The sequence below is a fragment of the Hyla sarda genome, chromosome 3 (genome assembly GCF_029499605.1).
Source record: "Hyla sarda isolate aHylSar1 chromosome 3, aHylSar1.hap1, whole genome shotgun sequence".
NCBI lineage: Eukaryota > Metazoa > Chordata > Amphibia > Anura > Hylidae > Hyla > Hyla sarda.
Window position 1 is genome coordinate 135069009 of NC_079191.1, and position 72089 is coordinate 135141097.

A 72089-nucleotide genomic window follows, 5' to 3' on the forward strand; every position below is an offset into this window, starting at 1 on the left:
GCTCCCTAGGGCGCGCGCGCCGGCTCTCTGTGATTTAAAGGGCCAGTGTGCCGCTGATTGGCGCCTGGCCCAAATTAGTAACTTCACCTGTGCCTTGGTCTATATTACCTCACTTCCCCTTCCCTGTATTGCCGGATGTTGTTGCCATTGTGCCAATGAAAGCATTCCTTGTATGTCCCAAGCCAATGTTCCAGACCTCCTGCCGTTGCCCCTGACTACGATCCTTGCTGCCTGCCCTAACCTTCTGCTACGTCTGACCTTGCTCTTTCCTAATCCCTTGTACCGCACCTATCTCAGCCGTCAGTCGGGGTTGAGTCGATATCGGGTGGAACGACCTGGGGGTTACCTGCCGCAGCAAGTCCATCCCGCTTTGCGGCGGGCTCTGGTTAATACCAGTAACCCCTTAGACTCTGTTCCCCTGGTACGGCCCACGTCATCACCCCACTGACACAGAGGATCCACCACCAGTATCCTCACAATACCCAGATCCTGACACTGCCTGTGATTATAAGAACATTATCAGAAACTTGAAAATAAAGCCAACATGGATAATTGTGTTTCACATAGTGTGTAGGGGTGATGGAGAGGGGAGAGGAGTGGACAGGAGGGAGCATGGAGCTAGAGTGCCTAGAAAAATGGCCCTTAATGTCATATCCTGGAATATTGTGATGTCAGTGACCATTTGTGTAGAAAAGTCAGATGGGTTGTGTTACCTAGGGAAATACATTTTTCATAAGAGCAAGTGAGATTGATAGCAGCCACTACTTCTTGGATGTCTGGATTGTCAGGAGATTTCCATTGTCTCAATAAGACAGTTATTGCGCAAATTGTACAGGCCAGGCCTCTAAAACTGTGGGGTCCACCTAAAAAAAAAAAAAAACATGGTAATATGTCTGTAAGAATTTTCCTGCAGTTAGCACAGTGTGTATGGAACAAAGAGCAATTCCAGAGTAGGTGTAGTAAGGTACCTTTACATCCGCACCTTCGCCAGCACCGATTGGATGCTGAGGGGTATATGAGGGCTAGCCTATCAGGCGTGTAGTACCATGTCAGTGTGGTTTTCACCACTGCTTCAATGTGGGAAGTGCATTTAAGATATCCATGGGACTATTTGAAAGTGGTTGTTCATTCATCTGTAGTGAAGGTCCTCTCTAGGTCCCTTTCCCAGCTGTGTAAGGAATGAAATTTGTGAAAATGAGCCGCGTGAAGTATGTTCTATAAAACCCTTAGGCCCTTTCTATCACCAGATATCTGAATGAGGGTCACTGGATCTCTCCTTAACTCAGAATGTTGTAACTCACCCACCAGGTGACATAGTTGGAGATATTTATAGAAGTCAGATGGGGGAACGGAATGCGTTGAGAGGATTGTCTGGAATGATTTAAAGCCATCAGAGTCTAACAGGTCATTCATTGTGGAAATACCTTGTGCTAGCCAGGAGCTGAAGTCAGTATCTGGGAGTAAGGCTTGCATTAAAGTGAAGGGTAAGGTTTTTATAGAAGTTGGTGTGTCTGCATCTGCAATTTGATTAAATCTAGACCACGCAGCTAAAGAAGCCAACACTACCGGGCCCAGATCCCTAGGTATAGTCAGCCTCCAAAATGGTGTCTGTAAGCGATCCTGCAGGGAAAGCGGTCGGGCCATAGCTCCTTCCAGGGAGTAGATTCATCAAGCCTAAACCATCCCTTCAATATTGATACATGAGACTACAGATAGTAAAGTTTTAGGTCAGGTAGGGCCAGTCCTCCCATTGATTAGCTTTTGGTAAGTATGTAATGGGCAATTCTTGGTTTACCACTAGCCCAAATGAAGTCAGTAAGAATAGTGTGTGCTTATGTGAAAAATGTATCTGGGAGCGATATTGGCAAGGTGTGGAATAAATAAAGAAGCTTAGGCAATAACATTTGTATATTAGCAAGAAGGGGAATGTAATTCATCTTATATAAGTGAGAATGTTTCTGGGTCAAGGTCGTACCCAGGTATTTAATACCTTGTACTTGCCAATCAAGGGGATACTTCTTTTTCAGCGTGGAGATCAAATGAGGTGGGATATTTATGTGGAGGGCCTGAGTTTTAGAGAAGTTTAGGTGGTAATGGGAAAGAGTGCCATAATGTGCGATGAGTTCCATCACTGCACATAGCAAGCAGTCAAGATCTGTAAGCGTCAGGAACACATCTTTTGCATATAGAGATATTGTATGTGTTTTGCCCCGATCTCTACTCCCTTGATTCTGCTATCCTTCTGTTTAGCATGAGCAAGGGGTTACATGGCTAGGATGAATATGAGAGGAGAAAGGGGGCTCCCCTGTCTTTTGCCATTCGTTAGGGCAAATTCAGTAGAAAGCACTCCATTGACATAAGTTTTAGCTGTGGGATAATTATATAGAGCCCTAACAGCCATGACAACAGGACCCTCAAAACCTAGTCTCTGTAGTACCGAGAAGGCGAAAAAAAAACTGTCCCATCAGCACTGATAAGGGAGGGTAGAAAAGTTGCTAATCTAGTGGCTATAATTTTAGCAAAAAGTTTTACATGCAGATTTAAGAAGGAGATGGGACAAAAGTTTTGGGGGATGTCGGGAGACTTTTCGGGTTTTGGTATAGTGATGATGAGGGCCTGCACATTTTCTTTAGGGAATGAGCCTATTTATAAAGCATTCTGAAATAGACTGCGTAAATGTGGGGACAAAATGGACTTGAAATGTTTGTAGTAATGATTGGCAAAGCCATCTGGACCTGGGGCTGTATCTCTCGGGAGGGACTTGATGGCTGAGTTCACTTCTTGGAGTGAGATAGGGGTGTTTATCTGTAGAAGTTGATGGGAGGTGAGGGAGGGTAGCTTGATGGAATCCAAAAATTGGTCAGTCATGTCTATTAAGTTAGGAAGAGCTGGGGTAGAGTCCTTCAAGTTGTACAACTTCTCATAGTACTCCTGAAACCCATTTGGGATCTCAGAGGGAGTATACAATTTAGCCTTAGTATAGGGGTGAAATAAAAATTGGATTCTACTCTTAGTGTACTGGGTTTTCAGGCGTGCAGCCAATAACTTGCCCGCCTTATTACTTTGGGTGTAATAAGTCGCCCTGCTTTTGCGAAGTGATCTTTTATAAGAGGAGAGAAGAAGGACTGGGAGATCTAGTCTGAGGTCTCTAAGTTTTTGTGCTGAAGTTGTGGTAGGAATTGACTTATTGTCCAATTCTACTAGGCATAGGTTAGTGAGAGTTTCAGTTAGTTGTTGTTCCCTCTGTTTTTTAAGGAATGCTCTTTGTTTGATAAAGAAGCCTCTGATAAAGGCTTCGTGTGTGTTCCAAAGCGTGCTAGGTTGTACCACATTTGTGTGGAATGGTCGTTTTCAATGTGAGTCTTAGAAATACAGTGTGAAAGAAGAAAGGGGTTGATATGTCACAGGTACGGGGGGGGATTTAAGTGTTCGGCTAGGGAAATTGTGATAGCTGTGTGGTCGGACCATTGGATAGTCTCTATAGAAGAATAAGAGACATACGGAAGGATGGCCCTATCCACAAGAAACACATCAATGCGGGAGTATACATTATGGACTCCAGAGTGGACTGTGTAGTCACGTTCTAGATTATGTTGTGCCTGCCATACATCATAAATATCCTCCCTCCATAAAAACTCGGCTTAAGAGATAGGATGTCTAAGTTGGGGGGAGGTAGTGTCAATATGGGGTCTACCGTAATGTTTCAATCGCCACATAGAATCAATTTACCTTTACGGAATTGGCCAATCTTCCGCATCAAAGTGCAGAAGAAACACAATTGAGAGGTGTTAGGAGCGTAAAAAGATACTAGCATGTACGTGTCGTTATTGAGCGTGCAAACTAGGATAATTAAATGTCCTAGGGTATCACAGTGATGATCAAGCAAGGAAAAAGCTACCATATTCTTAATAGCTATGGCAACTCCCCTCGATTTGCTGTGGAAGTGAGAATGATAAATAACAGGAAAGGCCTTATGTGATAACCTGTAGGCATCTGAGGATAGTAGGTGTGTTTCCTGTACACAGACAACGTCACCACTTAGGTTTCTAGCATCCTTCCATAAATGAGCCCTACGCATCGGGCTATTCAAGCCATTGGCATTAATGCTAACATTTTTAACACCATTGTAAAGTAGTAAATATAACATCAAATAAGTTGAATGAATACCAGTACACTGTGAAGAGGAGACATCTCCCAGCGAGGACGGTCCTCTTCTGCACACATAGGCAGAGCACATGGGAACAGAATTCTGCTGGACAGGAACAAGTTCAGGAAACAACTGAAAAGTGTGTAGATAAACAAAAAAAGAAAAGCATTGTGAAGATATGCGTATATACTTATCATGAAAAGGAAAGATGGTAAACCTCTGTCACGGAGGGGTTAGAGTCCTTTTTGCAGCCTCTTGCCGCAGGCATCTAAAAGTGTCAGGACAAATGAGTGGCTTCCTGGGAAGAAGTAATGTCCATTTTTGCATCCAGCCGTTCATCGCACAGTAGCCCAGTCTTCACGAAGTTTAGATGGGGATAAATTAGGGGGTGCAGGAATGGGTATGTTCCAACCCTGCTGTTTACCCTCTTCAAGAGATCTGATCACATGAAGTTTATTTTTGTGGTGCACCAAGAGGCGAACTGGGAAGCCCCATCTATATGGCATGTCAACCTGGCGGTGCGCTCTATCAATTTCCATGTAATGTTCTGGGAGGTTCGGCAGGGTAGTTTTCAGAAGAGAGTGAACACATTGCGGGATATCTCTAGGCAGCACAGTTTCTGGGATACCCCAAAGCATAATATTGTTGAGTCGTCCTCTATCCTCTAGGCTGGCCATTTTAGCCATCATCATGTTAACTTCTTCTTCTAAAGCAGTTTGAGTATAAATGAAATTATTGTGGGAGTTGGCAAAGTTCCCAAATTTATCTTCCAGGTGGTCTACTCTGTTACCCAGATCTCCCATTTCAGCACGTAAGGGGTGTAACAATGCTTGAACATCTGAAAGTAATGACTGACGTTGCAATGACATCATTTCTTTCATGGCCGTGTCTGTCGCGGCTACATTAGCAACTTGCAGAGCCATAAGCACATCTCCGGAGGCAGCAGGAGCAGAGTCCATTAATGGTAGCTGTGCTTCTCCTGCATTATGACAGATGGCAAGATGTGGGCACTGTTTGAGAGGACTGCAGGAGGGCGAGGAGAGAAGCAGAGCTACTTGTGCTTCTGTGCTAGCGTGGGGTCATGCACTCACCAAGAGAAAGGCATTCAGTAATGTCGACAAGGTACCTTGGCTGCAGGGCAGGGAAGACTGGTCTCCTCCAGCTTCCAAGGACCGCAGCTCTGGGTCAGATGTGGAGCGTCTCAGGCTGTGCAGAAGCGAGCGTTGCTGAGGAGCAGCTCGCGCCGTGCTGTAAGGGGATCCTCTCTCTTCATTTTCTCCTGCGCCGCCATCTTGAGGCTCACCTGCATTGCGGGAAAAGTAAAATTTTGTCAGTTTAGCCTGTTGTGCTGCCTTCCTCCTTTTCCCAGGCATACTTGAGGTGTTCCGGTCTTCGGATATTGTAAAATTATTTGGCTGAAAGAGGTGGAAAGTCGCTAAACGTGCATACTGCTAGGTAGCCAGACCACCAAATTATGGTGTTCTTACTTAGTGGAAGGACAGGGAAGTGTTGGGGATAAAATTACCTTATCGGGGCCTGCGTACTGTTGGGGCTTTATGTATTGGGAGACTTACTCACCAGGGACCCTATTCACCTAATGGGGGGACAAACCTACTTACTAATTAAAATAGGTTTTCCAAACATTAAATAATTTTGAGTGCAATTTTTGTGTAGTACACAGCGACTGTTTGCTGCAGCACTGGTGTGTACAGCTGGTGTTGTACACAAATACTGTTTTAAGCGTACTGGAGCGCATTGTCCTCCCCTCATAAGTGCATACCACATACATACATCTAAGTGGTGTTCTATTTTGTTCCTGATAAAGTCTTAAGGGCCTAGATACTGTGAAAGGCCAGGCAAAAGTACACACCGGCTGGTATTGTAGACAAATACTGTTTTAAGCATACTGGAGTGCATTGTCCTACCCTCAGAAGTGCATACCACATAGGTACATCTAAGTGGTGTACTATTTTGTTCATGTTAAAGTCTTAAAGGACTAGATACTGTGAAAGGCCAGCCAAAAGTACACACCGGCTGGTGTTGTACACAAATACTGTTTTAAGTATACTGGAGCGCATTGTCCTCCCCTCATAAGTGCATACCACATACGTACATCTAAGTGGTGTAATTTCTTGTTCCTGTTAAAGTCTTAAAGGCCTAGATACTGTGAAAGGCCAGCCAAAAGTATACACCTGCTGGTGTTGTAGACAAATACTGTTTTAAGCGTACTGAAGTGCATTGTCCTCCCCTCATAAGTGCATACCACATACATACATCTAAGTGGTGTACTATTTTGTTTCTGTTAAAGTCTTAAGGGCCTATATACTGTGAAAAGCCAGCCAAAAGTACACACCGGCTGGTGTTGTACACAAATACTGTTTTAAGTATACTGGAGCGCATTGTCCTCCCCTCATGAGAGCATACCACATACATACATCTAAGTGGTGTACTATTTTGTTTCTGTTAAAGTCTTGAGGGCCTAGATACTGTGAAAAGCCAGTCAAAAGTACACACAGGCTGATTTTGTACACAAATACTGTTTTAAGTGTACTGGAGCGCATTGTCCTTCCCTCATAAGAGCATACCACATACGTACAGTGGTGTACTATTTTGTTTCTGTTAAAATCTTAAGGGACTAGATACTGGGAAATGCCAGGCAAAAGTACACACCTGCTGGTGTTGTACACAAATACTTTTTTAAGTGTACTAAAGGGCATGGTCCTCCCCTCATAAGTGCATAACACATACGTACATCTAAGTGGTGTACTATTTTGTTCCTGTTAATGTCTTAAGGGCCTAGATATTGTGAAAGGCAAAAGTACACACCGGCTGGAGTTGTACACAAATACTGTTTTAAGCGTAGCGGAGCATATTGTACTCCCCTCATATACGTACTAAGCATCTCAGACAGAGAAGTGCCAGGATGTGCACAGAGGAGGGGCAGATGCCTAAATTCATCAGGCAGAGGTCGCAGCAGACTAAGGGTAAATGGCAGCAAGTGTCACAGCGAGGGGCCTGAGCTCCCGGTATTAGCTAGCGGTCGCGTCTCGATCAGCAACCCACCTGCCACCATCGATTGGTTAACACGGTAATCCACTTCATCACAAGTGACATCTGACACCCCCAGTCAACAGTCGGTGGGTTCCTCAGACACAACACAAGTAGTGATGAGGAGAGTGGCATGGGAGGTGGTGTTGCGTGTGTTCAGGCTCCTGAAGCAGACATTGTTGAGGAACCTGAGGAAGACATCAGTGATGCACTTGGGAACCGGGTGCAGAAGTGGCTTCATCATCATCAGGAGAAGAGGGATGCAGGTTGGCCGTGAGGCAGCAGCTGAGCCAGCAAGGTGGCAGAAGTGGAAAGTCTGGAGCCAAACGTGCCCGTGGTAGACCACCTGCTTTGCCGCAGCCTACCTTCCCGGGAAGTAGTGAAACAGGGGTTCCTCAAGTCGGCAGCAGTAGCAGTCAATCAGTGCGTACTGTTCATGGGAAAATCAGCTACTCGACAGTTTTCATCAAGCATCCGGAGGTTAACATGCACACATGCAAGATGACTCCTATATGGTGGTCTGCTGCATTACCCAGTGGCACACCGCTCCCTGTTTCAGCCAGCCAAGGCTCCACCACCTAAGCCGAAGGGAACTGTATTTCATACCCATATTCTGTCGCTCCAAATGCTCCTGCTCCTCCTAAGTGGTGTACTATTTTGTTTCTGTTAAAGTCTTGAGGGCCTAGATACTGTGAAAAGCCAGTCAAAAGTACACACAGGCTGATTTTGTACACAAATACTGTTTTAAGTGTACTGGAGCGCATTGTCCTTCCCTCATAAGAGCATACCACATACGTACAGTGGTGTACTATTTTGTTTCTGTTAAAATCTTAAGGGACTAGATACTGGGAAATGCCAGGCAAAAGTACACACCTGCTGGTGTTGTACACAAATACTTTTTTAAGTGTACTAAAGGGCATGGTCCTCCCCTCATAAGTGCATAACACATACGTACATCTAAGTGGTGTACTATTTTGTTCCTGTTAATGTCTTAAGGGCCTAGATATTGTGAAAGGCAAAAGTACACACCGGCTGGAGTTGTACACAAATACTGTTTTAAGCGTAGCGGAGCATATTGTACTCCCCTCATATACGTACTAAGCATCTCAGACAGAGAAGTGCCAGGATGTGCACAGAGGAGGGGCAGATGCCTAAATTCATCAGGCAGAGGTCGCAGCAGACTAAGGGTAAATGGCAGCAAGTGTCACAGCGAGGGGCCTGAGCTCCCGGTATTAGCTAGCGGTCGCGTCTCGATCAGCAACCCACCTGCCACCATCGATTGGTTAACACGGTAATCCACTTCATCACAAGTGACATCTGACACCCCCAGTCAACAGTCGGTGGGTTCCTCAGACACAACACAAGTAGTGATGAGGAGAGTGGCATGGGAGGTGGTGTTGCGTGTGTTCAGGCTCCTGAAGCAGACATTGTTGAGGAACCTGAGGAAGACATCAGTGATGCACTTGGGAACCGGGTGCAGAAGTGGCTTCATCATCATCAGGAGAAGAGGGATGCAGGTTGGCCGTGAGGCAGCAGCTGAGCCAGCAAGGTGGCAGAAGTGGAAAGTCTGGAGCCAAACGTGCCCGTGGTAGACCACCTGCTTTGCCGCAGCCTACCTTCCCGGGAAGTAGTGAAACAGGGGTTCCTCAAGTCGGCAGCAGTAGCAGTCAATCAGTGCGTACTGTTCATGGGAAAATCAGCTACTCGACAGTTTTCATCAAGCATCCGGAGGTTAACATGCACACATGCAAGATGACTCCTATATGGTGGTCTGCTGCATTACCCAGTGGCACACCGCTCCCTGTTTCAGCCAGCCAAGGCTCCACCACCTAAGCCGAAGGGAACTGTATTTCATACCCATATTCTGTCGCTCCAAATGCTCCTGCTCCTCCTACTTGGAGTCAGTCATTCCGTCAGCAATCCGTCGGCGAAGCCATGTCCAAAAGACAACAGTATGTGCCCACTCATCCAACAGCGCGGAAGTTGAATATGCTCTTGTCCAAGTTGCTTTTGCTGCAGTCCCTCCCTTTTCAAGTGGTGGACTCTGCACCTTTCAGAGAACTGATGGCTTGTGCCGAGCCGAGGTGGAGAGTCCCAAGCCATCATTTCTTTGTAAAGAAGGCAGTACCATCCCTGCACAATGTTGTGGAACAGAGTCCTTGAACCTGTTGATGTGTACCAAATTGCACGATAGCGCCGACAAGTGAAACTGTAACTACTGTCAGGGACAATACATGTACTTTACGGCCCACGGGGTAAATGTGGTTCCTGCACAGCCACAAAAGCAACTTGGACAGGTCACGCCACTTCCACCTCCATGCTCTCAGGCTGTTGTTCCTGTTACAGTGTGCGACTCCACCTCCTCATCCTCCCCCGTGTCTTCAGCCTCCACTGCACGGACAAGTCTTAGTGCCCCTCCAAAATTACATGTGTGCAGGGCACGGCAGTGTTACGCTGTTCTTCACATGGTTTGTCTCTGCAAACAGTGTAACACAGGGGAGGAACTGCTAATTGTCATTCATCAAGAAATTGAATCATGGCTTACTCAACAAAAAATAGAAATGGTAACCATAACATTTTCTAAATCTAAATTTTTCAGGGACCAGTTCAGGTTTGAAGTGGATTTGAAGGGCCTTCCTATTAGAAATACCCCAAATGACCCAATTATAAAAATTGCACCCCTCAAAGTATCCAAAATGACATTCATTAAGTTTGTTAACCCTTTAGGTGTTTCACAGGAATAGCAGCAAAGTGAAGGAGAAAATACAAAATCTTCATTTTTTACACTCGCATGTTCTTGTAGACCCAGTTTTTGAATTTTTACAAGTTGTAATAGGAGAAAAAGCCTCCAAAAATTTGTAACCCAATTTCTCTTGAGTAAGGAAATACCTCATATGTATATGTCAAGTGTTCGGCGGGCGCAGTAGAGGGCTCAGAAGGGAAGGAGCAACAATGGGATTTTGGAGAGTTAATTTTGCTGAAATGGTTTTTGGGTGGCATGTCACATTTAGGAAGCCCCTATGGTGCCAGAAGAGCAGAAAATCCCACTTGGCATACTATTTTGGAAACTGCACCCCTCAAGGCACATAACAAGGGGTCCAGTGAGCCTTAACACCACCCAGGTGTTTGGCGACTTTTCGTTAAAATCGGATGTGTAAATGAAAAAAAAAATGTTTTCACTAAAGTTCAGTTTCTTCCCCAAATTTACCATTTTTACAAAGGGTTATGGGAGAGAATGCCCCCCAAAATTTGTAACCCCATCTCTTCTGAGTATGGAAATACCCCATGTTAGGACGTAAAATGCTCTGCGGGCGAAATACAATGCTCAGAAGAGGAGGAGCGCCATTGAGCTTTTGGAAAGAGAATTCGTTTGGAATGGTAGTCAGGGGCCATGTGCGTTTACAAAGCCCCCTGTGGTGCCAGAACAGTGGACCCCCCCACATTTTGGAAACTACACTCCTCACAGAATTTAATAAGGGGTGCAGTGAGTATTTACACCCCACTGGCGTTTGACAGATGTTTGGAACAGTGGGCTGAGCAAATGAAAAATTAAATTTTTCATTTTCATTGACCACTGTTCCAAAAATCTGTCAGACACATGTGGGGCGTAAATGCTCACTGTACCCCTTCTTACATTACTCGAGGGATGTAGTTTCCAAAATGGGGTCACATGTGGGTGGGCACTATGTAGGCTCTGTAAACTCATGTGGCCTTCAATTCCAGACACATCTTCAAAATCCCAATGGCGCTCCTTCTTTTCTGAGCATTGTAGTGTGCCCACCGAGCACTTTACATCCACATATGGGGTATGTTCTTACTCAGAGGAAATGAGATACCAATAGGATTTTTAGAGTGAAATTATAAATTTAAGTTTTAATTATTTTAAATATTTTAGTACTTTGTATACACAGTAAAAAATTGTTTTTCAAACATCCCAAAATGCATAATATAAGTTTAGAAACAGTAGGCAAATATCCAAGATTTTGCAAATGTTATCATTGCTAATGCATTTACTGTTAAACTTAGTCTATCCATAAAGCACAACTTTGAAGAAAGAAACAGAGAGTCAATATGGTTTAATGTTTATATGATTGAGAAAGGATTGAAAAGGAAGGGATAGATGATCACCCTACTGAATATTTACAGACAATCCTTAAAGAAGCTTTTAAATATAATAATTAAAATGTATTACAGACAAAGTTTAGTATCTAATATATCAGTGTCCTAATTTTATGCATTACAATTAACATTTAATAAAATGTATCACAGTTATATAAACTACTAAATGAGGACACTATGAGGGAGATTTATCAAAACCTGTTCAGAGCAAATGATGACCAGCTGCCCATACAAACTAATAACATTGCTTATGAAAGAAGCAATCTGATTGGTTGCTATGGGCAACTCGGCAACTTTTCCTCTATACAGGTTTTGATAAATCTCCCCCTAGTCATGTTAAATCAACTTTCTTACTTTACATTTATGAGAATTTATGGTATGATTTATTGAAAAGCACCACACCAGTGAAAATAAGGAATATGCAAATATTCACATATGCGAATATGCGCATATGCGAAAAAAGTGAATGTTCGTCATTTCGAATATATAGAAAATATATTTGCAATATTTACAAATTTGCAATATTAGTGCTAAAAATTAAAAATGCGAATATTTGCGCCCAACACTAATGCTAAATAGTTGCCATGGCAGCCAGGAGTCTAATAATAGTTCCCAGTTCTGCTATAAACATAATTCTAGAACCTGAAAACATAGATGTTACGCCGAGCGCTCCGGGTCCCCGCTCCTCCCCGGAGCGCTCGCTACACTCTCCTCACTGCAGCGCTCCGGTCAGATCCACTGACCCGGGGCGCTGCGATACCGCCTCCAGCCGGGATGCGATTCGCGATGCGGGTAGCGCCCGCTCGCGATGCGCACCCCGGCTCCCGTACCTGACTCGCTCTCCGTCAGTCCTGTCCCGGCGCGCGCGGCCCCGCTCCCTAGGGCGCGCGCGCGCCGGGTCTTTGCGATTTAAAGGGCCACTGCGCCGCTGATTGGCGCAGTGGTTCCAATTAGTGTTATCACCTGTGCACTTCCCTATATCACCTCACTTCCCCTGCACTTCCTTGCCGGATCTTGTTGCCATCGTGCCAGTGAAAGCGTTTCCTTGTGTGTTCCTAGCCTGTGTTCCAGACCTCCTGCCGTTGCCCCTGACTACGATCCTTGCTGCCTGCCCCGACCTTCTGCTACGTCCGACCTTGCTTCTGTCTACTCCCTTGTACCGCGCCTATCTTCAGCAGCCAGAGAGGTTGAGCCGTTGCTAGTGGATACGACCTGGTCACTACCGCCGCAGCAAGACCATCCCGCTTTGCCGCGGGCTCTGGTGAAAACCAGTAGTGACTTAGAACCGATCCACTAGCACGGTCCACGCCAATCCCTCTCTGGCACAGAGGATCCACTACCTGCCAGCCGGCATCGTGACAGTAGATCCGGCCATGGATCCCGCTGAAGTTCCTCTGCCAGTTGTCGCTGACCTCACCACGGTGGTCGCCCAGCAGTCACAACAGATAGCGCAACAAGGCCAACAGCTGTCTCAACTGACCGTTATGCTACAGCAGTTACTACCACAGCTTCAGCAATCATCTCCTCCGCCAGCTCCTGCACCTCCTCCGCAGCGAGTGGCCGCTTCTGGTCTACGACTATCCTTGCCGGATAAATTTGATGGGGACTCTAAGTTTTGCCGTGGCTTTCTTTCCCAATGTTCCCTGCACTTGGAGATGATGTCGGACCAGTTTCCCACTGAAAGGTCTAAGGTGGCTTTCGTAGTCAGCCTTCTGTCTGGAAAAGCCCTGTCTTGGGCCACACCGCTCTGGGACCGCAATGACCCCGTCACTGCCTCTGTACACTCCTTCTTCTCGGAAATTCGAAGTGTCTTTGAGGAACCTGCCCGAGCCTCTTCTGCTGAGACTGCCCTGTTGAACCTGGTCCAGGGTAATTCTTCCGTTGGCGAGTATGCCGTACAATTCCGTACTCTTGCTTCAGAATTATCCTGGAATAATGAGGCCCTCTGCGCGACCTTTAAAAAAGGCCTATCCAGCAACATTAAAGATGTTCTGGCCGCACGAGAAATCCCTGCTAATATACATGAACTCATTCACCTAGCCACTCGCATTGACATGCGTTTTTCCGAAAGGCGTCAGGAGCTACGCCAGGATATGGACTCTGTTCGCACGAGGCGTTTCTTCTCCCCGGCTCCTCTCTCCTCTGGTCCCCTGCAATCTGTTCCTGTGCCTCCCGCCATGGAGGCTATGCAGGTCGACCGGTCTCGCCTGACACCTCAAGAGAGGACACGACGCCGCATGGAGAATCTCTGCTTGTACTGTGCTAGTACCGAACACTTCCTGAAGGAATGTCCTATCCGTCCTCCCCGCCTGGAAAGACGTACGCTGACTCCGCACAAAGGTGAGACAGTCCTTGATGTCTACTCTGCTTCTCCACGTCTTACTGTGCCTGTGCGGATGTCTGCCTCTGCCTTCTCCTTCTCTGCTGTGGCCTTCTTGGACTCCGGATCTGCAGGAAATTTTATTTTGGCCTCTCTCGTCAACAGGTTCAACATCCCGGTGACCAGTCTCGCCAGACCCCTCTACATCAATTGTGTAAACAATGAAAGATTGGACTGTACCATACGTTTCCGCACGGAGCCCCTTCTAATGTGCATCGGACCTCATCACGAGAGGATTGAACTTTTGGTCCTCCCCAATTGCACTTCTGAAATTCTCCTTGGACTTCCCTGGCTTCAACTTCATTCCCCAACCCTGGATTGGTCCACTGGGGAGATCAAGAGTTGGGGGCCCTCTTGTTCCAAGGACTGCCTAAAACCGGTTCCCAGTAACCCTTGCCGTGACTCTGTGGTTCCTCCTGTAACCGGTCTCCCTAAGGCCTATATGGACTTTGCGGATGTTTTTTGCAAAAAACAAGCTGAGACTCTACCTCCTCACAGGCCTTATGATTGTCCTATCGACCTCCTCCCGGGCACTACTCCACCCCAGGGCAGAATTTATCCTCTGTCCGCCCCAGAGACTCTTGCCATGTCTGAATACGTCCAGGAAAATTTAAAAAAGGGCTTTATCCGTAAATCCTCCTCTCCTGCCGGAGCCGGATTTTTCTTTGTGTCCAAAAAAGATGGCTCTCTACGTCCTTGCATTGACTACCGCGGTCTTAATAAAATCACGGTTAAGAACCGCTACCCCCTACCCCTCATCTCTGAACTCTTTGATCGCCTCCAAGGTGCCCACATCTTTACCAAACTGGACTTAAGAGGTGCTTATAATCTCATCCGCATCAGAGAGGGGGATGAATGGAAAACGGCATTTAACACCAGAGATGGACACTTTGAGTATCTGGTCATGCCCTTTGGCCTGTGCAACGCCCCTGCCGTCTTCCAAGACTTTGTTAATGAAATTTTTCGTGATTTCTTATACTCCTGTGTTGTTGTATATCTGGACGATATCCTGATTTTTTCTGCCAATCTAGAAGAACACCGCCAGCATGTCCGTATGGTTCTTCAGAGACTTCGTGACAATCAACTCTATGCCAAAATAGAGAAATGTCTGTTTGAATGCCAATCTCTTCCTTTCCTAGGATACTTGGTCTCTGGCCAGGGACTACAAATGGATCCAGACAAACTCTCTGCTGTCTTAGATTGGCCACGCCCCTCCGGACTCCGTGCTATCCAACGTTTTTTGGGGTTCGCCAATTATTACAGGCAATTTATTCCACATTTTTCTACCGTTGTGGCTCCTATTGTGGCTTTAACCAAAAAAAATGCCGATCCCAAGTCTTGGCCTCCTCAAGCGGAAGACGCCTTTAAACGGCTCAAGTCTGCCTTTTCTTCGGCTCCCGTGCTCTCCAGACCTGACCCATCTAAACCCTTCCTATTGGAGGTTGATGCCTCCTCTGTGGGAGCTGGAGCTGTCCTTCTACAAAAAAATTCTTCCGGGCATGCTGTTACTTGTGGTTTTTTTTCTAGGACCTTCTCTCCGGCGGAGAGGAACTACTCCATCGGGGATCGAGAGCTTCTAGCCATTAAATTAGCACTTGAGGAATGGAGGCATCTGCTGGAGGGATCAAGATTTCCAGTTATTATTTACACCGATCACAAGAACCTCTCCTACCTCCAGTCTGCCCAACGGCTGAATCCTCGCCAGGCCAGGTGGTCTCTGTTCTTTGCCCGATTTAATTTTGAAATTCACTTTCGGCCTGCCGATAAGAACATTAGGGCCGATGCTCTCTCTCGTTCCTCGGATGCTTCTGAAGTTGAACTCTCTCCGCAACACATCATTCCTCCTGACTGCCTGATTTCCACTTCTCCAGCCTCCATCAGGCAAACTCCTCCAGGAAAGACCTTTGTTTCTCCACGCCAACGCCTCGGAATCCTCAAATGGGGTCACTCCTCCCATCTCGCAGGTCATGCGGGCATCAAGAAATCTGTGCAACTCATCTCTCGCTTCTATTGGTGGCCGACTCTGGAGACGGATGTTGTGGACTTTGTGCGAGCCTGCACTATCTGTGCCCGGGATAAGACTCCTCGCCAGAAGCCCGCTGGTTTTCTTCATCCTCTGCCTGTCCCCGAACAGCCTTGGTCTCTGATTGGTATGGATTTTATTACTGACTTACCCCCTTCCCGTGGCAACACTGTTATTTGGGTGGTCGTTGATCGATTCTCCAAAATGGCACATTTCATCCCTCTTCCTGGTCTTCCTTCTGCGCCTCAGTTGGCTAAACAATTTTTTGTACACATTTTTCGTCTTCACGGGTTGCCCACGCAGATCGTCTCGGATAGAGGCGTCCAATTCGTGTCTAAATTCTGGAGGGCTCTCTGTAAACAACTCAAGATTAAATTAAATTTTTCTTCTGCATATCATCCTCAATCCAATGGACAAGTAGAAAGAATTAACCAGGTCTTGGGTGATTATTTACGACATTTTGTTTCCTCCCGCCAGGATGACTGGGCAGATCTTCTACCATGGGCCGAATTCTCGTATAACTTCAGAGTCTCTGAATCTTCCTCCAAATCCCCATTTTTCGTGGTGTACGGCCGTCACCCTCTTCCCCCCCTCCCTACCCCCTTGCCCTCTGGTCTGCCCGCTGTGGATGAAATTTCTCGTGATCTTTCCATCATATGGAGAGAGACCCAAAATTCTCTCTTACAGGCTTCATCACGCATGAAGAAGTTCGCGGATAAGAAAAGAAGAGCTCCCCCCATTTTTTCCCCTGGAGACAAGGTATGGCTCTCCGCTAAATATGTCCGCTTCCGTGTCCCTAGCTATAAGTTGGGACCACGCTATCTTGGTCCTTTCAAAATTTTGTGCCAGATTAATCCTGTCTCTTACAAACTTCTTCTTCCTCCTTCTCTTCGTATTCCTAATGCCTTTCACGTTTCTCTTCTTAAACCACTTATCATTAACCGTTTCTCTCCCAAATCTGTTCCTCCCACTCCTGTTTCCGGCTCCTCGGACATCTTCTCCGTCAAAGAGATTCTGGCATCCAAAAAGGTCAGAGGGAAAACCTTTTTTTTAGTGGATTGGGAGGGTTGTGGTCCAGAAGAGAGATCCTGGGAACCTGAGGACAATATCCTAGACAAAAGTCTGCTCCTCAGGTTCTCAGGCTCTAAGAAGAGGGGGAGACCCAAGGGGGGGGTACTGTTACGCCGAGCGCTCCGGGTCCCCGCTCCTCCCCGGAGCGCTCGCTACACTCTCCTCACTGCAGCGCTCCGGTCAGATCCACTGACCCGGGGCGCTGCGATACCGCCTCCAGCCGGGATGCGATTCGCGATGCGGGTAGCGCCCGCTCGCGATGCGCACCCCGGCTCCCGTACCTGACTCGCTCTCCGTCAGTCCTGTCCCGGCGCGCGCGGCCCCGCTCCCTAGGGCGCGCGCGCGCCGGGTCTTTGCGATTTAAAGGGCCACTGCGCCGCTGATTGGCGCAGTGGTTCCAATTAGTGTTATCACCTGTGCACTTTACTATATCACCTCACTTCCCCTGCACTTCCTTGCCGGATCTTGTTGCCATCGTGCCAGTGAAAGCGTTTCCTTGTGTGTTCCTAGCCTGTGTTCCAGACCTCCTGCCGTTGCCCCTGACTACGATCCTTGCTGCCTGCCCCGACCTTCTGCTACGTCCGACCTTGCTTCTGTCTACTCCCTTGTACCGCGCCTATCTTCAGCAGCCAGAGAGGTTGAGCCGTTGCTAGTGGATACGACCTGGTCACTACCGCCGCAGCAAGACCATCCCGCTTTGCGGCGGCCTCTGGTGAAAACCAGTAGTGACTTAGAACCGATCCACTAGCACGGTCCACGCCAATCCCTCTCTGGCACAGAGGATCCACTACCTGCCAGCCGGCATCGTGACAATAGAACTAGCACCTGAGAGGCAAGGTCTAAAATGCTGCCTGTCAATGTAATACTGTTAGACAACATTTATAAGGCTTCAAAGGTTTTGTTTTAGTGCTGTCATTTCTTGTTTATAATATCTATTTTTATATCTATCTATCTACAGTGAGGCAAAAAAGTATTTAGTCAGCCACCAATTGTCCAAGTTTTCCCACTTAAAAAGACAAGAGAGGCCTGTAATTTTCATCACAGATATACCTCAACTATGAGAGACATAATGAGAAAAAAAAAAATCCATAAAATAATATTGTCTGATTTTTAAAGAATTTATTTGCAAATTATGCTGGGAAATAAATGTTTGGTCACCTACAAACAAGCAAGATTTCTGGCTCTCACAGACCTGTAACTTCTTTAAGAGTCTCCTCTGTCCTCCACTCATTACCTGTATTAATGGCACCTGTTTGAACTTGTTATCAGTATTAAATACACCTATCCACAACCTCAGTCACACTCCAAACTCCATTATGGCCAAAACCAAAGAGCTGTTGAAGGACATCAGAAACAAAATTGTAGACCTGTACCAGGCTGTGAAGACTGAATCTGCAATAGGCAAGCAGCTTGGTGTGAAGAAATCAACTGTGGGAGTAATTATTAGAAAATGGAAGACATACAAGACCACTTATAATCTCCCTTGATCTGGGGCTCCATGCAAGATCTCACCCCGTGGTGTCAAAATGATCACAAGAACGGAGAGCAAAAATCCCAGAACCACACAGGGGGACCTAGTGAATGAACTGCAGAGAGCTGGCACCAAAGTAACAAAGGCTAATATTAGGAATACACTACACCGCCAGTGACTCAAATCATGTAAGCCAGTACATGTCTGGGCCCGTCTGAAGTTTGCTAGAGAGCATTTGGATGATCCAGAAGAGTATTGGGAGAATGCCATATGGTTACATGGAACCAAAGTAGAACTTTTTGGTGAAAACTCAAGTCTTCGTGTTTGGAGGAGAAATAATGCTGATTTGTATCCAAAGAACACCATACCAACTGTGAAGCATGGGGGTGGAAACATCATGCTTTGGCGCTGTTTTTCTGCTAAGGGACCAGGACGACTGATCCGTGTAAAGGAAAGAATAAATGGGGCCATGTATCATGATATTTTGAGTGAAAATCTCCTTCCATTAGCAAGGGCATTGAAGATGAAAAGTGGCTTTCAGCATAACAATGATCCCAAATACAATGCCCGGACAACAAAGGAGGGGCTCAGTATGAAGCATTTCAAGGTCCTATAGGGGACTAGCCAGTCTCCAAATCTCAATGCCATAGAAAACCTTTGGAGGGAGTTGAAAGTCCGTGTTGCCCAGCAACAGCCCCAAAACATCACTGCTCTAGAGGAGATTTGCATGGAGGAATGGGCCATAATGCCAGCAACAGTGTGTGAAAAGCTTGTGAAGACTTACAGAAAACATTTGACCTCTGTCATTGCCAACAAAGGGTACATAACAAAGTATTGAGATGAACTTTTGAAATTGACCAAATACTTATTTTCCACCATCATTTGCAAATAAATTCTTTAAAAATTAGACAATGTGATTTTATGGATTTTTTTTCTCATCATGTCTCTCATAGTTGAGGTATACCTATGATGAAAATTACAGGCCTCTCTCAACTTTTTAAGTGGGAGAACTTGCACAATTGGTGGCTGACTAAATACTTTTTGCCCCACTGTATCTATTTATCTATCATCTACCTATCTATCCCACTATCTTGCACTCACTGTAGACAGGCTCCATATACTTTTAATTAAAACTTTTGAAATTGCACATACCTTCATGGACACAAAATCTATCACTCTGATATTTCTTTTTGGGGCTACATCAAGGTCTCAGTGTTTCAGCCCCCCATCCACAGAATCAGAATGAGCTGAGACAACGTGTGACTAAAACAGTGGAGTCCATGTCAGAGGAAATACTGTACAGATCTGGACAGAAGTGGACGACCGCCTAGACATCTGCCATGCCACCAATGAAAATCAGTTTGAAAATCTGTGCCATATAGCTAAAACTTGGATAAATAGTGTGTCTGTCAGGATAATAAATATGTATTATATTCTCTCGGTTATGAACACCGATGCTATAATTTTGCATCATCCTTCTTGAATACATTGTATGCCATTAGGAATTGTATGCCATTAGTAGATGAATAGAATATGCACAAAAAATTGGTGAATTATGTATTTATTGAATTTATACTATATATTTATTCCAAAAACACAGTAGCACAGCGTGATAAGAACAAAGCTTCATAGTCCATTAGTAAGGAAAATCTGAATTTGTGCAAATATGCCCTCGGTGCCCATCACTTCCTATGCTTTTACATAATTTGCTCCAAAAATAGTTTTATGGTGTCATGAACATCCATTTCAATTTGTTGCCCTATTTTGGTAATTTTATTTTCAACAGAAAATAAGATATTGTTAAAACCTAAGTAGGTGGAATACCAATGATACCTGTATATTATAAAACTTAAAACTACAGCAATATACAAAATACCAAATATAATTGAAAACATAACTGACATTTCATTTTAACCGAATACATCCATGTTTATGCATCCTTAAAGTGGAATAATGAATGCAAATATGTTAACTAGAGACAATTCTACAACGTGAACAAGCTCCAAAATGTGATAAATTCAAACAACGAATGTTTAGATAGATGAAACAGTGCGTGGAGGAAATCTCCTATAACAGAATGCCAACACTCCAGGGGATTAGTGCTCTGCTCTGTTTCCTTCATACAAATTTCCCTGAGGGTAATGAGAAATCACCCTTATTTTGTAGAAGGAAGAGTTTCCTACACAGTAACCATGTTCTGCTGATATGAAGAAAAAAAAACAAAAAACTACCGTTTCACATTAAGTAGTAGTATTAAAACATTCTAATTGTGTCAAGGCACTGATATTACTAAAAATTTTTTAATGATTTTATTGCCTCTCTTTAAACAACAACAAAAAAAGACTGCCAGGTAATAATATCTAAAAACACAGAAATGTAGAAGATCGATGACCAAAAAAGTCAGTCGGACATGTAGTCTGCCTTTATATTATATTACTAGCGGAGTACCCGGCATTGCCGGGTTATTCCTTTCTAATCCTTGTTGGGGAGGAAAATAAACAAAGGAGGAAGCTTTTGACTTCACATCCCGTTCTCATATATTGTTGTCATATCCCAACCCCATATCCTGTCCTCATATCCCGACCTCCTATCCCGACCTCCTATCCCGTCATCATGTCCCGTCCTCATATTCCGACCTCCTATCCCGTCCTCCTGTCCCGACCTCCTATCCCGTTCTCCTATCCCGTCCTCCTATCCTGTCCTCCTATCCCGTCCTCCTATCCCGTCCTCCTATCCTGACCTCCTATCCCAACCTCCTATCCCGTCCTCTATCCCATCCTCCTATCCAGTCCATCTATCCCAACCTCCTATCTCAACCTCCTATACTGTCCTCCTATCCCGACCTCTCGACCTTCTGTCCCGTCCTCTTTTCCCAGTCCTCCTATCCCGACCTCCTATCCCATCCATCTATCCCACCTCCTATGCCTTCCTCCTATCCCTTCCTCCTATCCCGACCTCCTATCCTGTCCTCCTATCCCGGTCCTCCTATCCCGGTCCTCCTATTCCAGTCCTCCTATCCCGACCTCCTATCCTTACCTCCTATCCCGGCCTCCTATCCCGACCTCCTATCCCGTCCTCTTATCCCGACCTGTAATATGTGTACCAGGTGTGGAAGTATCTCCAGCCGTACGGAAGTTATGTGAGAACATACATTTCCCATTGATTTGCATGGGACTTTAAACAAAAACCTCAACACTCACAAATGGGGGTAATTAAGGGTTACATTAACTATCCTATATTTTAAGTGGACATATAAGTAACATGTGACCAAGTATTATCGAAATATCTCCATTTGGAAGTTATGCAGTAACATATATTTCCCATTGACTTGTATGGGACTTTAAACATAAACCCTGCCCCTGGCAAATGGGGGTGAGTAAGGGTTAAATCACCTATCCTACGTTTGTTGTTGACATATAAGTAACAAGTGTGCCAAGTTTCATGTTAATATCTTTAGCAGTTTGGAAGTTTTTGTGGAACATACATTCACACACACACACACACACACACACACACACACACACACACACGTTGAGTTTAATATAAGTAGATTTATATCATCATCTTAAAATAGATATTGATTTATTGCAGACATGTTGATATTCACTCACTGTAAATTTGCCAACCATGCCCACTCAAAGAATGTACAGTACTACTACTCCTTTAGTAATAATATTTTTTTTTTATCATTCTTCTATATAATTCTTATATATCCCTTATAGTTATCTATCAAACAATATGCTTATAGGGCATAAGGTCTTATAGGGCATAAGGAACATGAGGGATTTCCTTTAACTTGGTTAAAGTCAGCAACTTAATATACTGTACACAAGCTTCATATAGTCTATTAAATACACTTTATCCCCCTGCTTAAATGTGGAGCATAGTAACATACAGTACAGCAGCCCCTCCAGTCGCCTATCCTGCACAGGTACAGAATGATAACGTGTTAAGTGGATGTGTAGATGTTGGATGATGCTCCAGTAGAAAGCATTTCACACTTTATAGGGCACAATTCTCATGTTCCACATATCATGACTTCATGTTGTCACATTACCTTCTACTAGAGATAAGCAAATCAAATCAGACAAAGTTGAATTAGTTCCAAATTTCATGAAAAATTTGATTCGGACCAAATCCAAACTTCGACTCGATTCGAAATAACCTATTTCTTCATTAGCGACACCTGCTGCAATTGTCCTGTATAATGTATAGATGCGAGCGGCTTTCTCCTGCGCTCGCATCTCTGCAATAGATAGGAACAATTGCAGCGGGTGTCAAGAGTGACACCCGCTGTGATCTGTCCTTAACTGCATGTACTACTGCTCCCAACATGGAGCACACTCTGCTCCATGCTGGGAGCTGTATTTCCTGCATTGATAGACAGATCGCAGCGGGTGTCACTTCAGACCCCTGTTGCGATCTGTCTATTAATGAGATACTACAGCTTCTAGCATGGAGCAGTGTGCTCAATGTTTGGAGCAGTAGTACCTGCAGGTAAGGAGAGATCACTGTGGGTGTCACTCCTGACACCCCCTGTGATCGTCCTATTCTATTGCCCCGCTGAGTTTCCCTAATTTACCAAAAATCCATAAGATCCTAACAGAAATCAAAGATACTTCAAATTGTAATTTGCGGAGGCAGTTGGCTGGGACAATAATGTATGTATGTATTTAACGTAATTGTGAAGGACAATGTCATTGTAATTATACAGTATGAGCTGGATTTAAATGACAAATTACTGCAAATCTCTTCATGTAATACCAATGTCTCTGCATATGCAGGAATGTATGGATGGGAGCAATAATTTCAGAAGGATGGAAAGGACTTTTTCGTTGCTGTAAGCTGTAGAAGGGAATATGTAACCATGGATGTGGGATTACCTTTTTTTTTTTTTTTTAAAGTAGAAATTTTTATTTTCCTTAAGAGAGGCAAATAAACAGTTGTGCGGTAACAAACAACAATCAATTGAAATGGTTACAGAAGGCAATAGGGTAGGTACCTCTGAACTATAAAACCATCGCATTGGTATAAGGACTGCGAGAAGGCACACAAAAACTTAGCTGTACTGGCCGTATGTCAGTCAGGAGAGACGTGTACCTAGAGGTGTGTGTGGAGAGCTAGAACAACTATCTATCCAATCGAATTTATAGCAACTGATTAGAGAGAGATCAAGAGAGAGGAAAGAAAGAGAGGTGCTAGGGCAACAGGGTAGTGGAAGTGAAAGTGGTAGTAAAGGGAAGGAGGTAGGAGAGGGTAGGAAAAGAGCAAATGAGTTCAAGAATGGTAGTGGTACAGAGTGTTACAGGTAGAGCATCGGTGGTTTCCTCAGCGCGTGGGATTACCTTTTTATGTATGTGAACAATCTTTTTTTTTTCCAAAGTATGTTTTATTAAAGTTTTACACAGGAGATTAAGAAAACATAACAGAGCATAACAATGCCATAGGTGTAGTAGTGAGAAACAAAACGTACCGCCAATGACAGGGTCTGACCCACCAAGTGGTGTAGCAAACCGTATATCATTACATAGAAAACATCCACCTGTTACTATCATAGTAATGCACTATAAGTATCAGTAGCAATAGGTAGAGAATATCATGGATGGGAGAAACAAGCTGCCATGGCGGAAGGGCATATACACCCGGCATGTTATCACATTAATGAAACTGTGTGGAGGTCCGAAGCCTCGAATACAGGAAAACAGGAAGGGTAGGGTATGAGGGGAAAGGATGGGACAGGCCTTAGAGCAGAAGGGGAAGAGAGGGAGAGAAGAGGTCAGTTATGGAGTAGAGTAAGAAGTTACCTTGCGAGACGAGTCTGGGGGTTCCCGGCATCTGAGGCACACTGCTCAAAGTGTGAGTCGTGGTAATAGTAGTGTAGGAGAGAGGCTATGTATTTAGATGTAGGGTTTCAAAGTAAGTGGATGACATAAAGGCTTTCCAGGATCCCCAAATAGCCATGAACTCATCTAATTGATTTCTGGAGTCTGATAGCAGTTCCTCCATCTTACATAGGTGAGAAAGCTCACGCAACCATGAGGAGACCGAAGGGGGTGTCGACGATCTCCACAGTCTAGGGATCACAGTTCTAGCAGCTAATAGGAGGAAATGGAGTAGTTGCATGGATGACTTTGGAATAGATCTTGGCAGAATTGACAAAAGGGCCATTTTGGGGGTCAGGGCAAGCGAGGTAGCTGTGAGTTTGGACATAATGTCTGAGATCTGTGTCCAGAAGGGTTGTAGTGTCGGGCACTCCCACCAAATATGCGTCATGGAGCCTCCAGGGCCCCCACACCGCCAGCACATATCAGGCACGCTCGGATACATCCTCGCCAGAAGGGTAGGTACTCGGTACCACCATGCCAAAATTTTGTCGTTCGTTTCATGTGCCTTGCACGATGTGGAAGACCTGTGGCACCAGGAGAAGGCCGTTTTCCACTCCTCGTCAGAGATGGTGCATTGAAGTTCACGTTCCCAGGCCTCGCAAAAGGGTATTGGACTACTAGTGTAGTCTCTAGGACATGAGAGTATAGTGTGCTGACCGTTCTACCTATATGCGAGGAGGAATTACACAAACGTTCAAAGGGTGTAAGGGGTCTGAGGAGGTCTAAATGGCTTCCCTGCGTCTTGTAAAAGTATTTAATCTGATTATATTGAAAGATATGCATGAGTGAGGGATCGGCACCTTTCAGTAGGTCAGGTAAGGATTTCAACCCAGAAGAATCTACGAGATCTCCAAGGGTAGGGGCATCGTCCCGCCTAAAAGCTAAAAAGGATCATGTCTGCATGGCTGGTTGGAAGGCTGGGTTGCCAAAGAGTGGGCTGAGAGGTCCCGAGGGTGAGAAGAGGCCAGAGCGTGATAGGTACGTTTTATTAGCCCTTATGACAGATGCTAGTATAGGCGGGGTGTTGAGAAGTGTGTGGTTAGGGACAGCAGCACTGGGTATCCATAATATGGTTCTAATGTCATATGGTGAGGAGGCAAGTTCAAGCGAGACCCATTCTTTCTCGGTTCTATGACGTAGACCATCTATGATTCTAGAAAGGACTGTTGCCAGGTAATAGGAGGTACAGTCAGGTAGTGCAAGGCCACCATTCTGCTTACGCCTAATAAGAATGTTCCTGGCCACGCGTGGGTGTTTATGTGCCCAGACGAAGCCAAGTAGGAGCGCATTGACCTCCCGAAAGAAAGAGCGAGGCAGGTATACTGGAGTACAAGAAAAGAGGTATAACAGATGAGGGAGCACGTTCATTTTGAATATATTTATCCTGCCTAGCCACGAGAAGTCCCTGCGCTCCCACCTAGCCAGATCAGCACGCAGTGATTGTAGTAATGGGGGGAAGTTCAGGCGGTAAGTATCTGTCAGGTTAGAGGGCACCTGGACACCCAAGTATTTCAATGCATGTGTTTGCCACTTAAAGGGGTATGACGATCTTAGGGAGGTTATGGTATTTGGGTGGACCGTAATATTTAGCGCTTCGCACTTAGTAGGGTTAAGTTTATAGTTACTGCAGGCAGCAAATTTATGGATTGTGGCATGAGGGAAGGGAGTGACACATGGGGGGAAGAAATGAATAAGAGCAGGTCATCGGCAAAAGCCAAGCATTTGTGATGGCACGTTGACGTTAGCAGTCCCCGTATGTCCGGATTCCCTCGTATATCGTTAAGGAGGTGTTCCATACATAGAACATAGAGCCGCGGGGAGAGTGGGCAACCCTGTCTCGTGCCATTACAAATACGAAAAGGAGCGGAGAGTTGGCCATTCACTCGTATTTGGGCAGTATGGTTAGTGTACAGGGCTAGTATACGTTCCAACATCACATTACCTAGACCAATTTGGGAGAGAGTAGCAGACATAAACTCCCAGTCCACCCGATCAAAGGCTTTCTCAGCGTCTAGTGACAACAGTAACAGTGGGATCTTGCGTTTTTGAGCATAATGTATGGAAGAGAAAGCTCTGAGGGTGTTATCACGAGCCTCCCTTCCTCGAATGAATCCAACTTGATCGGGGTGGATAAGGGAATTCATGTGCACCGCCAGCCTATTCGCGATTAATTTCGCGAACAGTTTAGCATCTAGGTTGATGAGGGAAATCGGTCTATAGCTTGGACAGAGAAGAGGGTCTTTACCCTCTTTGGGTATTACTGTGACATATGCCCGCATGAAGGAGGGTGGTAGAGGGGATTCCTTATTAACTGCATTAAAGGTCGACAGGAGAGGAGCCAAGAGTTCCACTCTCAGAGTTTTATAAAATTTTGCTGTGTAACCATCTGGGCCAGGACTTTTCCCAGACGGCAACCCAGAGATTGCTAACTCCAATTCCGCAGGCGAAAATGGAGCCTCCAGTTGCTGGATAACTTCTTGGGACAAGCGGGGGAGGGCGGTAGATGACATATATTGTTGGAGTGACTGCGGGGCAGTGGAAGCCGAGGCTAAGGCAGGCGGCCTGGGGAGATTATACAGGTTGGAGTAGTACTCGTGGAATGCCGCTAATATGTCTGGGGTCAGATGAGAGGTGGTATTTGAGTCTGTTTTAATCGCTGGTATGAAATTAGATGAGCGTTTGGATTTGAGGGCAGACGCCAATTAACGGCCGGATTTATTACTCCATTCATAAAAGACCCGTCCGGTCAACTGCCGGTAATAGCGGTGTTTAGCGTTCATCAAATCCAAAAGGTCATTTCTAACTTTGATGATTTCTCTATAAACCCTGTCTTGTTGTGTTTGTTTATGTTGAGTTTCCAAGCTATGTAAGGATTGTGTTAGGGTATGAAATTTGGCAGAAGCTTCCTTTTTCAATCTGGCCCCATGATTCATCAGCACTCCACACAAGACGCATTTCAAGGCATCCCATTTCATGGTGGGAGCTGTAGGATCAGAATCGTGATCTCGCTCAAATTGGGTAACGGTGTCTCGCAGTTCGTTTATACAGAGCACATCTAACAACAGAGATTCATTAAGTCGCCATGAAGCATGGGGCTTCCCGAAGGAAGGAAGGTAGAAGGAGCAGAAAACCGGGGCATGGTCAGAAAGCATCCTGATCCCTATGGTAGTCGAATTTATGGTGGGGAGGAGGTGATGTGGGAGAAAAATATAGTCTATTCTGCTGTAGGATTGTCTGGGGTGGGAATAAAAAGTGTAATCCCTGTCTTGAGGATCCAGCGATCTCCACACATCGCTCAATTGAAGGGAGTGTAGTTTGTGGCGAAGGGCTCTTAACTTACTGTGGGAAAGGGTTGAGTGGCCAGCAGAGGTGTTCGTGGCGGGGAAAAGAGGGAGATTGAAGTCTCCACATAAAATTATGCTACCCGTGGCAAAGCTTGTTAGAGTATTCAATGTTCGGATCAAAAAGGATACTTGAGAGGGGTTAGGTGCATATACCGATGCTATGGTGAGTGGTTGGTCAGCTATCGTACAGTTAACAAATAGATACCTAGCATTAGGGTCTACAAGTGTGGAGTCAACAGAGATAGGAAGAGACCTGTGAAACGCCATCGACACCCCCCTCGTTCTGCCCTCAGGATTGGTCCTATGAAACCATTGCGAGTTATAGCGGGTGTTTATGTTAGGCACATGTCCATCCTTAAAATGTGTCTCTTGTAGGGTAAGGATATGGACTTTCTGTTTGTGTAGGGAGTAAAGAGTCTGAGCCCTCTTTTCAGGGGTGTTGAAACCCTGTATGTTAAGTGTCACTACCTTAATGTCAGCAGCCATTTTGACCAGTGGGGATGATGAAGTACTCACTCAGATGCCCAGATATCCACCAGATGCTCGCCCCGCGAAGGTACACTATCTTGGAAGCAGTAGACCTATGAAAAGAAAAAGAAAAGGGGGGGTGAAAATAAGGAGGATTAGAAGGGAAAGATAGAAGCTGACGTACAGGCACGAAAGCAAGGGCACTAAAGATGATGGCCATAAGGGCCAAGAGAAAGGTCAGAGCCAGTCTGACCAGTAACCTAATGGGGGTCACGTAGAAGATACGATGGGCTGTGAGTGGCGTAGTAAACATATGTTATCGTAAAAGATAGGGCCTAGGGTGAGCATATGGTGTAACCACCCCCTAATCGGGGTGGGCATCATGGATGGACGGGCTATATAAATCTTGTCGGGGAGGAGCCCTTTGGGAACTAATGGGCAGGAGGCAGTAAAAATAAGAATAAAATGAGGGGAAATAGCATGACTATCACAGAATTGACTACTAGGGAAATAACAGCAGCCGGAGGGTAACCTGAGAACATCAATATAACTAAAGCTCCGACAGGAGCGTAGGCATTACCACTTTAGTGTGGAGTAAGAAACTTAGCACATATGTAAGGCAACAGAAGTAATCTAGAATAGGGTCTACGGGGAGTTCCAGTAGCCTAGGGCCTCAGGACTGGACTCCCCTGCAGAGCTGATTGGGGATTAGAAAGAGATAACAGAGTCACTTTCAAGTCTTCCTCTTCTGTCGTTGTGGCAACGGTGTTGGCAGAGAGCCATCTCTATGTTCCGCTGGAGAAGAGACTCTGCGTCTCGGTGCTGGTGGGGCTGTAAAGTCGAACAGAGTGTCCCATTCAGGTAGTGCTATGGCAGGGAGCTTGAATGTTTGTAAGAAATGCTGGAGACCCGCTGGATTCCGCAGTGATGCCGTAGTGAAGCCATGTTTGGTGATCAAGGAGAAGGGGTAGTCCCATTTGTACAGGATTTTCGCATTTTGGAGTAGAGTGAGCAGCGGCTTCAGTGCTGCCCTAAGGCATAATGTACGCAGTGAAAGGTCAGGAAAGAGTTGTACAGCTGATCCATTGTATGTGAGGTTTTTGAGGGTACGGGCTTTGCGCATTATGTCGTCTTTTTGTCTAAAGTGGTGTACTCGACAGATGACATCCCGCGGCCTGCGGGGGTCTGGGTTCTTGGCTTTAAGGGCTTGGTGTGCCCTGTCAAGTTCGAAGACATAGTCAGGAGGTTTTTGAAGCACTTCGTTAAACAAACGTTGTAAGGTGGCAGATAGATCCTGAGGTGGGACAGATTCCGGGAGTCCTTTAATCCTTATGTTATTCCTACGGTTCCTATTGTCCATATCATCCAGGTGGTCTATGGTAGCAGCATGTTGAAGGCAAAGTTGTTTAGTAGATTCCTGCAGAGAATTAATAGTTGAAGTGACGGTGGCTTGGAAGTCCTCCAATTTATGGACATGGTCCTGGAGTGAAGATATGTCTGCTTTAACAGGCTGTAAGTCTTCTTTCCATGCAGATTTCAGATCAGTCGCCAGTGAGATCATATCTGATTTAGTAGGCAATAAGGCTAGAAGAGCCTGTAGCTCCGGGTGTCCCTTGAGAGTGTTAACCGCCGTCTCCGGCGAGGGGAGAGAAGGGTCACGATATGGTTGAGCAGGTGCAACCTGGGAGGTGTCCATACTGCGAGGCGATTTGGATTTGGCAGCTCTAGGTGAGAAGAGTCCACCGTTTTGGGAGTCATCTGAAGAGAATTTTTTGGAACCCTGCGTTCTAAATGTGGATAGTTTCCGTGGGGTTTTGAACAATTTCTTTTTGGCAGGGGGACTGGCGCCCCAATATTCCGGGGTGTCAGTGTCACTAGATGATTCACAGGAGCCTTTGTCAGATCTGGAGTCGTCATAGTCCATTTCAGAGGCCCAGTCTAGTACGTTTCTGGCAGGCGGACCCGGCTCAATCTGAGTGGGGCAGTGCAAGGTTTTAGATGCAGAAGATTGCTCCCTGTGGGTGCTCATGGATGGGAGGGGGGGATCCTTTGGGATCTCAGGAGTGCGAGGCAGCGACTTAGATTTAACAGGGTCCGCATGTCTCTTCTCCCATGAGTCCGGCTGGGGAGAGGAAGCAGAGGATATATGAACCTCTCCAGGCGCTGCCATTTTGTGAGCAGTAGTAGGTACAGTCTCCTGCTGGGTCTTAGGTAGCTGTGGGCATTCAGACCGATCCTCCGACATATGAGGGTCAGTAGGTGAAGGAGAGGTAATGCGTTTCATTGCTGGAGCTGGTTGTGGCCTTGTAGCAGGCCCCCTGATAGTTGGTGCGGCCACCATTGCAGAGGGGGTTAAGGTGCACAGGGTCTGGGGAGCAGCTTGAGCGGCACACTGTATCATGTGCGAGGGTGGGGGTAGAGTCCCCTGCAATACCTGTGATCCCTGGTGGTCTGTGGCTGGAGGATAGTCCTTCCTCCCTCCTGCTGGCTGCAGCGGTGCCGCGTTCGGGAGAGCCGCCGTGGACCCGGAGTGTGCAGCGGTCCCTGTGAGCATATTCGCACTGCGCTGTGGCTTACTTCCGGTTTCGGGCATAGCAGTGTCTGCAGGCCCCGGAGCAGATGAGGGCTTCTCCTGCGGCTTTTGGGGTAAGAAGAAGGCAGAGATCGGGCACGGAGGGTCCCCTGGGTGTTTAGTCAGCTGTTTCTTCTTCTTATTTCTGTGTCTGCCTCCCATAACACATTTGTTAGCCCGAAGATTGCTGGCCCAGTCAGGAGCTCTCAGCGGTCACGTCTCTCCTCCAGCGTGTCAAGCCATGCCCCCATTTTATTTATATATTTATTTATTTTTTTATGTATGGGATGATGGGACTTGTAATTCTTGAATTCCAGTTGTCCCCGCTTGCAATCACAGTGGTTGCAGCGGGGACCGGCAGGGAATCACTGGGGCCGTATGAATGGAAGAAAGTTTTGAAATATACAGTAACTGCTCTAATTGGAGCAAATTAAGGTTATTTGAATAATGAGTCCACAGCCATTTAAGGTCAAATAGGTAATAGAACATCAAATGAATGTAGTTCAAGGGGTTTGACCCTAATTGGCTGTGGTTTCATTACTTAATTAAGGTCTTTCCCTCCTATTTCCTGTTCTTCATTCAGCTGTCTTCTGTGTGAGCGAAAAAATTACAATAATAAAAATTATATATATATATATATATATATATATATATATATATATATATATATATAATGTGAAAGTTTACATCTGCATTTACATGTGCAAAAAAAATACATAGAGATGCAATTAGTGACATTCATTGTTTACAATTAAAGAAAAAAACGGAACAGTGAAAATATGATCATTTGCTGCAGGTCATACTGTATAACATCTACGGCATATACATTAGATGCCTGCCGCACATGAAATTCAAACACCAGTGTAAAATCAAACAGCAAACGTCTGTATACATGAAGTTCATAATTAAAGTGCAGATAATTATCATAATTAGTGTATCTTCCTAGGAGGAGGAGGAGCTTCGGCATGTGTATTGCCCACCGGAACACACAGGAACGCTGTACGGTGTACAGTGTGACCATGCTTGCACCGTTTCCTGTCAAAGCCGGAAATTACATCATATAAACAATAATCATGTGTAAAACTTCGTGCATGCGTCCTCTGTGTTCTGTTAGGACGTGTGCCATCTTGGGACCTGGTAGTACCCTTCTGTCAAGTGTCGCACCTCGTACCTGTGCAGCAATTCACTGGGAATTCCATCGCATTGTGGGTCTGGGGATGTGCCCATAATCAGGAGCGCTTGTCTCAGAGTGGGAATCCGTTCTGTCAGACAGACATGCCAATCTTGTGTCAATGCGAGTGGAGACCCAATCGGGTGACGGTACTCCAGTTCGCTCGTACTGGATAGGGTCATCCTGGTGTCCACTTGCCCATTTTGCTTATAGCTGTACACATTGTATTTCAGGAACAGGGAATGGTTAGGTACCCAAGATGTTCAGATTAAACTTGATCCCATGCCAACGTGAAAAATTTAAACAAAAGTTGCCACAGAAAAGCGCCATTCTCCACTCCCACCTATGGAAATTAAAAATAAGTGATTACAAACTTATATATAATACATAGAGATGAGCGAATTGAAGTTGACGAACCCGAATTCGTTACGAATTTCATGAAAAATTTGATTCGCTACGAATATCGCCACGATTCTATCGCACAAATCGCTTCAATAAACTCCATTTTACAGCGTTCCAGGCTATTGGGGACCTAAGATGGCGCATCCACATGTGAGTACATGGTGCAAGGGATTATGGGAGGGCGGGAAACAGCAGCGGGAATGAAGGTAGGCGGGCTGACCCTGAATCACATGTGAGATGCAGCCTATCAGTGTTCACTGACCCCTGTGATGTCACAGCCCCTATATAATCGGCGGCCATCTTGCCTCTCTTCATTTCATCTATGCCCTCAGATGGAGAGGACGGGACTGCGTGTGTGTGAATAGCTCATACCACAGCGTCACACTGCAACTGCTAGTCACATCAGCATTAGGGAAAGGCAGGAGTGCAGAGTGCTGTGCTGTTACACTGAGAAGGATCATTGATTGCTAAACCTCCTATTCACGTTATTGAGCATTGCAGCAGAGAGGGGCAGATAGCTGTCAGCTGCCTCATACAGATCTCCAAGCTGCCTGAACTTTCTGAAGCATCTTATCTCCTCATTGTTCAGCCCAATTGAGTTTATTTTTATTTGCTCCACAAAACTTCTTCTGCTCAGAATTGTGTGACAGAGTGCAATTTAGGGTTTAATCCCTGGATTTTTTTTTTGTGGTGCTGCACTGTTGGGTCCTGCTGCTGTTCAGAAATTGTTAAGTGGACTGTAGTGCATTCGCACCATTTTGTACCTGTTAATCTGTCAAGGGGCTGGCTACATACTGTGCAAGTCCAAAAAATACTATTCACCGGCAGTTTTTTTTTTTAACAGTTTTTTTCTGCGTTTAGTTACGCATATATAACTGCCCTCATCAGTGCATACCGCATAGATACATGCAAGTATTGTACCATTTAGTACCAGTTAAGCTGTCAAGGTGCTCCATACTGTCAAAGTCCTAACAATAGTATCCACCGGCTGGTGTTTTATAAATATACAGATTTTTTTTCTTCTAATAGTTAGGTATATTACTGCCCTCATCAGTGCATACCGCATAGATACATGCAAGTATTGTACCATTTAGTACCTGTTATGCTGTCAAGGTGCTCCATACCGTCAAAGTCCAAACAATAGTATCCACCGGCTGGTTTATTACAAAAATACAGAGTTTTTTCTGCTAATAGGCCCTCATCAGTGCATACCGCATAGGTACATCCAAGTATTGTAGCATTTAGTACCTGTTAATCTGTCAAGGTGCTCCAAACAGTCAAAGTCCAAACAATAATATCCACCTGCTGGTGTTTTACAAAAATACAGAGTTTTTTCTGCTAATAGTTAGGCATATTACTGCCCTCATCAGTGCATATCGCTTAGGTACATCCAAGTAGACATGTGCAGAAGAAAAATCTTTTTTCGTTTTTTATAAAATTTTCGGGTTCAGCAATATTTTCAGTTTTGATTTTCAGATACATTTGGTATTCGGTTGTCCAGGTTTAATTTTTTTTCGGATACATTCGGTATTCGGGTGTCCGGTGGGTTAATTTTTTCGGATACATTCGGTATTCGATCGTCCGGGGGTTCATTTTTTCGGATACATTCGGTATTCGGGTGTCTGGGTTTGATTTTTTTTCGTATACATTCGTATTCGGGTGGGTTTGATTTTTCGTATACATTCGGTATTCGGGTACATTCGGGTAAATCATTTTTAAGCAGGGGACCATTATCGGGAGTGTGTGCAGGAAAAGAGGGCAGCCGCAGAGATCGGAACATTGGAAGACAGGTAAGATAATATAATTTTATGTGATTTATATTAATACATAATGTAATGTTGAATGAGTAAATGAATGAATGAATGCTGTATGAATGATTGATGTGTTTGATGGATGTGTTTGATTGTCGGGTGATTTATGTATAACATGATGTTATACATAAATCACCCGACAATCAAACGCATCGATCAAACTGTTACAAAACTACAACACCCACCCAGCATGCAGCTGTCTGGGCATGCTGGGAGTTGTAGTTTTGAAACAGCTGGAGGCATACTTTGGCAAACACACGCATTCGCGCAATGCTTTTTAATTCATTTTCAAATTCCGCTGGCTTTTGTCAGAAATGGGTTACCAGGTCAATGACATGCATAGTAATTGCCGTGGGAACATTTTTCATTCATAAAACTGCAGACTTAATTGGATAATTGCAGTGTAGAATGTTTGGTGTCTTAAGCGTTCTACACGGCAATTATCCAATTAAGCCTGCAGTTTTATGAATGAAAAATGTTCCCACGGCAATTACTATGCATGTCATTGACCTGGTAACCCATTACTGAAAAAAGCCAGAGGAATTTGAAAAGGAATTAAAAAGCATTGCGTGAATGCGGGTGTTAGCCAAAGTGTGCCTCCAGCTGTTGCAAAACTACAACTCCCAGCATGCCCAGACCGCCGCATGCTGGGTGGGTGTTGTAGTTTTGCAACAGCTGGAGGCACCCTAGTAACAGTAAAACAATAACTAACAATCAGAAACAGTGTAGCGCAAGGAACAATAAAAAAATTAGAAACAATTCTTTACTTTGGTTTTTTTACCACATGCATTCGGAGAATAATTAATGCATTCATTGTGTTGCTATTCGTTTTATCGTTGCTATTCGGAAATATTCGGAAAAAAAATTTGTGCATTCGGAACGGCCCGAATGCACGAAAACGGCAAAATTCTGTAAATTTTACATTCGTGCCAAACCGAATTGCTTATGTCTAGTGTTGAGCGGCATAGGCCATATTCGAATTCGCGAATATTCGCGAATATATGGACGAATATTCGTCATATTCGCGAATATTCGCATATTCGTAATATTCTCGTTTTATTTTCGCATATGCGAATATTCGCGTGTGCGAAAATTAACATATACGAAAACTTGCATATAAAAAAATTAGCATAAGCGAAAATTCGCACATGCGAAAATTAGCATATTCAAATTTTCGCATATGCGAAAATTCGCGCACCAGTCTCACACAGTAGTATTAGAGCCTTCTTACACCACATAAGCTGGAAGTAGAGAGGGTAATCACTGTGATGTGTACTGTAAAAAAAAAAAAACGAATATTCTTAATTACGAATATATAGCGCTATATTCGCGAATATTCGCGAATTCGCGAATATGCGATATTCGCGAATAAAATTCGAATTGCGAATATTCGCGAGCAACACTGCTTATGTCTACATCCAAGTATTGTATCATTTAGCAGCTGTCAAGGTGCTCCAAACCGTCAAAGTCCAAATAATAGTATCCACCGGCTGGTGTTTTACAAAAATACTGAGCTTTTCCTGCTAATAGTTAGGCATATTACTGCCCTCATCAGTGCATACCGCATACGTACATCCAAGTATTGTACCATCTAGTACCTGTTAATCTGTCAAGGGCCTACATACTGTTCAAGGACAGCCGTAAGTAATCACCTGCTGCTGTTCTAGACAAATACTGTTTAAAGAGTAGAGTAGCATATTGTAATACCCTCATAAACACACTAAGTATGTCAGGAAAGCGAAGTGCCAGGATGTGCACAGAGGAGTGGCAGAGGCCTAAATACTTCAGGCAGAGTTGGCAGCAGACTTGGGGCGAGTGGCAGCAGGAGTCGCAGAGAGAGGCCTGAGCTCCCGTTATCAGCCAGCGGTCGTGTCTCCACCAACAACCCATCTGCCATCATCGATTTGTTAACACGCTCATCCACATCATCACAAGTGACATCTGACACCCCCAGTCAACAGTCGGTGGGTTCCTCAGACACAGCTCTCAGTTGGCATGGCCCGGGAGCAGTCCGTGTCCTCCCATAGCCTTTGTCCCATGCTGTTCCCTCTTCTAAAGAAGAATCTTATGTTGTTGGTTCAGCTCCACTATTTACTGAGGACGATCCAATAGAGGACAGCCAGCAGCTACTGGACAGCCAAGAAGGGGAGGAGACATGCGCCGCTTGCTCCGCTAGGTGTTACCATTGTTCAGGGTCCTGAAGCAGACACTGTTGGGGAACCTGAGGAGGACATCAGTGACATGCACACAACTGTTGATGATGATGAAGCCGATCGCAATTGGGAGCCGGGTGCAGAAGGGGCTTCATCATCATCAGGAGAAGAGAGTTGCAGGTTTCCCTTGAGGTAGCAAGGCGGTAGCATGGTTTGCAGTCAGCATGGTGGCAGTAGTGGAAATTCAATAGCCAAACGTGCCCGGGGAGACCACCTGCTTCGCAGCATCCTACCTTTCCGGGAGGTAGTGGAACAGGGGTTCCTGGAGACGGCGCCAGTAGCAGTCAATTAGTGTGGACTGCGGGTGGGAAAATCAGCTACTCGGCAGTGTGGAAGTATTTCATAAGGCATCCGGAGGAGGTTCACATAGCCACATGCAAGATCTGTAGGCAGAAGGTGAAGCGTGGCAGGGGTCCCAATGTCGGCACCACGGCCCTGCGTCAACACATGCTTCGCCACCATAAAGCGGCCTGGGAGAACAGTGGCTCCGATGTAGTGATCCAGCCTGCTGCATCACCCAGTGGCCATCCACTCCCTCATTCATCCAGCCAAGGCTCCATCACCTCAGCCGAAGGGAGCTGTGTGTCCAAACCTCCTTCTGTCGCTCCTGCTTCTCCCGCTTTTAGTCAGCCATTCCGCAAACAATCCATCGGCGAAGCCATGTCCAAGAGACAACAGTATGCGCCCACTCATCCAATGGCGCAGAAGTTGAATATGCTCCTGTCCAAGTTGCTGGTGTTGCAGTCCCTCCCTTTTCAAGTGGTGGACTCTGCACCTTTCAGAAAATTGATGGCTTGTGCCGAGCCGAGGTGGAGAGTCCCAAGCCTTCATTTCTTTGCAAAGAAAGCAGTACCAGCCCTGCATAACTTTGTACAAGAGAAGGTGGTCCTGTCCTTGATCCTGTCGATGTGTTCAAAAGTGCACGGCAGCACCGAAGCGTGGAGCTGTAACTACGGGCAGGGACAATACTTGTCTTTTACGGCTCACTAGGTAAATGTTGTTCCTGCACAGCCACAACAGCAACTTGGACAGGTCACACCGCTTCCTCCTCCACGCTCTCGCTCACAGGCAGTTCGTCCTGTTACAGTGTGCAATGCCACCTCCTCATCCTCCACTGTGTCCTCGGCCTCCACTGCACGTCCAAATCTCGGTGGCCATTCATCGTACCATGTGTGTAGGGCACAGCGGTGTCAAGCTGTTCTTCACATGGTTTGCCTTGGCGAACGGAGTCACACAGGGGAGGAACTGCTAAAGTTCATTCGTAAAGAAATCCAAGTATGGCTTACTCCACGAAATCTGGAAATGGGAACCATGGTGACCGACAACAGAAAGAACATTGTGTCCGTGCTGCGACAAGGAAGTGTCAAACATGCGCCCTGCATGTCACACGTGTTGAATCTGGTTGTCAAGCGCTTCCTCAAGTCTTCACCCCATTTGCTAAACATCCTGAAAATGGCAAGGAAACTGTGCATGCACTTCAGCCACTCGTACACCGCCAAGCACACCTTCCTTGAGCTGCAGCGTCAGAACGGTATCCCACAACATAGTCTTATTTGTGATGTTGCCACACATTGGAATTCCACCCTCCATATGGTAGACAGACTATATGAACAAAGAAAAGCCATCAGATAGGAGTACTCCCCTGTGTAACTTCAATGTGAACCAGTGGCAGCTCATACGTGAAACCTGCCATTTGCTGAGGCCCTTTGAGGAAGCCACATTATTTGTGAGTCGCCTGGATTAGGCCATGAACGACGTAATTCCACTCCTACATTTCCTACAACAAATGATTGAAACCATGGCTGGTCATGGCAATGGAGACGTTGCGCCTACATCTTCAGGCTACATGGGCCCTGTGGGGGCTGAACTGGAGGAGAGGATGATGAGGGTCAGAGCGGAGCACAGTTTAGGTTGGATGAGATGGCCGAAGTTTCTAGTTTTCGGACAGGAGAGGAGGAGCAGGAGCAGCCATAGGAGCTGGAGGGTTATGAGGAAGTTGAGACAGTGGACCCAGACACACCGTGGCAGTATGCAGCGGAGATGGAGGCAGGTAGTCCCGCCGAGTCACTGGTGCAAATGGCACTATGCATGCTCAGTTGTTTGCGTAGTGACCCCCGAATTGTCAAAATTCGTCAGCGGGATGACTTCTGGATCTCCACCTTATTAGACCCTCGCTATCGTCCCAAAATGTGGGCCTTTTTTACACCCACTGAGAGGTAGGACAAACTGACCTACTACAGAGAGTTTCTTCGTAGTCAGTTGGCTGATGCCTATCGGCCACATGGTCCATCCACTCGCAGGTCTGACTCGGGGGGCCCTCTGCGCTCACCTTCCACTGCCATGGCTGCTGGGGAGGGGAGGGGTGGCAGGAGCAGTACCAGCTCAATCAGCAGCAGCCTGAGTCTACAGTCGCTGATGAGTAACTTTCTTCACCCGCATAGTGAAGCAACTCATCATCAGCAGGTAGACATGGAGCAGGACCTTAACCAGCAGGTGGTGGCATACCTTGACATGGCCATGCCAACAACCATTGAAGATCCGCTGGACTTCTGGGCAGCCAAACTTGATTTATGGCCACAACTTGCAGAGTTTGCCCTGGAAAAGCTGTTCTGCCCGGCCAGTAGTGTGCCATCAGAGCGGGTGTTTAGTGCGGCTGGGGCCATAGTCACCCCAAGGCGAACTCGTCTGTCCACTAAAAATGTGGAGAGACTGACGTTTGTCAAGATGAATCAGGGATGGATCAGCCAGGATTTCCAGCCACCAATGCCAGATGGCTCGGAGTAGATTGACCATGCTCCTACAACAAAAATTTCTCAATTATAGTTGGTTATGAAACCCTCTGGGGCAGACCTGGGCATTGTATGGCCCACTTGCCATATACGGTCCTTTGATTGGCTCTGACCGGCCCGCGCTGACTGGGGGACAACTATGCTGCCTAATCTGGGGGACATCTATGCTGCCTAATCTGTGGGACATCTATGCTGCCTAATCTGGGGGACAAGTATGCTCCTAATCTGGGGGACATCTATGCTGCCTAATCTGGGGGACAACTATGCTCCTAATCTGGGGGACATCTATGATGCCTAATCTGGGGGACAAGTATGCTCCTAATATGGGGGACAACTATGCTCCTAATCTGGGGGACATCTATGCTGCCTAATCTGGGGGACAACTTTGATCCTAATATGGGGGAAACTGATTCTTCTGATGTAAGGGGTTATGAAACCCTCTTGGGTACTGCGAATGACTGCTCCAGAATCATTCTGTGTCTTTCAGGAACTACTTGCCTCCCTGGTGCCTCAGGCCTTGGGCCTATAATTTTTTGAAGTTTAGCAGTAGCTAAATACATGCTTAATGCAAATGTAAACATTGATCTATAAATGGAAGGGGTTATGAAACCCTCTTGGGTACTGTGAAGGACTGCTTTAGAATCATTCTGTGTCTTTCAGGAACTACTTGCCTCCCTGGTGCCTCGGGCCTTGGGCCTATAATTTTTGAAGTTTAGCGGTAGCTAAATACATGCTTAATGCAAATTTCAACAATGATCGTTAAATTCCCGGCGCTCTGCCAGGGCCTTCTCCTACCCTGCGGGGGCCAATCCGAGAACCTCACTAAACCATCCAATTGTTAGTAGAGACATGCGGTGTGTACAAGGTGCAGGGACTTAATGAACCCTAGCTTATGACCCGCACTTAGTTGTGATTCTTCTTGTCTGGCAAAAATGACCCTATCGCCAACAGGAGCCGGGTGCAGAAGGGGCTTAATCATCATCAGGAGAAGAGAGTTGCAGGTTGCCCTTGAGTCAGCAAGGCGGTAGCACGGTTGGCAGTCAGCGTGGTGTGGCAGTAGTGGAAATTCAGGAGACAAACGTGCCCGGGGGAGACCACCTGCTTCGAGGCAGCTTACCTTTCAGAGAGGTAGTGGGTTACCCGCACCTGTCAGTGAAAGATAGAGACACGCTAATCCATTCAGTGGGGCGCTAGTGCGGCCCAGACATCTGAGGCCATAACACACCTGTTATTGCTCGATCTCGCAATTGATTGTGCAATGTAAGGGTTTATTAAAGCCTCTTGGGTACTGCTGAGGTCTACTCCTGACTGTTCCTGGTGCAACGTATTGGGTAATTAAACACTCTTGGGTAGTGTTATTTTTAAATTTACTGATAATTTTATCAGTAATAAAATTGAATTTTACCGTTACACAACGTAACGCTTGTTGCGTGTGATTTTTTAATGAAAATAAAAATAAAAAAAATACGGAGAGGGATTAACTCTGCTTAAACATTTTTGGCTTTTAGAGACAGATGCGCTTACACACATATGTCATATTTTTTTTTATTTTTTTTTATTTCAAACACTGTTTAGTTTATTATTTTTGAGAAGAAAGTCTTTGGGTGGTCCACCTTCCTGCATTATAGAGTTTTCTGAACTGATGGATATGCGCTTGTTTTTACACAAAGGTATACTTTTTTTTTTAAATTATACAATTTTGTTGATCTTGGGGGGGATTGTGAAGCCCTGTGTGTACTGGTGCATCAGCCAACTCCAGGCTGTGTCCTTGAGTCAATATATGGGTTACTGATGCCGCTGTGGTGTGGCCTGGGTCTGGTAATTTCAAATTTTCTCATAGGTAGCACCCGCTATCCAAATTCTTTTTAAAAAATTTCTAAAATTGTGGTGTCTTTTGGGGGGGATTGTGAAGCCCTGGTGTGTACTCGTGCATCAAGCAACTCCAGGCTGTGTCATTCAGGCAATATATGGGTTACTGATGCCGCTGTTGGGCCTGGGTCTGGGAATTTCAAATTTTCTCATAGGTAGCACCTGCTATCCAAAATCTTCGGTTTAAATTTCTTAATTCATCTTTTCAACTTAGGGATTGTGAAAGCCTAGTGCCTACTCATGCTGCTGGCAACTCCGGGCTGTGCCATTCATCCACTATATGGTGTCCTCATGCTGCCAACACCTCCACGCTGTGTCATTTAGCCACTATATGGTCTCCTCATGCTGCCAACTCCTTTACACTGTGTCATTCAGCCACTATATGGTGTCCTCATGTTGCCAACACCTCCACGCTGTGCCATTCAGCCACTATATGGTCTCCTGACACTGATGTCACCACCAGGCTCTGTAATTGTGCTGCTGTGCGGCAGTGATTCTAAAAGTGATTCCAAAGCTCCTCCTACACCTTGGAAGGTACAATAATTATGATAATCACCTGCACTTTAATTATGAACTTCATGTATATGGACTTTTGCTGTGTTTGATTTTACACTGGTGTTTGCATTTCATATGCAGCAGGTATTTTATGTATATGCCGTGGATGTTATATGACCTGCAGCATATGATCATATTGTCACAATACCATTTTTTCTTTAATTGTAAACAATTAATGTCACTAATTGCATTACACCTTTATGCTATATATGCTATGCACTATGTACTAGTCACTTCTTGACAAAGGCCGTGTGAGATGGCTGAAATGTTGCTACTTCTGATGTTTTGGTGAATAAAAGCCACTCATTATTCACGGATTCCCTGAGTGCTGCTGTTTTTCTATATGGATCTATTGGACTTTTGACCGAGTCATTCAGCCTGCACTACATTCACTTTTTGTTTGTGCTGCCCATTTCTGATAACTACTACTGGGTCGACCAGAGCTTGCACACATTTCACTGCAGAATATTTTTTGGGGAATATCATTGGCATCCCGATTATGGCTACTTCAGCAAACATCTATTCATACACCAGTGTTGATGCAGACCCCATGCTAGGAAGCACGGAAGATGATCCTTCCTTCCTGCATATGCAATAAGTACGCGACCCACAGGGGAGATATGAACATGAATCTAAATGGCTATTGTCTCTCAACTTGCACTCTGCTACATTAAGCAAATGTTTTCGCCAGCAACGGATACCATGTGGAATGCGGGCACAACCGCATGAAAACAGCTATGCTATAGATCCAGACTTTAGATTAAGGTATGAACAGATCTCTAATAAATATGCATTAGATCTTACCCTACTTAACCTTGAATACCTACATAAGGACATTGAATGCACAAAAAAGAAGGTGTCTGAACTAGAGGAACTGATTAAATCCAACCTACCGAGTGAGGAGGGTATGAAATTCCTGGATAAACATAAATCATTTCTACTTAAAGGAAATCTGTCATCAGAATCACCCGCACTAAACCTGTTACACAGGCTTGTAGTGCGGGTGATCCTGATTAAAACGCTTCTTACCTGGTTAAAAATGGTTCAGTGGTTCTTCAGATATCTATATTTTTAGTTTTCTGTTATTCCCTGGCTTGGGACTCAGTGGGAGGTGTTATCATCTGGGACTCGGCCACACGTCATTCTAGCTGGGCAGAGCTGCCGCCCGGCTCATGAATATTCATGACCTTATCCTCATGCACCAGACCTAGAAAAAGGAGTTAGACCACGAGGAAAAGTTCATGAATATTCATGAGCTGGGCGGCAGCTCCGCCCAGCTAGAATGACGTGTGGCCGAGTTCCAGATGATAACACCTCCCACTGAGTCCCAAGCCAGGGAATAACAGAAAACTAAAAATATAGATATCTGAAGAACCGCTGAACCATTTTTAACCAGGTAAGAAGCGTTTTAATCAGGATCATCCGCACAGCAAGCCTGTGTAACAGGTTTAGTGCGGGTGATTCTGATGACAGATTTCCTTTAAGATAAAACAGAGCAAGAAGAAACCAAATGCCTCAAGTAGGCAAGAGATCAACAGGACTATATCGGCAACAGAGTTTACCAATGGAACAACAACACATGATGGTCAAAGACGGTTCAAGAAAAACAAAAAATATTCCCAGGGTCCATCATTTCCAGAACCAGTTGGATACTCCACATCAGTACATTTTTTAGGACTGGGCAGCAACCCCACCACAGGCCCACCAGAAGAGGTGGGAGGAGACACAAACAACACAGTAAAGACAAGGGGGCCATGCAATCAGAAGGGGACTCAACCAAAGATCTTGTTCAAAAAGAAAGAGAACATAAGAAATTAGTGGTAAATTTTTCCTCTATTACTTTATCTGAGACACAATTAGAAGTACTTGCTAAGGGTCTTAATTATTGTCCAGCTTCCAAGCCGGATTGGTTCCAGTTGGAGCTGGATCTCCTCCAATTCTTTACAAAGCTAAAACTACGTGTTTGGTTTTCTGAGGACCATGGGAGAGATCCACCTCCAACAATTGAATGTAACACACAATGCTTTTGTCTGAAAGAGTATGATATACATGTACCAAGTGATTTCACGCCTGTACTACATGCACCAATTTTGCAGACTTTTTATTTTGGTTAAAAAAGATGTTTGTCACGATGCCGGCTGGCAGGAGGTGGATCCTCTGTGCCAGAGAGGGATAGCGAGGACCGTGCTAGTGGACCGGTTCTAAGACACTACTGGTTTTCACCAGAGCCCGCCGCAAAGCGGGATGGTCTTGCTGCGGCGGTAGTGACCAGGTCGTATCCACTAGCAACGGCTCACCTCTCTGGCTGCTGAAGATAGGCGCGGTACAAGGGAGTAGACAGAAGCAAGGTCGGACGTAGCAGAAGGTCGGGGGCAGGCGGCAAGGTTCGTAGTCAGGGTGATAGCAGAAGTACTGGTACACAGGTTATTAAACACACAAAACGCTTTCACTAGGCACAAGGGCAACAAGATCCGGCAAGGAAGTGCATGGGAGGAGGTTAGATATAGTCAGGGACCAGGTGGGAGCCAATTAAGCTAATTGGGCCAGGCACCAATCATTGGTGCACTGGCCCTTTAAGTCTCAGGGAGCTGGCGCGCGCGCGCCCTAGAGAGCGGAGCCGCGCGCGCCAGCACATGACAGCAGGGGACGGGAACGGGTAAGTGACCTGGGATGCGATTCGCGAGCGGGCGCGTCCCGCTGTGCGAATCGCATCCCCAACGGCCATGACAGAGCAGCGCTCCCGGTCAGCGGAACTGACCGGGGAGCTGCAGGGAGAAAGACGCCATGAGCGCTCCGGGGAGGAGCGGGGACCCGGAGCGCTAGGCGTAACAGTACCCCCCCCCTTAGGTCTCCCCTTCTCTTTGTCCGGTAACTGCCTCCCCTGGGATGAGGACACCGGGAAAGGATGGAGGGATTCCTCAACGGCAGGCAGAACCGCAGGAGTAGGAATGGGGAGAGAGGGCAGAGGGCGAGACCTGGCACGGGGCAGTGTGACACCAGGACGAGGGCCATGAGGGGACACAGAAGCTTGCCTGATGGGACTGGGAGGGGGGGAGGGGCATTTCCTGTGGCAGGCAGAGTCCTTAATGACCTTAGGGGGACCGGATACAGGAGGAACCACAGGGTCACGGCAGGGAGTACTGGGAACCGGTTGAAGGCAGTCCTTGGAACAAGAGGGACCCCAACTCTTGATCTCCCCAGTGGACCAATCCAGGGTTGGGGAATGGTGTTGAAGCCAGGGTAGTCCAAGGAGAACTTCAGAAGTGCAATTAGGAAGGACAAGAAATACAATTTCCTCGTGATGAGGTCCGATGCACATTAGGAGGGGCTCCGTGCGGTAACGCACGGTGCAATCCAACCTGGCTCCGTTGACCGCGGAAATGTGGAGTGGCTTGACAAGACGGGTCACCGGAATGCGGAATTTATTCACAAAGGACTCCCGAATAAAATTCCCAGAAGCTCCAGAGTCCAGGCAGGCCACGGCTGAGAGGGGAGAGCTGGCTGAAGTAGAAATCCGAACAGGCACCGTGAGACGTGGAGAAGCCGACTTGGCATCAAGAGACGCCACACCCACGAGAGCTGGGTGCGAGCGTGCGTTTCCCAGACGTGGAGGACGGATTGGGCAATCCACCAAAAAATGTTCAGTACTGGCACAGTACAGACAAAGATTCTCTTCCTTACGGCGATTCCTCTCTTCCAGGGTCAGGCGAGACCGATCCACTTGCATGGCCTCCTCGGCGGGAGGCCTAGGCGCAGATTGCAGTGGAGACAGTGGGAGAGGTGTCCAGAGATCTAAGTCTTTTTCCTGGCGGAGCTCTTGATGCCTCTCAGAAAAACGCATGTCAATGCGAGTGGCTAGATGAATGAGTTCATGCAGGTTAGCAGGAGTCTCTCGTGCGGCCAGAACATCTTTAATGTTGCTGGATAGGCCTTTTTTAAAGGTCGCGCAGAGAGCCTCATTATTCCAGGATAGTTCAGAAGCAAGAGTACGGAATTGTATGGCGTACTCGCCAACGGAGGAATTACCCTGGACCAGGTTCAGCAGGGCAGTCTCAGCAGAAGAGGCTCGGGCAGGTTCCTCAAAGACACTTCGAATTTCCGAGAAGAAGGAGTGTACAGAGGCAGTGACGGGGTCATCGCGGTCCCAGAGCGGTGTGGCCCATGACAGGGCTTTTCCAGACAGAAGGCTGACTACGAAAGCCACCTTAGACCTTTCAGTAGGAAACTGATCCGACATCATCTCCAAGTGCAAGGAACATTGCGAAAGAAAGCCACGGCAAAACTTAGAGTCCCCATTAAATTTGTCCGGCAAGGACAGGCGGAGGCTAGGAGCGGCCACTCGCCGCGGAAGGGGTGCAGGAGCTGGCGGAGGAGATGGTTGTTGCTGCTGTAGCTGCGACTGTACTTGCTGTAGTTGTGACTGGAGTTGCTGTGTCATGGTGGTCAAGTACGACAGCTGGTGATCTTGTTGCGCTATCTGTTGCGACTGCTGGGCGATCTGACGAGCTTGCTGGGCGACCAGCGTAGGGAGGTCAGCGACAACTGGCAGAGGAACTTCAGCGGGATCCATGGCCGGATCTACTGTCACGATGCCGGCTGGCAGGAGGTGGATCCTCTGTGCCAGAGAGGGATAGCGAGGACCGTGCTAGTGGACCGGTTCTAAGACACTACTGGTTTTCACCAGAGCCCGCCGCAAAGCGGGATGGTCTTGCTGCGGCGGTAGTGACCAGGTCGTATCCACTAGCAACGGCTCACCTCTCTGGCTGCTGAAGATAGGCGCGGTACAAGGGAGTAGACAGAAGCAAGGTCGGACGTAGCAGAAGGTCGGGGGCAGGCGGCAAGGTTCGTAGTCAGGGTGATAGCAGAAGTACTGGTACACAGGTTATTAAACACACAAAACGCTTTCACTAGGCACAAGGGCAACAAGATCCGGCAAGGAAGTGCATGGGAGGAGGTTAGATATAGTCAGGGACCAGGTGGGAGCCAATTAAGCTAATTGGGCCAGGCACCAATCATTGGTGCACTGGCCCTTTAAGTCTCAGGGAGCTGGCGCGCGCGCGCCCTAGAGAGCGGAGCCGCGCGCGCCAGCACATGACAGCAGGGGACGGGAACGGGTAAGTGACCTGGGATGCGATTCGCGAGCGGGCGCGTCCCGCTGTGCGAATCGCATCCCCAACGGCCATGACAGAGCAGCGCTCCCGGTCAGCGGAACTGACCGGGGAGCTGCAGGGAGAAAGACGCCATGAGCGCTCCGGGGAGGAGCGGGGACCCGGAGCGCTAGGCGTAACAATGTTGACCATTTAAAGAGTAAATCATCACACTATTTGCATCCCAATTTATCTAAAGATCAGATATCCACGATGGTTAGGCATGTCCAGGACCACAGCTTGGTCATCAAACCGGCCGACAAAGGTGGGGCATTTGTGATAATGGACAGGTCGCATAAACGGCTATCCGGCAGCGCTGACTGCTTCAGCTGCAACCGGATAGCCGTTTACGGTGCCCCGTGTGCTCCGGTGATGGTCTCCTACCTGTTCTCGGGGCTCCGGAGCGTCCTCTTCGGGATCCCCTCCATCGCCGGCGCTCTCCATCGTCATCATCACTTCGCCGCGCACACCGTCCCGTCATGCAATAGGAGCGGCGTGCGTAGTGACGTGATGACGGCAACGTGAGAGCGACATTCCCGGCCACCAGAGACATTCCGGAGTGGCGGGGACATCACGGGGACACAGCGATAGCGATGGAGGGCGACATCCAGGGCAGCTGTTCGAGCGGTGACGGTCCGGAGAGGCGGGGACAGGTGAGTACAACTTCCTATACTTTACATTGCACGGATCCCTCAACATACGATGGTTTCAACAAACGATGGTTCATTTGGAACGGAATACCATCGTATATTGAGGGACCATTGTATACATATATATATATATATATATATATATATATATATATATATATATATTGTGACAACCCGTCTTGGGGATTAGCTCTGGTATCGTCCAGGACTACGCCGCAGGATGCGTTTCTTCTGTATAAACCAGCAAACAAACGTTTATAATGCGAATCTGGCACCTTGCCAGTTTTATTAGACAGTTTGCAGGGAAAAAAATAAACAAAAAGCAGGAACAAAACAAAATCCTAGACTGTCTGGTCACTGACTAAACAGATCAGCATGTCCTGACTAACAACCGCTGAGCCTCCCTCAGTCGGTTAAACATATGTCCCCTGCAACCTTCTCCTCACAATTCATGTCACTCTCTTTGAGCCACTCATAGCTCGGGCTGTGTACTCCTCAGCAGGCTCTGTCTCTTCCCTACAGCCCACTTGCTGTCTCCTAGGAAGAGCCCACATTAGACTGAGTCTCCATCTCATATACACTTCCCTTCCCTCCCACCTCATTACTTAAGAAGCAGGTGAGAGCTTCTGCAGGGTGAGCCAAGGAAATACACCTTTTCCTTGCCACGCTGCCACAATATACACACATATATATATATATATATATATATATATATATATATGTGTACAGTAGTGTTGAGCGGCATAGGTCATATTCGAATTTGCGATATTTCGTGAATATATGGACGAATATTCGTCATTCGCTAAATTCGCATATTCGTAATATTCACATTTTATTTTCGCATATGCGTAAATTCGCGTATGCAAAATTAGCATATGCGAAAATTAGCATATACAAAAATTAGCATAAGTGATAATTAGCATATGCAAATTTTCGCATATGCGAAAATTCGCGCGCCAGTATTAGAGCCTTCTTTACACCACACAAGCTGGAAGCAGAGAGGGGTGATCACTGTGATGAGTACTGTGAAAAAAAAACAACAACAAAAAAACGAATATTCGTAATTACGCATATATAGTGCTATATTTGCGAATATTCACTAATTCGCGAATGTGCGATATTCGCAAATAAAATTTGCATTGCGAATATTCGCGAGCAACACTAATATGCAGTGGTCCCTCAACATATGATGGTAATCCATTCCAAATGAACCATTGTTTGTTGAAACCATCGTATGTTGAGGGATCCGGGCAATGTAAAGTATAGGAAGTTGTACTCACCTGTCCACGCAGCTCCGGACCGTCACAGCTTGTCACCGCTGCCCTGTATGTTGCCCTCCATCGCTGTCGCCACGTCTCCGTGGTTTCCCCAACACTCCGGACGTCTCTGCTTCCCCGGGATGGTCGCTCTCACGTTGCCACCATCACGTCACTACGCACGCCGCTCCTATTGGATGACAAATCGGCATGATGACGACGATGGAGAGCGCCGGCGATGCAGGGAATCCCGAAGAGGATGCTCCGGAGCCCCAAGGACAGGTAGGAAACCATCACCGGAGCACACGGGGCACCGTAAACGGCTATCCGGCGGCAGCTGAAGCAGTCAGCGCTGCCGGATAGCCGTTTATGCAATGGCCCTGACATACAAAAGCATTGTATGTTGATGCTGCCTTCAACATGCGATGGCCTCTGAGGGCCATCGCATGGTGAAATTATCGTATATCGGGGCCATCGTAGGTCGGGGGGGTCACTGTATATATACAGTAACCCCCCGACCTATGATGGCCCCGACATATCATAAAATCGACATGCGATGGCCTCTCAGAGGCCATCGCATGTCAATGTCAGCATCGACATACGATGCTTTTATATGTCGGGGCCATCGCATTAACTGCTATCCGACAGCGCAAAATGCTTAAGCTGCTGTCGGATAGCAGTTTAAGCATCCCTGGCAGGTTCGCTTACCTATTCCCGCTGCTCCGGGTCCACTTCGCGATCCTCCGGTGTCTTGCGCATCTTCTCCAGGGTCCGGTCCTTGCTTTCCGGCGTCGTTATTACGTCGCTACGCACGCCGCGCCGGCGCAGCAGCGTAATAACGTCACCAGAAAGCGAGGCCCGGACCCTGCAGAAGATGCGCAAGACACCGGAGGATCGCGAAGAAGACACCAGAGCAGCGGGACAGCATCGGGAGCCCCTGGGACAGCATCGGGAGCGGTGAGGACCTGGTCCGGAGCGACGGGGACAGGTGAGTACAGCTTCCTATACTTTACATTGCACGGATCCCTCAACATACGATGGATTCGACAAACGATGGGTCGTTTGGAACGAATTACCATCGTATGTTGAGGGAGCACTGTATGTATATATATATATATATATATATATATATGTGTATATATATATATATATATATATATATATATATATATATAGCTATCTATATGTCTCTCTCTTTTCGCTCACACAGAATACAGATGGATGAAGAACAGGAAATAGAAGGGAGAGACCTTAATTAAATCATAAAACCACAGCCAATGAAGGTCAAACCACTTGACCTACATTCTTTGATGTTCTATTACCTATTTGACCTTGATTGGCTGTGGTGTCATTATTCAATTAACCTTAATTTGCTCCAAATAGAGCAGCTACTGTATATTTCAGAATTTTCTTTCTTCCATTCATATGGCCCCAGTGACTCCCTGCCGGTCCCCTCTGCAACCACTGTTATTGCAAGCGGGGACAACTGGAATTCAAGAATTACAATTCCCATCATCCCCTACATAAAAATTTAAAGATTTTTCACATATATAAAAAGGTAACCCTACATCCCACATCTATGGTTACATATTCCCTTCTACAGCTTACAGCAACAAAAAAGTATTTTCCATCCTACTGAAGTTATAGCTCCCATTCATGTCTTCCTGCAATATGCAGAGACAATGGAATTACAAGAAGAGTTTTGCAGTAATTTATCATTTAAAAGCAGCTCATATTGTATAATTACTACATCGTCCTTCTCAATTACATTAAATACATACATACATTATTGTCCCAGCCATCTGCCTCTGCAAATTACAATTTAAAGTATCTTTGATATCTGATAGAAGACCTCTGTAAATGTATGGATTTTTGATAAATTATTGAAACTCAGCCTTTTTTTGCCTACTGTATCATACATATTACTGATTTCCCTGTCCTCGGGGCTAAAAAGTTAAGTGAAAAAAAAAATGTTTTAAAACGAAAACTAGAAAAAAAATATGACGTGTACTCCTCATTAATTTTAATATTGAGCGCTGAATTTTCTGGTCCCTGCCAGGTCCCGAAAATTGAAAGACAAAATAAAATGTTAATGTTAATATTTAAACAGGCATACATTTATGTGGGCGGGCAGGGGCCTAAAAATGTAGCCGCCAATAATTTAAATGTAATAAGGGGGCAGTTAAATGTAAAAATAATATATTTTTTATAATTATTTTTTTTTTTTTGTTTGTTTGTTAGTAAAGCATTTTAACCCCTTAAAGGTTTTTGTTTTTTTTATATATATCAACTGGCTCCAGAAAGTTAAACAGATTTCTAAATTACTTCTATTAAAAAATCTTAATCCTTTCAGTAAGCTGCTGAATTTAAGGTTGTTCTTTTCTGTCTAAGTGCTATCTGATGACACGTGTCTCGGGAAACACACAGTTTAAAAGCAAATCCCCATAGCAAACCTCTTCTAAACTGGGCATTTCCCGAGACACGTGTCATCAGAGAGCACTTAGACAGAAAAGAACAACCTTAACTTCAGAAGCTCATAAGTACTGAAAGGATTAAGATTTTTTAATAGAAGTAATATACAAATCTGTTTAACTTTCTGCAGCCAGTTGATATATATATATATAAAAAAAAAAAAGTTTTTTTTCTGGATAACTCATTTAATCCCTTAAGGACTGAGCCCTTTTTCACCTTAAGAACTGAGCCCTTTTTCGCAATTCTGACCACCGTCACTTTACGCATTAATAACTCTAAAACGCTTTTACCGAATATTCTGATTCTGAGATTGTTTTTTCGTGACATATTTTACTTTATTTTGGTGGTAAATTTTTGGCGTTACTTGCATCCTTTCTTGGTGAAAAATCCCCAAATGTCATGAAAATTTTGAAAACTTAGCATTTTTCTGACTTTGAAGCTCTCTGATTGTAAGGAAAATGGATATTCCAAATAAATGTTATTTTTATTCACAAATATAATATGTCCACTTTATGTTGGCATCATAAAATTGACATATTTTTACTTTTTGAAAAAATTAGAGGGCTTCAAAATAGAGCAGCAATTTTCAAAAATTTCATGAAAATTGCTAAATCTGAAGGGACAGATGTTACAGAACTACAACTCCCAGCATGCCTGGGTGGTCAAGGCATGCTGATAGTTGTAGTTTGGCAACATCTGGAGGGCTACCATTTGGGCACACTGTAAAACTGCAAAACTGCAAAACTACAACTCCCAGCATGCCCAGAAAGCATTTGGCTGTCTGGGCATGCTGGGAGTGGCAGTCCGGCCTTCCTAGTGGTTGCCACAGTAAAGATCACTTTACTTTCCCTTTCATTTCTCCCCCCTCCCCCACCGTCGATTCCCTACCTGATCAGTGATCTCTGATGGATGTCTGCGATGATCGCCAGGCCCCGCGCATCTGGTCCTCAGGTAAAGGCCTCCATCTTCTCCCCCCCGTTCTGCCCGACATCCAGGGGTGGGCAGAACAGGGGGTTTCCATGGCAAGCCCCTGCCCTGCGCTGCCACTGGTCAGAACTCAGTTCTGACTAATGGCAGGGGATAGGAGGAGATTGCAGCTATCCCATAGGATGATCGGGGCTGTCACTGACAGCTCCGATCATCCCTATTTTCAGGGTGATCGGGTCACCAGAGACCCAATCAGCCCGGAATTGGAGAAAATTGCATGCCTGAATTGACATGCAATTATCTCCGATCGCCTACATGGGGGGGGGGGGTCTCAGGACCCCCGTCGGCGATGTGCCGGGATGCCTGCTGAATGATTTCAGCAGGCATCCCGATCCGGTCCCCAACCGGCTAGCGGCGGAGACTGGAATTCCCACGGACGTATCCATACGCCCTCAGTTCTTAAGGACTTTAAAACGGGGGCGTATGGATACGCCCGCCATTCTTAACAGGTTAAGGACTCAGCGGTTTTCCGTTTTTGCATTTTCATTTTTTCCTCATCACCTTCTAAAAATCATAACACTTTCAATTTTGCACATAAAATTCTATATTATGGCTTAATTGTTGTGCCACCAATTCTACTTTGCAGTGAAATTAGTCATTTCACAAAAAAAAAATCCACAGCGAAACGGAAAAAAAACATTAATTGTGTGACAAAATTGAAGAAAAAATGTCCTTTTGTAAATTTTGGAGGCTTCTGTTTCTACACAGTGCATTTTTTGGTATAATGACACCTTATCTTTATTCTGTAGGTCCATACGGTTGAAAGGATGCTCTATTTATATAGGTTTGATTTTGTCGTACTTCTGAAAAAAATCATAACTACATGCAAGAAAATTTACACGTTTAAAATTGTCCATTAAACCCCTCAACTTTTTTATTTTTCCGCTTATGGGCCGGTATGTGGGCTCATTTTTTGCGCCGTGTTCTGAAGTTTTTATCAATACCATTTTTGAATTGATCGGACTTTTTGATCGCTTTTTATTTATTTTTTTATGATATAAAAAGTGACCAAAAATATGCTATTTTGGACTTTGGAAATTTTTTGCACGAACACCATTGACCGTGCGGTTTAATTAACAATATATTTCTATAGTTCTGACAATTATGCCCCACATATGTTTATTTTTATTTTTATTTAAACAGTTTTTTTTAATGGGAAAAGGGAGTGGTTCAAACTTTTATTAGGGAAGGGGTTAAATTACTTTTATTATCTTTTTTTTTTCACTTTTTTTTTTGTAGTGTTATAGCTCCCATAGATGGATCAGCATAATAGGGGCTTGATTGCGCAAGCCTGTAGCTCAGGTTTGGAGCAATCAAACACCAATTGGACACGACGGAGCAAGGTAAGGGGGCCCCGCTTGCGTCCTAGCTGATCGGGACATCGCAATTTTATCGCGATAGTCCTGATCAGCCTGACTGAGCTGCCGGGAAGCTTTTACTTTCATTTTCGATGTGGATATCAACTTTAATTGCCACATCTGAAGGGGTAACAGCGCGCGGCACAACGATCTGTGCTGTGCGCTATTAGCCCAGGGTCCAGGCTATGAATAGCAGCTGGGACCGACCCGGTGTGATGCGGGGTCACGGCGTGACCCCATTTTAAACACCGGGACTGGGCGCAGGGCATACAGGTACTCCCTGTGTCCTTAAGAGGTTAATATTGTGTTTAATAAAGTATGTGTGTTTCACTTTTTTTCTCTATTTTTTACATTTTTTAGCTAGTACAACTCTTCCCATCATGGAACAGACTGTTCCATGATGGGAACTGTAGTACCTGTACTAAGAGACAGATCATAGCAGGTACCACTCCTGATACCCGATGCAATTGTCCTATTGCAGAGATGGAGCGGCTTTCTCCTGCACTCGCATCTCTGCACTATACTCCGGACGACCAGTGATGTGAATAGACTTCCAGATGGTTAAAGCCAATCACAGCTCTCTGCAAGAAATATGAATATTAGGCACTTATAAGGCATATACTCATATAACAGTGGGACCATAGAAGAGCAGCTGGCCACCCGCATCTATACATGATATGCAGGACGATCACAGCGGGTGTCAGGAGTGACACCTGCAGGTACTACTGCTCCCAACATGGAGCACACTTTGCTTGATGCTAGGAGCTGTAGTACCTCATAAATAGACAGATCGCAACAGGTGTCTGAAGTGACACCCACTGCTTTCTGTCTATTAATGCAGGTACTACAGCTCCCAGAATGGAGCAGAGTGTGCTCCCTGTAGGGAGCAGTAGTACCTGCAGTTGACACTCCTGACACCCGATGTGATCATCCTATCTATTGCAGAGATGCGAGAAAGCCACTCGCATCTATACATTATATAGGACAATCACAGAGGCCTTTCCCGGCTGCTGATAGCGATCGCGCAGATGTCTGCCATTAAAATGGATGATCGGATCGCCCACAGCGCTGCCGCGGCCATCCGGTCATCCAGAATGGCAGACGGAGGTCCCCTCACCCGCCTCCGCTGCCTTCCATGGGTCTTCTATCCTGGTCTGAGATCAAGCAGACCAGAGCAGAAGATGAACAATAGCACTGAACAGTATTAGCAATCGAATGATTGTTATAAATGGTCCCTATGGGGACTATTAACACCTTAACGACCAAGGACGTATATTTACGCCCCTTGGCCGGCTCCCGTGATATAACGCGGGGTCACGCGGTAACCCCGCGTCATATCGGGTCGGTCCCGGCATGTATCTGTAGCCGGGACACGGGGATAATAGCGCGCAACAGCGATCACGGTGCCGCGCGCTATCAATCCTTTAGACTCGGCATTCAAAGTTGAATGCCACATCTAAAACGAAAGTAAAACCTTCCTGGCTGCTCAGTGGGACTGATCGGGATCACCGCAGAGAAAATGCGGTGTCCCGATCAGCTGGGACGCGGGCGGAGTTCCTCTTACCTTCCTCTGGCATTTCCCTTCGGCAATTGATTGCTCCAAGCCTGAGATGCAGGCTTGAGCAATCGACCGCCGATAACACTTATCAATGCAAAGCTATGGCAATCAGTGTATGCAATGTTATAACCCTCTATGGGAGCTATAACACTGCAAAAAAAGTGTAAAAAAAAGTGTAAAAATGTGATTTAACCCTTTCCTTAATAAAAGTTAAAATCACCCCCCCTGGTGGTATCAAACTTCTACAATGTAAAACAAATTGAAAACAGCATTGCCTTTCATGTGGCTACATGCATCTAAGGTAAACAAATGAGCTAACATAGAGTGTAACAAGTTTATGGCATGTAATGATGATATAATACAGCAATGCTAGATAGTATATTATACCCTTATAATGCAGTATCAGTATATTAAGGCCCAGCCCCCACCCCTAACATAATAACAAAAATGCATAACTACAAGATATACTGTAACATTCAATACAATATTAAACTTATCATCTATGCATTGCCAATGTCTCAAAACATAATTCAGTATCTGACTTCAAGTTCAGGAAATGTGTGAACTTCTGCCTCCAGTTAACATACAGTGTATGTATATATCAGTGTTTCCCAACCTTTTTCGGGTCGGGGCACACCTCGGAAATTTTTTTTTCCTCGGGGCACCGCTACCGAGGTTGACAAGCAAGAAAAAAAGCACGGTAAAAAATGCAATGCACTATATCTATTTATGTAGTTTAAAGTGCTGCTTTATACAGCAACTCACCAATGTCTTCTCTAATTTGCATTGTTGCCTTCTCTTCTCCATCTGGTCTGGGCCATCATCACAATTTCTTCCACACACAATTCTTCACCTTTAAACCTGCAAAACAAACCTATTAGGCGCCAAACTTTTTTTTCTTTTTTTTTTACATGGGTGACAGAGGGGTGTAGAAGAGTGGACATGGGTGACAGAGGGGTGAACATGGGTGACAGAGGGGTTTAGAGGGGTGTAGAGGAGTGTACAGAGGGGTGTAGAGGAGTGTACATGGGTGACAGGGGTGTAGAGGAGCGTACATGGGTGACAGGGGTGTAGAGGAGTGTTCAGAGGGGTGTAGAGGAGCATACATGGGTGACAGATGGGTGTAGAGGAGTGTACATGGGTGACAGATGGGTGTACATGGGTGACAGGGGGGGTATAGAGGAGTGTACATGGGTGACAGAGGGATGTAGAGGAGTGTACATGGGTGGCAGGGGGGGTATAGAGGAGTGTACATGGGTGACAGAGGGATGTAGAGGAGTGTACATGGGTGGCAGGGGGGTGTAGAGGAGTGTACATGGGTGACAGATGGGTGTACATGGGTGACAGATGGGTGTACATGGGTGACAGGGGGGGTATAGAGGAGTGTACATGGGTGACAGAGGGATGTAGAGGAGTGTACATGGGTGGCAGGGGGGGGTATAGAGGAGTGTACATGGGTGACAGAGGGATGTAGAGGAGTGTACATGGGTGACAGAGGGGTGTAGAGGAGTGTACATGGGTGTACATGGGTGACAGAGGGGTGTAGAGGAGTATACATGGGTGACAGAGGGGTGTACATGGGTGACAGATGGGTGTAGAGGAGTGTACATGGGTCACAGATGGGTGTACATGGGTGACAGAGGGGTGTAGAGGAGTGTACATGGGTGACAGAGGGGTGTAGAGGAGTGTACATGGGTGAAAGGGGTGTAGAGGAGCGTACATGGGTGACAGGGGTGTAGAGGAGTGGACAGATGGTTGTAGAAGAGTGGACAGAGAGGTGTAGAGGAGTGGACAGAGATGTGTAGAGGAGTGTACATGGGTGACAGATGGGTGTAGAGGAGTGTACATGGGTGACAAAGGGGTGTAGTTGAGTGTACATGGGTGACAGAGGGGTGTTGAGAAGTGTACATGGGTGAAAGAGGGGTGTTGAGAAGTGTACATGGGTGACAAAGGGGTGTTGAGAAGTGTACATGGGTGACAGATGGGTGTACATGGGTGACAGAGGGGTGTAGAGGAGTGTACATGGGTGACAGAGGGGTGTAGAGAAGTGTACATGGGTGACAGAGGGGTGTAGAAAAGTGTTCATGGATGACAGAGGGTTGTAGAGAAGTGTACATGGGTGACAGAGGGGTGTAGAGGAGTGTACAGAGGGGTGCAGGGAGGTGTACAAGGGTGATAGATGGGTATAGAAGAGTGAACATGGGTGACGGGGGCATAGGGGTGACAGAGAGGTGGACAGGGGGTGGACATGGGTGACAGGAGGGTGGACAGGGGAGACAGGGGGTCAGAGGGGTGGACAAGGGGGTAAAAGAGGGACAGGAGTGACAGAGGGGTGGACTGGGGTAACAAAGGGACAGATGGGTGAACAGGAGGGTGGACATGGGTGACAGAGTAGACTACGGGGGTAGACAGGGGGGTAAACATGAGTGACAGGGATGGACAGGGGAGTGGACAAGGCAGACGTGGATGACAGGAGGGTGGACATGGGTGAGAGGGGGTGGACATGGGTGACGGGGATGATAGGTGGGGGGACATGTGTTAGTGCGGGTGGACATGAGTGATGGGGGGTGGACATGGGTGACAGGAAGGTGAACATGGGTGACATGGGTGACTGGGGGGGTGGACATGGGTGACAGGGAAGGGTGGACATGGGGGACAGGGAAGGGTGGACATGGGTGACGGGGAGGGTGAACATGGGTGACAGGGATGGGCAGGGGTGACAGAGGGTTGGATGGGGGTGGACATGGATGACAGGAGAGTGGACATGGGAGACGGGGTCAGAGGGGTGGACAAGGGTGACAAAGGGACAGATGGGTGAACAGGAGGGTGGACATGGGTGACAGGGTAGACTACGGGGGTAGACGGGGGGGGGGTAAACATGAGTGACAGGGATGGACAGGGGAGTGGACAAGGCAGACATGGATGACAGGAGGGTGGACATGGGTGAGAGGGGAGGTGGACATGGGTGACGGGGATGATAGGTGGGGGGACATGTGTGAGAGGGGGTGGACATGAGTGACGGGGGGGGGTGGACATGGGTGACAGGGGGGGGTGGACATGGGTGACGGGGGGTGGACATGGGTGACAGGGGGGGTGGACATGGGTGACAGGGGGGGTGGACATGGGTGACAGGGGGTCAGAGGGGTGGACAAGGGGGTAAAAGAGGGACAGGAGTGACAGAGACTGGTGGACTGGGGTGACAAAGTGACAGATGGGTGAACAGGAGGGTGGACATGGGTGACAGGGTAGACTACGGGGGTAGACAGGGGGGGTTAACATGAGTGACAGGGATGGACAGGGGGGTGGACAAGGCAGACATGGATGACAGGAGGGTGGACATGGGTGAGAGAGGAGGTGGACATGGGTGACTGGGATGATAGGTGGGGGGACATGTGTGAGAGGGGGTGGACATGGGTGACAGGGAGGGTGGACATGGGTGACAGGGGGGTGGACATGGGTGACTGGGGGGGGTGGACATGGGTGACTGGGGGGGTGGACATGGGTGACTGGGGGGGTGGACATGGGTGACAGGGAGGGTGGACATGGGTGACTGGGGGGGTGGACATGGGTGACTGGGGGGGGTGGACATGGGTGACTGGGGGGGTGGACATGGGTGACTGGGGGGTTGGACATGGGTGACTGGGGGGGTGGACATGGTTGACTGGGGGGGTGGACACGGGTGACTGGGGGGGGTGGACATGGGTGACTGGGGGGGTGGACATGGGTGACTGGGGGGGTGGACAAGGCAGACATGGATGACAGGAGGGTGGACATGGGTGACGGGGATGATAGGTGGGGGGACATGTGTGAGAGGGGGTGGACATGAGTGACGGGGGGGATGACATGGGTGACAGGAAGGCGACATGGGTGACAGGGGGGGTGTGGACATGAGTGACAGGGAGGGTGGACATGGGTGACAGAGGGGGTGTGGACATGAGTGACAGGGGAGGGTGGACATGGGTGACAGGGGGAGGGTGGACATGTGTGACAGGGGGAGGGTGGACATGGGTGACAGGGGGAGGGTGGACATGGGTGACAGGGGAAGGGTGGACATGGGTGACAGGGGGAGGGTAGACATGGGTGACAGGGAGGGATTACATGGGTGACAGGGGGGGGTGGACATGGGTGATAGAGATGGACAGGGAGGTGGACAAGGCGGACATGGCTGACAGGGGGGGTGGACATGGGTGACAGGGGGGGGGGTGTGGACATGGGTGACAGGGAGGGTGGACATGGGTGACAGGGGGGGGTAGACATGGGTGACAGGGGGGTGGCCATGGGTGACAGGGTGGGTGGACATGGGTGAAAGGGAGGGATTACATGGGTGACAGGGGGGGGTGGACATGGGTGATAGAGATGGACAGGGAGGTGGACAAGGCGGACATGGCTGACAGGGGGGGGTGGACATGGGTGACAGGGGGGGGTGTGGACATGGGTGACAGGGAGGGTGGACATGGGTGACAGGGGGGGGGTAGACATGGGTGACAGGGGGGTGGCCATGGGTGACAGGGTGGGTGGACATGGGTGAAAGGGAGGGATTACATGGGTGACAGGGGGGGGGGGTGGACATGGGTGATAGAGATGGACAGGGAGGTGGACAAGGCGGACATGGCTGACAGGGGGGGGGGTAGAGGGTGGACCTGGGTGACGGTGGGGGGTTTAGACAGGGTTGAGAAGGTGAACAGAGGAGTGGAAAGGGTACCGTACCTTAAGCAAGCAGGCCCGCGCAGCTTGCAGTTCCACAGGAGGCACTGGAGTCCGGCGCAGGTGCAGCTCGTTCCGTCCCAGGCAGGGACCCATTTTCGTCTCACTGCGCCGTAAGGGAGAGGGGGACGGAGGGAGACACAGGAGACGTAGGGTGAAGGAGGGGGACGCAGGGGACACAGGGAACAGAGGAGGAAGGAGGGGGAACACGGGGGACGCAGGGGACGGAGGGGAACACAGGAGCGCACGCAGACTTCCCTTCCCCCTTGCGCCGTTAGGCCGGGGCGGGACATTTAAAAAAAAAATAATAATAAAAAAAATCACGGCAAAATCCCGCGGCACCACTGGCAGTGCTGAACGGCACACACGTGTGCCGCGGCACCGCGGTTGGGAATCACTGGTATATATATATATATATATATATATATATATATATATATATCGCAAGCAATAGGTTACAGGCAGTCTAAACTAGTTGCAGCTTTTAGCACTACTGACGAATATCAGCAGCAAGGAATATCAATGATTGGTGAGAATAACTGTCAGTCAATCTCTTTGATTGATCCTTTTTTGGAATTGGAGATAATTGCTGCCCACCATGAGTAAGGTATTTTATTGGATTATGTGTGTGATGTCATGCTTAGCAACCATGAATGTAATTGACTGGGTCTTGCAACACATCTAGTATATTGGTAACCATTGGATATGATTGCTCCCTCTTTAATCTGTGATGTCATCGACAAAGGATATATAAGACCAAACAGTCTCCATTTTGAAAGTCATTACGCCAGGCCTATGTTTAAGCTCTGAAGAGCGAAACATGTCAAAGGGGATTTTTGTCTGAGTTTTTAATAAGATTGTGTCAAGGTCATATTTTTATTATACTTTTTAGAACTGACACCATCAACAATATAAGGATGAGCTGATACTCCCAGGGTTATACGATTGTGGATGCATGTCCTCATGTCACAGTGACTTACACCTATTCTGGTTGGACTGGTAACACTGGTGATTTAAACATCTTTTTGGTTATACATTTTAAAAAACATGTTAATAAAAGTGATGTTTTAGGGTGGGGTCATAATAATTTAGATCTATCGCAGGAATGGGATTTGTTGGTTTAAGCTAAAGGGAACATCGACCTGCATGACATTGTATCTTAAAACTTGTTAAAAATTCAACTCTGGGTCAGAAAAATCATTATTGTGCTATAAGAAAGCTCGGAAGCAGCAAGTCACAAGTGGAAAACTTCTCTAAGCCTCTTCTGGAAATTAATTGTTTTTCCTGCTAAAAGTGCATGTGCAACTGAGGTGGATTTAGCACAGAGCTCAGAATATGGCAAAAGATGGAGTCAGCATCTCCTAAACTACGCTATATACCAATTTAAGCTGACCTGTCAGCAGCTAGGGTCAACAAGGGTGTAAATAAGCATATATTTAGATATGGCTTCTCATTAGGATTACCAGGAATACATAGTGTAATAACTTTGAAAATGATTTTGCATTAAAAACAGTGTTATACAGGGCTTTTAGACAGCGTTATACAGATTTTGTTTGGCTATTGGTAAAGTACAGGTTTGAACAGAACTAGCTCTGTCAGAACTTTTTGCCAGAGTTCGATGAAACGGCAGAGCCAGACATTTGAAAAGTTGGCTTGTCTCAAGTTATGATGGAGGGTGAGAATCTGATGTGTTAGGGTAATGGCTTCCAGAGTATTAGAGATGCAGAGCAGAAATGGGAGTGGATAAGGAGAGAGTACAGAAAGAAATATTGTGAAGATGGGAGGTTATGGAATGTGGATAAATCAGGATATCAGGTCAGGGATGTATGGAGAGGACTGGTTGTGTAAAGCTTTGTATGACATATAATGTAATGTTTTTTTTTTTTTTTTTTTTGCTTCAGTTAAAAACTGATACTTAGCAATTGGGACTGGTAACTCCAAGAGAATGTATTAGGGCTCAAAGACATAACAAGGCTGTACATGTCAATCTCAAAGGTTTTAAATGCCCAGACTCATCTGACCTTGTCCCAACAATCAGCACCATGGGTTCTTCTAAGCAGTTGTCTAGAAATTTGAAACTGAAAGTAGTTGACGCTCACAAAGCTGGAGAAGTCTATAAGAAGATAGCAAAACTTTTTCAGATGTCAATATCCTCTGTTTGGAATGTAATTAAGAAATGGCGGTCATTAGGAACAGTGAAAGTTAAAGCAAGATCTGGAAGACCAAGAAAAATATCAGACAGAACAGATCAAAGGATTGTGAGAAAAAATATTCAAAACCCAAGTTTGACTGCACAATCCCTCCAGAAAGATCTGGCAGACACTGGAGTTTTGGTACACTATTCCACTATAAAGAGATACTTGTACAAATATGTTCTTCATGGAAGAGTCATCAGAAAACCTCTTCTACATCCTCACCACAAAAATCTGCGTTTGAACTTTGCAAATGAACATATAGACAAGCCTGATGTATTTTAGAAACAAGTTCTGTGGACCGATGAGGTTAAAATTTTACTTTTTGGCTGGAATGAGCAAAGGTACGTTTGGAGAAGAAGGGAAACAGAATTTAATGAAAAGAACCTCTGTCCAACTGTTAAGCATGGGGGTGGATCAATCATGCTTTGGGGTTGTATTGCAGCCAGTGGCACAGGGAACATCTCATGAGTAGAAGGAAAAATGGATTCAATAAAATTTCAGCAAATGTTGGATGCTAACTTGATGCCATCTGTGAAAAAGCTGAAGTTAAAGAGAGGATGGCTTCTACAAATGGATAATGATCCTAAACACACCTCGAAATCCACGGGGGATTACATCAAGAGGCATAAACTGAAGGTTTTGCCATGGCCTTCAAAATCTCCTGACCTCAACATAATTGAAAATCTATGGATAGACCTTAAAAGAGCAGTACGTGACAGACAGCCCAGAAATCTCAAAGAACTGGAAGACTTTTGTAAGAAAGAATAGGCAAAGATACCTCAAACAAGAATTGAAAGACTCTGGGCTGGCTACAAAAAGCATTTACAAGCAGTGATACTTGCCAAAGAGGGCAGTACAAGATATTAACTCTGTTGACATATTATAAGAATGTCTAATCTGTAATTTGATGCCTTTTGGAGATTTTTCCATCTTTCCTTGGCTTCTTTAAGCACATGAATCCAAATTTTTACCTGGGGTGCCCAAACTTTTGATCCCCACTCTATGCATGAAACCAAACCAAACCAAATTATAACTTAATAAACTGATACAAGATCTAATGTTTATTAACCTTGCTAACTAAAAAGTTGAACAGATATAATATTGTAAAACATTTTTGCACTTGCAACACAATGATGATGCAATCTTGTTAATATTTATCCAATATATCATCAAATTTGCAACTACAGTATGTCATGTAGTGACAGCGGTTGCTGACAATGTGAATGTCATGAATAAGATAACAATGGCACTTAAGAAAATCTAAATACAGTATTAAATGGAAATGATAAATTCTGCCAAAGTGAGAAGAATAATGGATATCTTAAAATGTTATTTCTGCAACCATTTAATTATTTGAATTTAGAACTAGACATAGTTAAGTCCAATGTTGCTTAATAACTTGTTGATGTGGTGTTCAACAATGTACTTGAATAAAAAGGTAATACAGTAATAAATAGGTTTCTTAGTGAGAAATTAACACAAAAAATATTGTGCAAAGTATTGTAGCTTAAAACTTGTGCTTAAAATACCTGCAGTGGGAAAGGTTTACTGAACAAGTTGTGCAAAAAATGCCAAAATTTCTGTATAATTTATTTATTTTTTAGGCTTCCTCAATTTCAAAAAGCATATAAAAGATGAGATTTAAAGTACACTAAATGTGTTAAAAACATGCATACATTTTAGTGAAAAATACTTATGTAAAGCATTCCAGTTTCAGTTATTTTCACTTTATTTTATTTAACTTGGAATTTTCCTTCACCTTTCCTTCACCTGGAAAACCCCTGACAAAGTAATAGCTGTCCCAAATGACTGTTCTGGATCAAGTTGAACCAAACAGCTTTGTCACATGACTGTACGGACCAAAAGAGTCAGTGTCACTGTGGATCCTCTATATTGGATTTTGAATGAGCAGTGCCACAAAACAAAGCACCTCAATGGCGAAATGGGTGCTGTGTCGCATCATTGTGGAACTACTTATAGGCAGTCACCCACTGGAAATGTCTTAAAGGGGTTCTCCGGTGCTTACACATCTCCCACGATCAGGCATCTTATCCCCTATCCTTTGGATAGGGGAAAAGATGTGTAAGCACCTGAGAACCCCTTTAAAATGTTCTCTGTCCAGTTTTCTTTGAATCCTGCTCAGTGTTCAAACCACCACCCCCCCCCCCCCCATTCTCCGCTGAAGTCCCTCAGCCTCCTGATAAAGCTATGGACGTGGGAACTTGACGAGGGTGACTGGGGTCAATTGGTTTTAAAATGACTGCTATTGCATATTCAAAATATAGTGGCACATATCACAATTTTAAATAACATTGCCTTGCAAGTGTTGTCCATAATTTCTTACCTGTTTTTCTATTACCTTGTTAAAAACACAAATAAAATAATTTCACAAAAACAACTATCAGGAGTCCCTCCTCCATTACTTGTGGAAATAAGTAAACCAGTAAACCACTGAGTCGTCACTAGGGTGCTACAGAGGAAAACACCAGGCTCAGCCTGGCCAAAAGCATAGACAGGGAGTTTAAAGGGGTATTCCAGGCAAAAAAAAAATTCATATATATCACCTGGCTCCGGAAAGTTAAACAGATTTGTAAATTACTTCTATTAAAAAATCTTAATCCTTCCAATAGTTATTAGCTTCTGAAGTTTTCTGTCTAACTGCTCAATGATGATGTCACGTCCCGGGAGCTGTGCATGATGGGAGAATATCCCCATAGGAACTGCACATCTCCTGGGACATGAGTCATCAGAGAGCAGTTAGGCAGAAAACAACAACTCAACTTCAGAAGCTAATAACTATTGGAAGGATTAAGATTTTTTAATAGAAGTATTTTACAAATCTGTTTAACTTTCTGGAGCCAGTTGATATATAAAAAAACGTTTTGGCCTGGAATACCCCTTTAAGGTAATTTTTTATGACAAATACTATGCCACTTAGGGGCTGAACAGCAAAGCATAAGTGAAAGATTTATTAAAACTTGTGCAGAGGAAAAGTTGAACAGTTGCCCATAGTAACCAATCAGATTGCTTCTTTTATTTTTAAAAAGATCTCTGAATAATACAAGATTCAATCTGATTGGGTGCTATAGGTAACTGGTTAACATTTTTTCTGCACAGGTTTTGGTACATTTTGCACATCTTGGGTAGTCTGTAAGCCAGAAAATAACATTTACACCTGCGATGAGCAAGCTCTACTTTTTGCCCCATTTTCTTGCATAAGAATACATTCACATGATGTGGATGTGTTATTGCAGCTTTGATGCAGTGTTCAAACATTTTTATTGATTAAACAACATCAAATCTGCTGCAGAAAATGTGCAATGAATACAGTATGTGTGAATGTACCCTAAAACCTTATAACTTTTTGGACAAACTTTGGCAATATCAGTGTCACGCCGAGCTCTCCGGGTCCCGCTGCTTCCCCGGAGCGCTCGCGGCGTGCTTCTGTATGCAGCGCTCCGGTCGGCACCGCTGACCGCGAGCACTGCGTCCATGTTCTCAGAGGGGACGCGATCCGAGGTGCGGGACGTGCCCACTCTCGGATCGCGTCCCGTGTCTCTCACCCTCCACGTCCTCCTTTACTACCCTCCCGGTGCGCGCGGCCCCGTTCTCTAGGGCGCGCGCGCCGCCTCTATGAAATTTAAAGTTCAATCAGTTCTGAACACATAAAAACCCACTTCCCCTTCCTGTCCCTGCCGGATCTTGTTGCCTTGTGCCCTGAGAAAGCGTTATAGTGTGTCCCAAGCCTGTGTACCTTGATCTTCTGCTGTTGCCCCTGACTACGAACCTCACTGCCTGCCCTGACCTTCTGCTACGTCTGACCTCGCCTCTGTCTAGTCCTTGTGTACCGCGCCAGTCTCAGCTGCCAGAGAGGTCGAGTCGCTACTGGGGAACACGACCTGGTAGTTACTGCCACAGCAAGTCCATCCTGCTTTGCGGCGGGCTCTGGTGAACACCAGTAACTGCTTAGAACCGATTCCCCAGTACGGCCCGCGTCATCGCCTCTCTGGTACAGGGGATCCACCTCCAGTGTCTTCACCAGCCGCTAGTCCGGACCCTGACAATCAGCTTACAAAAATACCATCCAATTAAAGTGTCAATACATGGTTTTCAAAATGTTTGAATTTCATCATAAAACTAACAATGACGGATGAAAGTCAGTCCCTCTGATTTTTACTATGATCTTGGCTCTAGTCCTAGTTTTACCCGGTTACTGTACATCTGTAGAGACAAACCACTGTGCAACAACATTGGAAGAATGATTTTGCTGCAACTCTAAAATATATTTGAGTGAACAGATAATGAAACAAATCAGTAAACTGGTCCTGGGAAAATGCCAAGATTTTTTCCTATGATACTGCCACAAACTTTCACCTGCAGGTCAAAGGTTGAAATAAACTTCTAGATTAAACTGGCTATCATTATGTTGCAGCTGTTCACTGTCTCCACAAAATGAGTTTTAGGCTCTTCTCCAATTCACAGTAAATATCTTTTCACATCATTGCAGGCAGTCAGTGGTATAGTTTTTTTTTTTTTTTTTTTTTGTACAAGCAATAGACAAAACTAGACAGAGGACGCTGTGTAGTCATCCTTAACCAACATGATAGGAACATTTACTCATATATGTGATGGAGACTGGAGAAAATGTCTCAATCCTCATCCTGGTTAAATCATTGAAATGATCCGGTGCATTGTAATATGTCCATATAACCCTTTAACCTGTCAAGGACACTGGGTGTACAGGTATGCCCTGATGCCTCAGTACTTAAGGACTGAGGATGTACATGTATGTCCTGGTCCCGTTAACAGGGTTTAAATCGTTCTTACCAGCAGAGACCCCATGGGTCCCGGTTGCTATGGGCAGCCGTCGATCGGGCTTTATTCTCGGCATTAACCCTTTAGATGAAGAAAGTGAAAGTGAAAGCGGAGCTGATCGGGACTATAGTGACATAATCGCGATGTCCCAATCAGCTTACCGGACTATGACTATGAGAGGGTCCTCACCTGCCTCTCTATCATCCGTTTGGGATCTGCTGCTCCTAGCCTGCGCAGCAGGCTAGAGCAGCAGATCGCGGGATACACTGATTAGTGCTTTGCGTTGGCATAGCACTGATCAGTATATGCAATCAGAAGATTGCATGTTTTAGCCCCCTGTGAGCTAAAAAGAAAAAGTGTAAAAAAAGTTAATAAGTGAATTAACCCCTTCCCTAATAAAAGTACAAATCACCCCCCTTTTCCCATTTTTAAAATAAAATAATGTAATAAAAAATAAAAATAATTATACGTGGTACCGTCGTGTGCATAAATGTCCGAACTATTAAAATATAAGGTTAGCTAAACCACACGGTCGATGGCGTTCACGTAAAAAAAGAAAAAATTGCGCATTCTAGATCCCTTCATATACCATAAAAATATTAATAAAAAGCGATCAAAAAGTTCCATCAAAACAAAAATGGTACCAATAAAAATTACAGACCACGGCGCAAAAAAATGAGCCCTCACATAGCCCCGTATGCGGAAAAATTAAAAAGTTATAGGGGTCAGAAAATCACAATTTTAAACATACTAAGTTTGGTGCATGTAGTCAGGATTTTTTTAAAGTAGTAAAATAAAATAAAACCCACATAGATTGGGTATATTTGGAACCGTGTGGACCTACAGATTAAAGATCAGGACGTTTTTACCGGAAATTGCACTGTGTAGAAGCATACAAAAAAGAAAAGTCACAAATTGGCATTTTTTTTCCAATTTAAGCCCCCAAATATATATAATTCTTGGTTTTGCAGTAGATTTTGTTATTAAATGATTTCATTAAATGATGTCATTACAAAGTACAATTGGTGGCACAAAATGGCCTAGTGCTTAAGGTGAAAATGGGCTTAGTCCTTAAGGGGTTAAGGACTAAGCCCATTTTCACCTTAAGGACTCAAAAATTTTTTTGTTTTTGCATTTTTGTTTTTTCCTCCTCATCTAGTAAAAATCATAACATTCAATTTTGCACCTGTAGACCCATATAAGGGCTTGTTTTTTGTGTCACCTATTCTACTTTGTAATGACATGACTTTTTAAAAAAAAAATTAAACATATTTTATTAAAATTTTCTTAGTAGAAAAACAAAGAAATAAACAAAACAATCTTATTAGTGAGACAATAAACATGAAGCATACAAGGTTAAACATCTGCCCGTACAAGGGCCTATGGTACGTTTCAGGGAAAGTCTGCTAGATAAATAATACAGAAAAACATAACATTTGCATAAACACACACTGTAGGTAGAGGTGAAAGAGGTGCAAGAAACAGGTGTTCACTGTGTGGGAAGACAGAGAGCCCCCTACGTTTTCCCAAAGGCACCCCCACAGTACCATTCGGTATGTCAAAAGGGCCTCACTATGTCTTCTATTTCAGGTTCAGTGTATGCAGAAGTAATAAAGACCTCCCATTTAGTAAAAAAAAAAAAAAACTTTTGCGTGCGTGTCGTCTTGTGTTGTTCCGTATCTAACCTATCAAAATTGCAAAATAGATTGAGTTGATCGAGTAGCATAGTATGGGTAGGGACGGCAGAGGATGAACAGGAAGTGAACAGGCAGCATAGAGTGTCCCAGGAGGACTACATGTATTAGTTGTGGTATCTTGGGAAGTGTAGGGGAATCCTTCTCGGGTGGGCGAAACTGGTGGAAAAGTAAGGAACATGGTGTGAAAGGAAGGGTTATGCCCCACGTATTGTGTATGTAAGCCAGGATCATGCACCAGTAACCAAATGTAAAAGGACAGGTCCACAACCCATGCCAAGTATCTGTTAGTGGAGTAGAGCATTTTGGGCAGGCCATGATCCTATTAGGGAAAGCAGGAGTGGGGAGTATATTGAAGCCTTAAAGGGCTTTAAGAGTCAATTTAACCCATTGGGGACTGAGCCCATTTTGACCCTAAGGACCAGAGCATTTTTTGCAATTCTGACCACTGTCACTTTAAGCATTAATAACTCTGGGATGCTTGTATTTATGAATTTGGTTCAGAGTAAGTGGTAATTTTTTGTCGATACTTGCATCATTTCTTGTTGAAAAATTCAAAAATTTCAAGAAAAATTCTAAAAATTTTCATTTTTACACATTTGAAGCAATCTGCTTTTAAGTAAAATAGACATACCAAATAAATTATTTATTGATTCACATATACAATATGTCTACTTTATGTTGACATCATAAAGTTGACATGTTTTTATTTTTGGAGACAAATGAGGGCTTCAAAGTATAGCAGCAATTTTTCAAGTAAATTTCTAAATCTGAATTTTTCAGGGACCAGTTCAGTTTTGAAGTGAATTTGAGGGTCTTTATGTTAGACATACCCCATTATGGACCCCATTATGAAAACTGCACCCCTCAAGGTATTCAAAATGACATTCAGAAAGTTTGTTAACTCTTTAGGTGTTTCACAGGAATAGCAGCAAAGTGGAGGCGAAAATTCAAAATCTTCATTTTTTACACTAACATGTTCTTGTAGACCCATATTTTTTTTTTTTTTTTTTTTTTTTTATATGGGGTAAAAGGAGCGACAATGGGATTTTGGAGAGCAAATTTTGCTGAAATGGTTTTTGGGGAGCATGTAGCATTTAGGAAGCCCCTATGGTGCCAGAACAGTAATGAACACCCCACATGGCATACCATTTGGGAAACTACAACAGTGAGCCTTAACACCCCACAGGTGTTTGACAAATCTTCAATAAATTTGGACATGAAAATGAAAAATTACATTTTTTTCACTAAAATGCTGATGTTACCCCAAATTTTTCATTTTCACAAGGGGTAATAGGGGAAAATGTCCCCCAAAATTTGAAACTCCATTTCTCTCGAGTAAGGAAATGTATCATACGTGGATGTAAAGTTCTCTGTGGGTGCCCTAGAGGGAAGGAGCGACATTGGGCTTTTGGAAAACAAATTTAGCTGAAATGGTTTTTGCGGGGCATGTCTCATTCAGGAAGCCCCCATGTTGCCAGGACAGTGAAAACTATACCCCTTAAGGAAAGTAACAAGGGGTACAGTGAGCCGCCTTAATACCCCACAGGTGTTTGACAACTTTGCCTTGAAGTTGGACGTGAAAATGAAAAATGTAATTTTACTTAGAAAAATGCTGATGTTACCCAAAATTTTTCCTTTTTACAAGGAGTAATAGGTGCATTAGAGGGCTCAGAAGGGAAGGAGCGACATTGGGCTTTTGGAAAGCCATGTGGGGTGTTTATTATTGTTCTGGCACCATAGGGGCTTCCTAAATGCGACATGCCCCCCAAAAACCATTTCAGCAAAATTCGCTCTCCAAAATCCCATTGTCGTTCCTTCTCTTCTGAGCCCTCTAATGCACCCACAAAGCCCTTTACATCCATATATGAAGTATTTCCTTACTTTAGAGAAATTGGGTTACATATTTTGGGGGGATTTTCTCCTTTTACCCCTTGTAAAAATAAAAAATATGGGTCTACAAGAACATGCCACATTTAGGATGCCCCCATGGTGCCAGAACAGCAAAAAACACCCCACATGGCACAATATTTGGGAAACTACACCCCTCAAGGAACGCAACAAGATGTGCACCCCACTGGCGCTTGACAGATCTTTGTAACAGTGGGCTGTGCAAATGAAAAATTATATTCTTCATTTTCACTGACCACTGTTTCAAAAATCGATCAGTCACCTGTGGGGTGATAAGGCTCACTATATGCCTTGTTACGTTCCATGAGGGGTGTAGTTTCCAAAGTGGGGTCACATGTAACCAGCAGCCACCCCATGCAAATCACCAGTTTAGGGCTCAAATGTACATGGCACTCTCTCACTCCTGAGCCTTGTTGTGCGCCCGCAGAGCATTTTACGTCCTTATATGGGGTATTTCCATACTTGGGAGAAATTGTGTTACAAATTTTGGGGGTCTTTTTCTCCTTTTACCTTTTATAAAAATGAAAAGAATGGGGCAACACCAGCATGTTAGAGTAAAAAAAAACAATTTATCCCGAGTACAGAGATACCCCATGTGTGGCACTAAACTGTTGCCTTGAAATAAGACAGGGCTCTGAAGTGAGAGAGCGCCATGCACATTTGAAGCCTAAATTAGGGATTTTCATAGGGGATGCAAGCGTTACATTTGAATTCTGCACCAAAAATACTGTACGTCAGTTTTCCCCAAACAGGGTGCCTCCAGCTGTTGCAAAACTCCTGACATGCCTGGACAGTCAATGGTTGTCCGGCAATACTGGGAGTTGTTATTTTGCAACAGCTGGAGGCTCAGTTTTGGAAAAACTGATGTACAAGATTTTTTTTATTTTTATTGGGGGGGGGGGTGACAGTGTAAGGGTGTAGTGTATATGTAGTGTTTTTCTCTTTATTTAGGGTTAGTGTAGTGTTTTTAGGGTACATTCACACGGGCGGAGATTTACCATGAGTTTCCTACTGCAGCAGAAACTGGTTGGGAAACACTGAGTTAGCAAACAGACAATGTTTCCCAACCAGTGTGCCCAGACAGCCGAAGGGCATGTTTGGAGTTTTAGTCATGCAACAACTGGAGGAGAACAGTTTGGAGATCACTGTGTAGTGGTCTCCAAACTGTAGCCCTCCAGATGTTGCAAGACTTCAACTCCAAGCATGCCCAGACTGCCCAGGCATGCTGGGAGTTGTATTTCGACAACATCTGAAGGGCCAGATGTTGCCGAACTACCACTCCCATCATGCCTGGACAGTCTCGGCATGCTTTGAATTGACATCTGGAGCGCTAGCGTTTGGACACCACTGTATAGTTGTCTCCAAACTGTGCCATCCAGTTGTTGCAAAACTACAACTCCCAGCATGCCGAAACTGTCCAAGCATGCTGGGAGTTGTAGTTCTGCAACATCTGAAGGGCCAGATGTTACAGACCTACAAATCTCAGCATGCCTGGACAGTCTGGGCATGCTGAGAGTTGTAGTTTTGCAACATCTGGAAGGACAGTGGTCTCCAAAGCGATTTGCCGATTGGCCACATCAGCCAATCGCAGGGGATAGGAAGAGGTGGGACCCCTGCCACCTCGCTCCTATCCTTTAGGATTATCGTGGCTGTCTCTGTCTCTGTATCTGAATTGATCGGCGATTTGGGGTGATCACCGACATGGGGGGGTCTCAGGACCCCCCAGGCATTTGCACGGGATGCCTGATGAATGATTTCAGCAGGCATCCCGTTCCGATCCCCGTCCGGCTAGTGTCAGGGATCGAAATTCCCACAGGCGTACGGGTACGCCCTTGGTCCTTAAGTACCAGGACACAAGGGCATATACATACGCCCGTGGTCCCCAACAGGTTAAAATAAGTTTCACACCATCTCTCATGGATGACACTTTTGCAAACCTTATGCTAGCCTATATGATACACTCCGAAATGTCCCCATCAGGGAACCAGCTGGCCCAAAATGATA